The 72,089-nt window shown below is 36.2% G+C and overlaps 2 protein-coding genes across 2 annotated transcripts; one reads left to right on the top strand and one right to left on the bottom strand.

The window, feature by feature from the left end:
* Positions 1-44,384: 44,384 nt before the first annotated feature.
* On the bottom strand, positions 44,385-49,100 carry LOC143593647 (uncharacterized). The gene is made up of 4 exons (XM_077073215.1): positions 49,012-49,100; positions 48,106-48,818; positions 47,753-48,037; positions 44,385-44,524 (listed from the first exon to the last, which is right to left on the bottom strand). Exons 1-4 carry the CDS (start codon positions 49,098-49,100, stop codon positions 44,385-44,387), a joined length of 1,227 nt encoding a protein of 408 aa, XP_076929330.1.
* A 5,982-nt stretch (positions 49,101-55,082) lies between these two features.
* On the top strand, positions 55,083-59,164 carry LOC143593653 (putative protein phosphatase 2C 9). Its single transcript, XM_077073218.1, has 6 exons — positions 55,083-55,266; positions 55,427-55,548; positions 56,384-56,623; positions 57,375-57,651; positions 57,767-57,921; positions 58,925-59,164. The coding sequence occupies exons 2-6, from the start codon at positions 55,516-55,518 to the stop codon at positions 59,060-59,062; spliced, it is 843 nt and encodes a 280-aa protein (XP_076929333.1). The 5' UTR covers positions 55,083-55,266; positions 55,427-55,515; the 3' UTR covers positions 59,063-59,164.
* Positions 59,165-72,089: the final 12,925 nt, after the last annotated feature.

Genomic DNA, 72,089 nt, shown 5'->3' with positions numbered 1-72,089 from the left:
AAGCCCTACAGATGAAATTTTGCATACTCACCTATGGTGATGGATTTGGGGTGTTGCTTGATAACGGAGGTATGTCATGTTGTGGGGAACGCTAGCTATAAAATAATTGAACCTTAATCGTATCTAATGGCTGCTTGGTAGACTTTGATGCTTAAACTTAGGTGGATAAACAATACCCTTGATCTTCTTAGCTATTCATGAAAAAATAGAGCAACAAAAAGTTTTTAAATCTGCTAATTTTGAGGTTTAAGTCAAGTTGGGGTGGTCTGGTTCGGTAAAAGCTGAAAATAAGCGGGTCTTAATTGTGTAAACCACTGAGTACTATTATTGTCGGATCTTATTTGTTCCGGTAAAGATTAAGGCATGGGTTTAGGTGGACAACAATATCGGCGATCGCGGTTTTTGCGTTTTTCTGAGCTATAAAAATTAACCTATATGTTTGTTAGACTTTAATTTAACGATTCTGATCCAACTACATCAAACTTTTTCAGGGACGAAAAAAGAATAAGTGTGGGGATATTTGATATAATGCTAAATATATATGTTTCCCTTGTTTATTTTATTTAATATTTTAATTGTTCTTGTTCGTTTTTAGTCAAGATTTGTATACTACTAACGTTTTTGTGTGCCGTAGGTTCCGGGATTTGATCGTGATTAAAAAGGTCAAAAAACGAGCTAAAACGAGCCGAAACGGAGATCCGGAACGCGTCAGGAAGAACCGGAACAGAGAACCGGTCAGACCGGGCCAGTCTGACCGGCCCCCTTGGAAAAGCACGCCGCGCCGCGCCTAGGGGAAAGGCAAAAAGCCCTTAGTGCGGCATCTAGGCACTAATGATGGGTTTTTAATTCGTTTTTGGTTATTGTCGGGCTTGGTTTTGCTATTTAAACACCTTTAACTTAAACCTGACAAAAAACCTAAAGCCACCAGCCGATTTTGGAGAGTTCCTTGAGCTATTTTACGCGTTTGTTGGTGATTTTGAAGGCGAGAGAACATTCGGCGAAGAGTTACACGTTCACTTTCGAGTTTACGGGTTTTTATCATCTTCGATTGCCCGTTTCTTATACTTTCACCATGTTTTCGTTATTATTTGTTTTGTTTGATTTAGATTTTAATATGCTAGGCTAAATTTCATAAACTGCCTAGGTCATGATGAACCTTAGTTCGGTTTGATTTTATTTGGATTTTCGCTTCGTTATGGATTTTATGTTCTAGTTAAACTGTTAAGTTTGATTTAATTGATGCGTATGATTACTTGGTTTTGTTTACTTGAATTTATTGTTTCACATAGCCCTTGTTGATTGTTTCATAGGATAGGGTTTTGTTAGGACATATACTGTGTGTTCTTGACTAGTTTGTGATTAATATCGATTAAAATCATAGAAACAATAAAATCAAGTAAACAGATAAAAGTGAGCTGCTAGTCTAAAAGCTGTAAGGTGAGAGGCTATTAATAGATCTTTTCTCGTCGGGATTACTAGATTTAGTTCTTCGTAAGGAGTCCGTCTATGTTTGATTGTTAGCTTAGTCTATTAAGTTAATTGAATCTGCTTGACTATCTTTGAATTCCGCGTTGTAAGGTAGGTTTTCGTCATAAAAGATACTTAGACATAAGCAATTAAATAACCGTAAGGAAGTTTAATATAAAACTGGTGAATCTTAAAACTTGTTAGAAATCTATAGGCGTCTTCTTGAAGTTCAAGGGTCATGTTCGGGTTTTCTGTCAAGGGTCTATCTTTTGATCCCGGTTCCATAATTTGCGTTTTTCCATTTAAATTAATGACTATAACTTTGGGGATTCCGGCCTGGGTAGTTATTTTAATCATCTGAATTAATCCAAGTTTTCTTAATTGTTTATTAGATAAATTAAATTAGGTTAAGATTAATTAATTAATTAAATTTAAGTAATAATTATGTTTTATTATTATTATAATAATTAGGTTTAGGGTTTATTATTATATTAATTAGTTTATTAATAGTTTAATTAAAGTAATCATTAGTTAATTTTTATTATTAGAGTTTTAATTAATTAGGTTTAATCCCCCTCAAATATTATTAATAAATAGTCGTGTCTTGTAGTTGAGTATAATTTGCTAGTTTCGTAATTTAAAGAGTCTCATGGGTTCGATATCCGGACTTACTTAGCTGTACTAGAGTCGACCGGTTCACTTGCCGGTTAGTAGTTTAAGTTAAGTTTAAGGGTCTAGAGTATTACTTAGTGTCTAGATTAATATAATTTTAGTTATTTATTTTATAACTACTTCAAGCACATCAGAAGGCGTTCAAGTTTCTGAAGGAGCAACTCGTAAGTGCTCCTATTCTCGTGTCACCGGATTGGAATTTACCTTTTGAGCTCATGTGTGAAGCGAGCGATTATGCAGTTGGAGAGGTTTTGGGGAAAAGGCGTGAGAAACATTTTCATCCTATTTATTATGCAAGCAAGACGTTGAATGATGCCCAAGAAAACTACACCACCATTGAAAAGGAACATTTAGCCGTTGTGTTTGCATTTGACAAGTTCTGCTCTTATCTCGTACTTTCAAAGACCATCATTTTTACCGATCATGCAGCTTTGCGTTTTCTCTTTCACAAGAAAGACGCGAAGCCCCGTCTCATACAGTGGATTCTTTTACTTTCTGTGTTTGATATAGAGATTAAAGATAAGAAGGGGGCGGATAATGTTACGGCGGATCATCTATCCGTTTAGAAGATCCGAAGAGAGAAGAGATTCGTGAGGAAGAGATTGGTGATAGATTCCCGCATGAGTCAATTGATTTTGTTACGGACGAAAAACAAGGTTTCCATGGTTCAGCGATTTTGCAAATTATTTATCTACGGGCCTTGTGTTGAAAGGGATGACTACTCAAAAGAAGAAGATGTTTTTCCGGGATGTTACTCGGTATGTTTGGGACGATCCGTTTCTTTTCAAGATTGGTGGTGACCGAATTCTTAGAAGATGTGTGTCGTAAGAAGAAGGGTTTAATATTCTAAAGCATGTTCATGAAGGTTTAACGGGAGGTCATCATGGTGTGCATGCCATGGCCCAAAAGGTATTTGATAGTGGTTTCTATTAGTCGTCGGTTGTAAAAGATGCGGTGGAATTTTTTAAGACTTGTGACGCTTATCAACGCACCAGAAATATTTCATCGAAGAACGAGATGCCTCAAAACCCCATACAAACTCTTGGAATTTTTGATGTTTGGGGCATCGATTTTATGGGACCGTTTCCCGTTTCGATGGTCACAAGTATATTTTAGTGGTGATAGATTACGTTTCCAAGTGGGTTGAAGCCCAAGCATTGGCCACGAATGATTCTAGAGTTGTTGTGAAGTTTTTAAAGAAGTTGTTTACTCGGTTCGGAACTCCACGGGCGATTATTAGTGCTCGAGGTACTCATTTTTGTAATTTCGTCTTGGAGAAAGCATTAGCTCGTTATGGAGTCACTCATCGCACCTCTACCGCTAACCATCCTCAAACGAATGGTCAAGTAAAGAATGCTAATAGGGGGTGAAGAGAATTTTGGAGAAGGCGGTGGGAATAAGTCGGAAGGATTGGTCAGAGAAGTTGAATGACGCGCTATGGGCATTCAGGACCGCGTACAAGACACCGTTGGGTACTACACCGTTTATGCTAGTTCATGGTAAAGCATGTCATCTTTCCGTTGAGTTAGAGCATCGAGCGTTTTGGGCGTTGAAGACGGTTAATGTTGATCTTACTGAGGCCGCAAGGAAGAGGTATTTTCAGATTCATGAGTTAGAAGAACATAGTGATGCGGCGTATTCTCGATCATTGGATATCAAGGAAAAGACGAAAGTGTTGCACGATCGACATTTAAAGGGAGGTAAGGACTTCAAAAAAGGTGATAAAGTATTGTTATCTAATTCTCGTTTGAAGTTATTTGCAGGTAAGCTGAGATCCAAGTGGACGGGACTGTATTTGGTGAAGGAAGTATATTCGTATGGAGCGGTGGGGTTAGAGAATCTGGACAACGGAACTTCGTGGAAAGTGAACGGTCATCGTTTAAAGCATTATCTTGGAGGGCCGGAGGATTCAACCGAGGTGGAGGAAACTCTCCTCTGTCCGTCGAATTAAATCATCAACAGGGTTCTTGAGTGAAAACTCAAGTGTAGAGTTTGTATAATTTCTTTATTTTATTTTACTTTCTTTGAGTCGCTAACATTAGTTTTTTGTAGTTTCGTAGCGTCGTCGAGTTAATGCAAGGAATCATCACCAACATAACGAGAGGTTTTACGACGATTCAGAGGATGCCAGGTAAGTTTTACACGTAAAATTAACATAAAATGGGCATAACAAAGAGTTGGTAATTTTCTAAAAAATTTTCTAAGGCAAAATAGACTTCAAAAACGTCGTAACTTTCTGCCAAAAGTGCCCGTCGCGCGCGCGACGGGTTTTTTCTTTACCCTCCGCGCGACGCGGAGCAAAACACAAACCAGCCAAGACGCGCCGCGCTACGTGGCTGCCCAGACTCCCACCGGTGGCGCGACGCGGCCGGCCTACAGCTTCTATCCGATTATTTTTTTTTGGCATTTTACACCATTCTATATCACTTTTTCATAAAATTTTCAAATCCCCATTCCTCCTACACAAACCTGGCCGCGATTTTCTTCCCATCTTCACCATATTCATCAATTTTTTCGCCATTAATCTTCAAATTAAAGCTCAAATTAACCCTTTATCAACCTAATGTCATAACCCACCATCAATTTTCACCTAAAACTCACCAAATCTCAGCACTTGCACACACTTTAGTTCTTAATTTTTTGCAAGTTCATCCGGGTTTTACACTACTATAAGGTATGACTTCTTGTAATCTTTGTAATTTCTGTGTATTCTAGTCTTAGTTTTAGCTTTAGTTTTACTAATTTTGTTGTCGGGTTTTGCTCAAGTATGTTGTATAATGTAGTTTTGGGTGCGGTTTGGTACGGTTTGGTGTTTAGTTGAGATTTTGGGTGCGGTTGGTTGGGTTGGAATATGTAGAAAATTTGTTTTTCGCGGTTGCGGTTGGGTCAGTTTGGGATTATACTGAGTGTATCTAGCGTTGGAATTTGGTCTGAGATGTTGAACTATTGATGTTTTAGTAGTTAAAAACGAGCCGGAACACAATTTTTATGCAATATATATTTTACCAAAGTGTGTTTTTTCGCTCGTTTTCGACTCAATTTTCCGGGTTGTCGGCAATTGGGTTTAATTGGAACAATTAAAGTGCCAGGAGGAGGTGATAAATATTGAGTCGGTATGAATGTTTTCGGGTTTATAAACTAGTAAAAGTCCTGAAAATATTGGTTTTCCATTAGCTTTTTAAGTAAAAATATAAACTACTCGCACTTATTCAATTTTCATTTAAACGAGTCGGTTTGAATTATTTTGTAACCCGGACTTCCAAATGTAATTTATTTTCAGTTTTATATAAGTTAAAATATATATATATATATATATATAATAAATATTAAAAAATCTGAAAATTTAAATATATATATATATGTATATATTGTTTTAGTTTATTTACTAACTCCCATGTTTGCTTGTTTGTTTAAATGTGTTTAGGATGTCGAAAGAGGCAGGAAAACAAAACGGAGGTCCGACACCGCGACCACGAGGCGAGCCGGACCTGGTTATTTTTATGGGGTCGAGTACTCGGGAGATTGTATACCAACCCGGGACGATTGTGGCGAATAGAAGAGCTCCAAACCTTATGGATAGTTCATTGCTTAAGTTCGGGGAAGATTCACAAGAATATGGTCGTTTGTGTAAGTTAATAAATTCGGATCTCCTTGTTTTTAAAACTATCGACTGGGATTTAATGAATACGATTGGTCAAAGAGAGAGAGTTGATGAGTTATTGGGCTCGAAATTTACGGCCATGCTATGTTTAAACGAACCGCAATATCATGAGCTGACATTAGAATTTTTTAGCACGTTTCAATATAAAGATGGCAATTTTGCTCAATCGGATGCGGTGTCGTTTGTTTTGGGAAGAGAGTTGTATGATATGACTATGGCGGAGTTTGCGGCTGTGAGCGGGTTTTATACAGAGGATAAGATTAAAGTGTCGGGTTTTCTGATAAGTATTCGAGGGGCGTTCACAAGTAAACAGGAGGTGAGTTTTGGTGGGACGAGTTGGCTACGTTTTGGAACAAGATTGCGATTTGTCCGTTTTCGGGATCGATGGTAAGCTCGGATATTCGGGATCCGGTGCTTCGTTTTATTCACCGGGTTTTGGTGAATACGTTGATTGGTCGCGGTTTGGGCGATAATAAGGTTAACTGGATGGATATTTTTTTGTTTATTGGCGATGGTTGAGAAGGTCACAATTAATTACGCAAGTCTTTTGGCATGTTCGTTTAATCGGACGAGACGTGGTGGAACCAAAAATAGGTCAAAGCTAGATATGGGCCCATACATCACACTCATTGCTAAAAATTTGGGTGTGCTTGATAAGTTTAAACCGAAGTATATGAAATTGGGGCCCGGAAGAGAGTTTGTGGGAGTCAAGGATTTGAGAAACGCGGGTATTTTGAAGACGACTGACCCGTTAGCGTGGGAGGATGTTAAGTTGGGCCCACAGATTCATCCGTCGTCGAACACACAGGCTGCTGCGGCTATGAGATCCGGTTTACCGACACGTCACCAGAGGCCACTTCACAGATCTGAGAGACCGGGTGTTCAGTTCCCTGTCAGAGAGCCTTGCCCCGAAACTATTACTGTGGACTCATTGTATGACTGGATGGAGTTCGGTTTTGATCAGATTAGGGGTTTTATGACTGAGCAACGGGATGAGTTGAGACAGATGATAATGGCGAACCAGAGAAGACAGGATGCGCATATGAGGTACTTGATGACTAGTTTGAGGATTGATTTGTCTGCTTCTCTTCGACAGCCGGATGTTGCGGGTCCAAGCGGGTTGAGTGCCCCGGGTGGTTCGGCGTATGGTTATAGAGCACCGGTTTACGGTCCGGGTCATCCGGAATTTGATAATGCAGAGCCATTTTCTTATTTTGAGCAGGAGTCGGGGAAAGAGGAGGACGAGGATTGATCTTGAGTTGACGAACCGGCATGGGAGTTTATATATTTTATGATGTTTTGTTTTTATTTTTTTATGATGTTTTTATTTTTATAATTGGTCTGTATTATATTATTTTAGACTATTTGGTTGGGTTGGGGGGTTGGAAGTTGGTGGATGTTGAAAACTTATAAGTAACCTTTATTTTTTAGATGTTATGTTTGATGTTACTTGGGTTTGTCGAGAGGAGTGGCCATGTCCGTTCAGAGAGAGAGAGAATGAGTTACCAATTCATGTTGAGCGATCGGTGAGGAGAGCACCCACGGAAATAAACTGGCACATTGACAGTCTCGCATATTACTAGCTAAGTCTTTTCCATTGTATTTTGTTTTTATGTTTTTATTTTTATGTATTTGTTTTTATTTTTAAGTTTTTGCTTTTTATTTTTTATAATTTTAGCTTTTGTTTTAATTTTTCAAGTCGTGTTTCCCATGCCCGCGTTGAGGACAATGCAAAATTTAAGTGTGGGGATGGGACACAAGTATTTCAACTAATTTTAGTTTTGTTTTCGTTTTCGTACTTAAGTTTTTAATTTGATTTAACTAAAAAAACTGAAAAATGTTTTAAAAATATCTCTTGTTTTAAGTTTATTGCGTTAAAGTGGGAGATGATAATTTTATCGGAAATTGGTTTTTCAAACTACTAATACCATGAGATATATAAAAGAAAGAGCGCTTAACTTGGGATGTGTCGGTAGGCTCAGCCTTGAAAATGAAAGGGCAATTTAATAAAATGGTTAAAACGGCAATCGTTTGTGGGTAAAGCGTTTTGTCTGTGGAAGATAAGTAATAAAAGATCGGGCCATACTCAAGCCTCAAATTTTGGTATGAAAAGTTGAAATATTATGAGTTTTAAAATCTGAATACGTTATCATATGATGCTTGGGTAGGTTTAACGTTAGAGTATGCCGTGTAGCCTGTGATATAAATCTTAAACTGCTAGTTTAGTGTTTTACACCTCATTGGAGTATGGTTTTATAACCTTAAATCTTGTATTGATAGGATGCTTTGGGTCCGGAGACCATGGGTCTATATGCAATCTATTCATCTGGGTATTCACAATTCCTAAGTGGGGTTGTGGATATTTAAAATTAAGCCAAAAAGAGCAAACCCATATAAGTCTATAAACCATGATCACGAAAGCACAAAAGTACAAATACACTACAGACTTGATCATCCACGCTGTTAGCCATGTGGGGTCCCCTTGCTCACGTCTCATTACCATTAAGAAACGGACCACAAGGAACACGCTACATGTAAGCCCTACAGATGAAATTTTGCATGCTCGCCTATGGTGATCGGTTTGGGGTATTGCTTGATAACGGGGGTATGTCATGTTGTAGGGAACACTAGCTATTAATTAATTGAACCTTAATCGTATCTAATGGCTACTTGGTAGACTTTGATGCTTAAGCTTAGGTAGATAAACAATACCCTTGATCGTCTTAACTATTCATGAAAAAAAATAGATCAACAAAAGTTTTATCGCCTTTAATCTTTCGTTCATTAGATTTTCACCATGTTTTCAGTTTTACTTATTTTGTTTGATTTAGACTTTATGATGCTAGGCTAAACTCCATAAACTACCTAGGTCATGATGAACCTTAGTTCGGTTTGATTTTGTTTGGATTTCGTTTTGTTATGGATTTTATGTTCTAAGTAAATTGTTGAGTTTGATTTAATTAATGCGTATGATTGCTTGGTTTTGTTTACTTGGATTTATTGTTTCACATTGCCCTTGTTGATTGTTTCATAGGATAGGGTTTTGTTAGGTCATTTACTGTGTGTTCTTGACTAGTTTGTGATTAATATCCACTACGTGAATATCTCCTTTTAGCCACACATGTGGTCTGGGCGATTTGCCACACTTCGGCTTAAATGTGTGACTAAAAGGTCTTTGACCATGTTTGAAAACCTTCCAGAATATTTTGACCACACATGTTATTCTTCATGTGACCGTTCTATACCTACTAAGGTACATTTCGCCACACTTTGAAAAAAACTATTATAAATGCTAGCCACATTATAAAAACGTGTGGTGAAATGTGACCTACAGTCATAGTTTGTTTGATCTTTGATACATGTGACCAAAAACACATGCATTAGCCACAAACAATGACATTTAACTAGCCACATGTTTTAATAGTGTGGCCAAATGTGACGAACGGCTACTATATTGATAAGATATGTGTCTAAAAAATAAAAGATATAGCCACTTATATTAATTTGTGTCACCTAATGTCACATTTTTAGCCATATTTTTAATAATGTGGCGAAATATGACGAACAACCATTGAATTTATTAGTAATGTGGCTAAAACGCTTACAATATATGGCCACTTATACGAGGTTGTGTGACCAAAGAGTAGTTTAGTTTTATATGGCTAAAACTCTTTATTTTTCCTAAGTACCATCACCTTCACCACCTCCCAATTACAAACCTAATCCATAAACATCGATTGAAGCTCATTACTCTTCTTCATCACTTTGATTCTTGCTCCAAACTTCATCAACCATACTGCGATCAAATCTAACGGGGGTTTTCAACATGATTAATTGGAACCCTAGAGATGTCAAAAAATGTTAGGGTTTTAGTTTTGTTGAGATCAGTTGGTTGACAGGTTCGTTCTCGTTTATTGATTGTTCTATAACTCGATGTTAAACAACGATTATGTTACACCCCAAATTTCAAGAGTTTTATAAATATGGATTTTAAACCAAAGAGGGGTCAAAGAGGAAATAAAACAAAAGGGTGGGTGATGTATATATTTGGATGTTCTTGATGTGTGTGTGGACAGAAGAAGAAAACGAGCAAGAAGAAGAGAACGAGCAAGAAGGAGAACAGATGGTTTCACTTCTCAAATCGATTATCAAATCGAGCATTAGAAAATACATAATCATCGTCTAGTAGATCGATTATTGGGTAAGTGTTTCTAATCCTAAAGTTGGGGCTTTGTTATCTACACTTCATGCATGATGATCTAGTACGTGTTTGATGTGATTATTGATGAACTGATAGTGATAATATTGATTATGTGATTTATTACTAGTTATAATTGTTGATTTTATCATAGTAGTGTCAAACTGTGTTCAAGAGTATACAATATTTGATGAACACAGTTGATAAATTAGAGATCTTTTATGGATGTGGTTATATGATTTTAATCTGTACACATAAGTTGATTGTTGTAATGTATCAAACATAAGAGGTTATTGTTAAAATGTGTGATAAAATAGGCATTTCAGATCGTGTGTGGAGATTTAAAGTGATGAAGGTGTTTGTGAAAATGTCTCAACCAAAAAGGAATTAAAAAAGTTGTTAAGATGTGAAATTCATATTACTGCTGTCAATAAAGTTCGTATAAAATCATAGAAAATCGGGTGAATGTGTATTATACATGCTTGAAAACCTCTTTTGATGTACTAGGTTTCATCTTTGAACACGATAAGCTAATTCAGACTTAAAACAGATCAAAACAGTAGATTAAAATGATGACAGCATGCTGTTTGAAGTTAAATTATGTTGATGTCTTGTTCTTTGAATAATCATATAAAATAGTATAAAAATCCGAGAAACATGTATTTTATATTCTTGAAAAGCTCCTTGAGTCTAATACATTTTATATGTGAACATGAAAAGTTGTTTCGGATGAAATATTGTTCAAAACAGTTAGTTTCTAGAGCAATACAGCAGACTCAGCATACTGTTTTGACAGAAAATAGGTTGCTGATTATTGGGTAAGTGTTTCTAATCCTAAAGTTGGGGCTTTGTTATCTACACTTCATGCATGATGATCTAGTACGTGTTTGATGTGATTATTGATGAACTGATAGTGATAATATTGATTATGTGATTTATTACTAGTTATAATTGTTGATTTTATCATAGTAGTGTCAAACTGTGTTCAAGAGTATACAATATTTGATGAACACAGTTGATAAATTAGAGATCTTTTATGGATGTGGTTATATGATTTTAATCTGTACACATAAGTTGATTGTTGTAATGTATCAAACATAAGAGGTTATTGTTAAAATGTGTGATAAAATAGGCATTTCAGATCGTGTGTGGAGATTTAAAGTGATGAAGGTGTTTGTGAAAATGTCTCAACCAAAAAGGAATTAAAAAAGTTGTTAAGATGTGAAATTCATATTACTGCTGTCAATAAAGTTCGTATAAAATCATAGAAAATCGGGTGAATGTGTATTATACATGCTTGAAAACCTCTTTTGATGTACTAGGTTTCATCTTTGAACACGATAAGCTAATTCAGACTTAAAACAGATCAAAACAGTAGATTAAAATGATGACAGCATGCTGTTTGAAGTTAAATTATGTTGATGTCTTGTTCTTTGAATAATCATATAAAATAGTATAAAAATCCGAGAAACATGTATTTTATATTCTTGAAAAGCTCCTTGAGTCTAATACATTTTATATGTGAACATGAAAAGTTGTTTCGGATGAAATATTGTTCAAAACAGTTAGTTTCTAGAGCAATACAGCAGACTCAGCATACTGTTTTGACAGAAAATAGGTTGCTGACCTGTTTTGCTAAAAATCACATATAATAAACCGTAGCTCCGATAAAGGTGAACTTTATATTCTTGGAAACCTCTGTGAGTTTACTACATTTTACTTTTGGGCATATTAAGTTAGTTCTGACTTTTAACTGGTCAAAAGTTGAGGTGAATAGGTGCTGCACAAAAGGTGCAGTACTGAAAATAGTTTTTTTCATAATAATAAATGGTGTGCGCACTTGTTTAGAAGAGATTGATGATTCTTGATGAACACATTGATGATTCTTTGCTTGTTAATTATTCGGTATTAATGAGAATGGTATGAAAATATAAAGAATACTAATGCCGATGTCCACATTATGTATTCTAACTTGTTGAAAGTTGACTTTAACAAGCTAGGTATGTTGAAGCTTGGAAGCCAACGAGTCAAATGGACGAAGTGTAATCAAGCTCCTACGGACAAAGGTAAGTTTATCTTACATCTATTTTAAGAAGTTACAAGTCTTATTAGTATGTTTTGATTTATTATGAATATCAAATGGATACGGGCCGCCTTGACCCATTAATTGAAAGTTGATTATTTTGACTATACTAAATGCGTACTGGTTGTTTTAACTCGTTACAGTTTGAAGTTTACCCTGCCAAATGTCTAAGTGGGAATTACTTGTGTCTAGAATATAAATAGTACTAGCATTGTGTAGTACGGTTTAATTTGGGTTTCGGACCAGCTTGTCGATTATAATAATAATATAGTAACTAGATGAAGATTTGACTCGTTGGTGAATATTAAATTAGTAGCATGATTTAATTAGAGAAATGATTCGTTAAGTTGTTTAGACAGGTTGTAAATAATATGTTGAAAAGTTATAACAGTTTCTAAAGTTGAATTTTAGTTGAGACGTGAAATAGCATTAAGATTAATTTAAAAGGGTTGTAATTATGTTGATGGGTTATAATCATGCTGATTAGAAATAGGTACGCGAAGCTTATGATCAATTGGGCGAGTTAAGATACATAATAAATTGAATTTTTGGAGTTGCATAACGGTAGCCAGCATAGACTACGCTGGACCTGGTTTGGCTTAATATTTTGACTAATGTTACTTTGGGTTTAATATATTATTTATATATAATATTTAAATATTGACAATAACTAATATTTGGTATTGGATTGCTTTAGGCGAAGCCCACAAATGGAAGCGAAAAGCAGAAAATCAAGTGCTCAGATTTGGACACCAATACACATCAAAGTGCAAGTTTCTATTATTGATAATGAATTATGAATAAATTTTAAAATATGTACTATCTTTGATTAAAAGACAAGTTCCTACGGATATTATACGTGATGTTCGGATATTATACGTGATGTGTGGATACATGTTAGGACTTTTGGTACTGTTGAATTACTTATTATCACCAATGATTTTTTTAATTGAGTCGTTCCGACCCTGACCTGTTTCGACCCTGACCCGTTCCGACCCATAACCCATTTCGACCCAACCCAACCCATTTGCCTCCCCTATGTTTAATGTATATTGACGGGTTAGGCGAGTTGTACATCTTAAGACACAATTTATAAAAATATTCAAAAATAATAAAAAAAATCGTAAGTCAAATTATAAATAAAAAACGGAAAAAGTAAAAAAAAAACTAAAACATTTCCTCCGTTGTTCTTGTTCCAAAAAAATCGACCCGAAACTCGTTTTGACCCGTTCCGACCTTGACCCATTTTGACCCGGACCCGTTAGACCCAAACATTTTGACCATGACCCATTCCTACCTGAACCATAACAACCCCTTTTTTTAATTGACCCGTTTGGACCTGACCCGTTTCGACCCATAACCCGTTCCGACCCATAACCCGTTTCGACCCAACCCAACCCATTTGCCACCCCTAAGTTTAATGTATATTGACGGGTTATGCGAGTTGTACCTCTTAAGACATAATTTAAAACTATATGCATAATGGGCCATTAGAGATTTCAAGGCCCAATATGATCCATTAGGAAATGTATGAGTTCTTTTTGTCTATTATGTTCTAAGAGATTTCAAGCACTAATATGACCCATTAGAGCGACTATGACATGAAAAAGGCTATAATGGGCCACTAACACCAACAAGGCCCAATAAGACCTATGATTAAAGTATCACATATTATCGGCCATTAACATCTAACTATGACTAATGACATTCCTATACAACCTTCTTAGATAAACTATGATGTGATAAAGGCTATAATGGGCCACAAACACCAGTTAAGGTCCAATAAGCCCATTGATGATAGTAAGACATTTTGTTGGGCGTTAACCAAACTATGACTCACTAAACTCATATTCAACCCTTTTAGAGCAACTATGATATGATAGAGACTACAATGGGTCACTAACAACAATCAAGGCCCAAGACGGCCCATTAATGCAAAGTATGACAACCAACTATGCCTATGGCTCACTACACTCATATACAACCCTCTTGTAGCAACGGGGACATGAAAGATGCTATAATGGCCATTAGTACCATTCAAGGCCCATTGATGAATGTATGACATGTTTTGGGCCTTAACATCTAAGTATGACTAATGATAGTCATATACAAACTTCTTATAGCAACTATGACGTAACCAAGGGACACTAACATCTAACTATGAGTCTATGACTAATGATAGCCAAATAAGGCCTATTGACGAAAGTATGGTGTGTTTCGGGCGTTAACACCTAACCATGACTAATGACACTCCTATAAAACTCTTTTAGAGCAATTATGACATGATAGATGCTATAATGAGACACTAAACCGATCAAGAACTAGTATGACCCACTAATAAGCGTATGGTTTATTATTGGGCGTTAACACTGATTACTACACTCTTATACAACTCTTTTAGAGCAACTATAAATATCACTTGTATTTATTTTATATGTTTTTATATTTAAAATACAATTTGTTATATTATTTAAGGTTTAATTAGTTGTTATATACACATACACACACACACACACACTAACAACTCTTTATTTTAATTAAAAATAAAAATATTTAATTCTATTTATTTCCTATTAATTTTACTTCCCTCAAAATTTTAAATTAAATTCACCCCCTCTTTTCTTCAAAAAATTTTGAATTACCCTCTCATTCTTAAATCTAATTTCAAATTAACCTACCTTTTTTTCTTTCTCTTCATTACTTCTTATTCTTTTTCTTCTTTTACATCTCTCTACACCCACCATCTTTTATCTATAATTCTCTAACTCACTCAATTTTTAACCAAATCCTTTGATTCCGGGCTCTAATCTTATTATTTTTGCGAGAGGAATTCACGTATGGTGTCGGTTTCCATCAATTCTATCTCGATTTTTGCCGGATTCGTGTTGAGTGTGAAGAACCCTAGAACCAAGTTTGGGGATTTTCAATTTTAAGTGTTATTTTTTGTAATTGAAGCTTAGTACATCTTCTTTCATCGCTAAAAAGGTATGTATTTCACTTGTAATTGAAGCTTAGTACATCTTCTTTCATTGCTGACAGATTCATTTTGTTTATTTATTAGTATGTAACTTGATGTTAAACGATGATTATTGAACGATTGTTGATTCTAGGATGTAGTACTATGAGTCTAGTTTCCAGAAAGGTAAAGTTTATAATTTTTGGACGAGTTTTGAATAGTTTTTATATTTTTACAAAAACACTGATCAAAGCTGATTTAGGGAGTTATATTCTGGTCTATCTTTCCGACACCATAACTTCCTAATGACAAAACCAAACGGGTTGGTTTCTGTTCTGAAAATTAGTATTATGAGCTTTGAAGGCAACCCAATTGGTCTTGCACAATTTGGATTAATGAGTTGATAGAACCATTAACCATGTGTTTCTTGTGCAATCTGCTGAATTGTTGGTACATATCTTTAATGCTTGAATTATTGTGAGTTTTGAATGCATAAAAATAATATAATAAAAATTGTTTGAGAAACCTAATTCAAATATTCTACTATGGTAAATTTTGTAGAATTTATACTTCATCTTTTCATAGTGAATAAAATCAGTTTGTACATGTTATAATCTGTCTCATGAACTAAGTGATCACAAGTTAAGTTGTATGATGAATGTCTGGTTGATTTGACATTATACGACGTGTGAATACATGGTAGGACTTTATAGTACAGTTGTCTAATGTGATTCTGCGTGAAGGTCGTTGTGCTATGCGTCGATTCAAGTTTTTATTTTTATATTTTTTACCCTATATATTTATCATATATTTTTCTCTCTTTATAGGGTTGGAACACAGAAAAATGGCTAAAGAAGTCCGCGACCAGGAGAGACAACCGCACGAAAGAGGGTAATAATGGCAGTATATCTCGGCACACGGGCGGTTCAATAGGTTTTTATGAGCATCGTATCTGCTTGGTAAGCTAGTTTTATTTGTAAATTCAATCTTAAAAAATTAGGTCAAAAATTATAATTGTTTGTGCTTTAATGTTTATTACATTACTTCTTATTAGGAAAAAGAACACGGTCGAAAAGTTAAGTGGATTGAAGTATTCTTAGATACCCACCTCAGCAAAGAAAGCAAAAAAAAGTATTGGGTGGGCGAGCTCAACATTAATAGACTTGTTGGATTTGATTTTTGTACGGAAAAGTCAGAATACGCATTTGTAAGTTATCTTTATCATTTTTCGTTTTGTTATATAATTAGGTATAACATATCAAACAGAGGCGAGCAAATGAAATAGACCGTTTCATATTTCATATACATGTGGTAACATAAAAATTGCTAACACCATAATTTAATATACATGTGGTATACTCATAAACGGGTTGGTTCGGTTTATAACTAAAAATTTAAATGAAAATTACATACTGATTTTGTGGGTGTAATATATAAACGGGTTGGTTCGGGTTCAGGTCCATGAAACCAAACCGGAACCAAACCGTTAGTAACGGTTTGGTTTGGTTCGGTTTAAAAGTTATACGGTTTGGTTTTGGTTTACATAATTAAAAACCGTTACCAATGGTTTGGTTTACTGTTTGACGAAAAACCGCGAAAACCGGGCCGTGAACACCCCTACTTGGCTTTGAGGTTTCGCCTTACATTAACCCTTTATTAGTTATGATGCTAATATTTTTAACAATTTTAGGTTCAAAAAGTTAGAGCCGAAATGGAAAAAGAACTAGAAAATGAAAGGAAGTCAAGAAACGAGTTGGAAGAACGAGCAACGAATTGAACAAATGGAAAAGGAATGTAAGGAAAATGAAGAAAGGAGGCAAAAACAATCTGATGAGCTTATGAGAAAGTTTGAGGTCGGTAGTAATTAGTGGTAGTTTCAAATATTTTGAATTTATATCTTATTAGTGAAGGTTTGGTAATGTAAACCTGTTTTGAATTTATGTTGTTGGGTTTGTTAAACTTATGAAAAAACATTTTTTGAATTTATGCTAATGTGTTTAGTTACATTTTTAGCCACATTGAAGATAACCTCCAGTGTCTATATGATATGATTGGCCACACAATACATCACTATGTGTGACGAAAATTTTGACATTAGCCACACTTTAAATTAGGAAAAGCATTATGTGTGACAAACAGTAAGACAATGGCCACACCACAAACTACAAAAGAGTGTTTGACTAGCAAGCTCACATTTTTAGCCACATTGACAATAACCTCCAGCGTCTATAAGATATGATTAGCCACGCAATACCTCACTATGTGTGACGAAAAGTTTGACAATAGCCACACTTTAAATTACGCATAGCATTATGTGTGACAAACGGTAAGACAATGTCCACACCACAAACTATAAAAGAGTTTTTGACTAGCAAGTTCACATTTTTAGCCACATTGACAATAACCTCCAGTGTCTTTATGATATGATTAGCCACACAGTACCTCACTATGTGTGACGAAAAGTTTGACAATAGGCACACTTTAAATTACGAAAAGCATTATGTGTGACAAACGGTAAGACAATAGCCACACTGTAATCTACAAAGGAGTGTTTGAGTGGCCAGTAAACATATTTAGCCACTTTTAATGTAATATCCAGTGTCTATATCATATAATTAGCCACTCTATTATTAAATTTAAGTGGCCATTTCTTTGCTATATCCACACGATATAGGTCACAATGCAAGCTTAACACAACCCTATTGGTCACATTATTATAAAATTCATGTGGCTGAAACATTAATTCATGTGGCTCTATACATGCAATGGTCACTCATAGTAAATAGTCATGCAACCATTTTCTACCGTTTAGCCACACTTATTGGAGAGGCTTCTTGATGGCCAGCAACTAATGCATGTACCCTTTAGCCACACTTATTACCACATAAGACCACTAAAAACTGTGTGTGGCCATATCATACCCACGGTGTCGCTACCTTTGGCCACATATGACCTGAACCAAATGTGTGTGGCTAAAGGCCTATGGCCACACTTTTTTTGTGTGACCAAAGGTCAATTTTCACGTAGTGATCGATTAAAATCATAGAAACAATAAAATCAATTAAACAAATAAAAGTGAGATGCTAGCCTAGAAAGCTGTAAGGTGATAGGCTATTGATAGATCTTTGCTTGTCGGGATTACTAGATTTAGTTCTTCGTAAGGAGTCCGTCTAGATTTGATTGTTAACTTAGTCTATTAAATTAAGTGAGTCTGCTTTGCTATCTTTGAATTTCGCGCTGTAAGGTAAGTTTTCGTCATAAAAGATACTTAGACATAAATTTTTAAATAACCGTAAGGAAGTTTAATTCATAAAACTGTTGAGTCTTAAAACTTGTTTTAAATCCATAGGTGTCTTCTTGATGGTCAAGGGTCCTGTTCTGGTTTTCTGTCAAGGGTCTATTTCATGATCCCAGTTTCATAACTTGAGTTTTCCATTTAATTAATAACCGTAACTTTGGGGATTCTAGCATAGGTAATTATCTTTATCATCTGAATCAATCTAAGAATTCTTAATTGTTTATTAGTTAAAGTAATTAGGGTTAAGGTTATTATTAATTAAATTAATTAGTTTAAGAGTAATGATTATGTTTTATTATTATTCTATAAATTAGGGTTAGGTTTTATTATTTTATTATTAGTTTAATAATTAGTTAATTAAAGTAATCATTAGTTAATCATTATTAGGTTTTAATTATTAGTTAATTAGTTTTTAGAGTTTTAATTAATTAGTATAAAATTCCCCCTTAAATATTACTAATAAATAGTCGTGTCTTGTAGTTGAGTCTTGTTTGCTGGTTTCGTAATTTAAAGAGTCTCGTGGGTTCGATATCCGGACTTACTTAGGTGTACTAGAGTCGACCGGTTCACTTGTCGGTTAGTAGTTTAAGGGTCTAGAGTATTAGTTAGTGTCTAGATTAGTATAATTTTAGTTAAAAATTACTTGACTACTCTTAGCACATCAATTATTGTATGAATAAATGCTTGACGGTGCGTGAAAGATATTCGGATATTGCATGTACTGCCAGGTGGTAATTTGATGATATAATTGTTGTATATGATGAATGAATGATGTATGTATGTATGTATGTATGTATGTATGTATGTATTTATGTTTGTATGAACTTATAATCATGAATATATAGAAAGGTATAGATGGTTGTACAGAAGAAAGGGAGACCGGACCCTAATAACATCCGAGGATGGAGGGTACCGGACCCTAATAATATCCGAGGAAGAAGGGAGACCAGAACCTAATAATATCCAGGATGGAGGGTACCGGACCCTAACAATATCCGAGGTATGTAAGGAGAAATGATCTTTATAATGTAAGGATAATTATGAATGTATTGTGTATGTTAAAGAAAGTAAACACGAAAGAATGAAAGTATGTATATGAAAGCAATGAGAACAGGTTAAGTATGGAGGGTGTATATACCTTCCGGCATGTATACATGTATGTGAACTAATTGTATGTTTAACTAGAACTCACTCAACGTGACTTTAAATATGCACGCAGGTGAGTAGAATGAGCCAGCTCGCTTGACGTGGGCACATGGTATAGACTTGAAGACACTAGCATCTCAAGGAAGAAGAAATGTTATGATGTCTTAAAGACATATGTTTTATTTTAAAAAGACAATGAATGTTTATTTAAGGCTAGATTTGAATGTTATGTAATATATATATATATATATATGGTTGAAGTCTTATATTCCGCGAAAATTTTAATTAACTCTGATATTTAGACCGGTGTTTATGAGTAAATCCAACGTCCAATGTAGGGCACCGGGATCGAGGCCTTACATTACACGTTTGTATAAAAGCTACTAATTTATTTATAAAAATATACTATTTACAACCTTCAAATTTGTTTATTATTGAAAATTTTAAAGTGAAAAAGAAATAAATAATGCTCGAAATCACTCGATGTTCGATCGAAAAATGCTCTATACGATTTTGGCTCATTTCAGTTTTCACTCAGTTCGAATTTCAGCCGTTTGGTTTGGTTCGGCTAGAAACGAGCCAAGCAATGAGCAAGCCTTCGCTCGGTTCGGCTCGGCTCGGGAACAACCCTACTTATACATAGTCCATGACACCATTAATAATCTCAAAGGTTTATAAGCTACTCATGTGACACGTTATTAGATATAATAAATCATTTATATACAATGTAGTAAGAAACTAAAAAACAATACTCTAATTTTTGTAAAAGAAACATTAGGTGGTTGGTTAATGATAATGACGAGGCTTATTTGACCCCCGTTTGTAATTTTGTACCGGCAAATAGTTTATATAGATTTGCTTTAACACTAATGTTTTTTATTTTCTAAAAATACTTGTAAGGAGATCTCTCACAATTATAACCATTAAATTACTGGTTTGAATGGATATATGGTATTTTAAGTAAAGAATATATTATTGAATAGTAACAGGTTTCAAGTTTATTTTAATTGAGTCACCCATATTTTTTTTTGTTCTCAACTAGGTTATTTAACTTTCAATTCTTCTCAATTAGGCCACTTGATACGTTCCATGCCCGAGGGCCCGACCCGCACAAGCAAAATCCACTCATCAAAGAACCTGTGCAGTTAAGGCCCAAACGAGTTGTCAAAGTGGCCAGCTAAGTTGCTTGATTAAAGGAAAAGGAGACTGGTTACGTGATTGAACGAGAAGATTTTTTATTTTTGGCAATCTTTATTTATGGTTTGTACTTCATTGTTAAGTTTATTTCTCTTAACTTTTATCATTTTTGAAGATTTGCACATCTTCATGAATCCTTGTATTTAAAGTTCCGTTGGTGTGTTTGAGAAGTTATGCAATTGAAATTCTAAGTTTTTTTCTTTCCTCTCTTCTAATCTTAATCTTTTCTTCTTAGAGATCGCGGTTCGTCTCGAACAGAACCGTAACATTGGTGCTTTTTCATTGATTCAATCATGCCTCCAAAAAAAGATACCACCGTGACTGAGTCTTTGGAAGAAGAAATGGTTACCTTAGCCACCACACTCACTACGAATTCCGAGGAACAATCAGCCAAACTTGATAACCTCATAGCCCAATTTGCTGAACACACCAAGCTGACAGTAACCACTATCCCATCCAAACCAGCCCATTCACCATCCTTCACTCAAAAGCCACCCAAAACACCACCACACCAATACGATATCCGTCCACCCAAAATTTTCTTGGCTACTTTTGATGGCTCAAACTCATTGGATTGGCTTTTTCAAGCAGACCAATATTTCACCTTTTATAAAATTCCACCACAAGATAGCCTTACTATGGTCCTATATAGGTTAACCGGTGATGCATTAAGTTGGTATAAGTACCTACACAACAACGGATTGCTAACCACGTGGGACGCCTTCACCGAGTTGCTCGAAATCCTCTTTGGTTCGTCTTCTTATGACAATCATCACCTCGATGGTCATCGCTTATGTCACTGAATTCGAATGGCAAAGTAATTGTGTCATTGGCCTTCCACCAAAATCATTGCTTAATTGTTTTTTGTCTGGCCTCCACAAGGATATTCAAAAAGAAATGGCCATCTTAAAACCTACATCTCTTGCTCTTGTTTTTGGACTAGCCAAGTTACTTGAGGGCAAGCTCAACGACAACCAATCTCATACTAAACCAAACCCTTCTTTTCGTACCTCACCTACTATTTCCTTATCACCAATTCCCTCCACCAGTACTCCTAAACCATTCAACACAAACACCTCCGCGCCATTATTACCGACACCCAAAATCACTAGCCAAACCTTGCCTCTCAACCGGTTATCTCATGAGGCTATTTAACAGCGAAAAGCCGCTTGGTTATGTTTTCGCTGCCCGGAAAAGTATCATCCAAGCCATAAATGCAACCCTCCTCAATTTCATCTCATAGTCGACAACGACGAACCTTACCAACCACCGCCACTGATTGATCTTGGGGAAGAACCGCCTTCACAGGTTGAGAAGCCGGCTAAATCACAACCAGCACCTATGAATAGCAACCAGTTCCTTTCCTTGTCACCTGCTGCTCTACTCGGGTTGGCATATCAGAAAGCATTAAGAGTCACAGGCCTCGTAGCGGGCCATCCGGTAACAATCCTTATAGATTCGGGCAGTACACACAACATAGTCCAACCCCGCGTGGCAACCTTCCTTAATATGCATATCAATCAAATCACTCCCTTCGCGTTAATGGTTAGTAACGGAGAATTGATTCATTGTGAAGGATTCTGTCCCGAGGTTACCATCATGCTAGCTAAATGTCCATTTCAAATTCCATTGTTTGTACTTCCCATTGAAGGTTCCGATATTGTTCTTGGAGTCACGTGGCTTAGTTCGTTGGGTCAAATTACAGCGTATTTCTCAATTCCATCCATTACCTTCAATCACCAAAGTTAGACAATCACACTTATGAGTGAACCCTTATCATGCGCTACTACTTCTATTACCATACAACACCTTCTCAAAAAGGATGCCATTGCATCCATGCACACCCTGATATTTAATCACCAGCCGTCTTCTGAAGTGGGTGTCTGTAGGTTCCTGGACGGATCGTACACGGGACGTCGCTAACAACGCAGGTGCGGAATCCCTGCGTAGGTAGATACGAGTGTAGAGTATGTAGAGATCGAACACACAAGCAATAAACCAAACACGTTATATTGATAACAAACACGTGACCCGAGGTCACTATTACAGACAATGACACGTAACTCGGTTACTGAATAATTGAAACAAAACCCTAAAAACGACCCACACAAACTGTTTCGCTGAAACAGTATATAAACAAGACAACTTCGCCACAGGCGAAGTTGTCAATAACTTCGCTGATTCAACAAGTTCGCCAGAGCGAACTTGTTGACAACTTCGCGTATTACACAAATAAACATAATCAAAACATAATTGCATTACAGACTCGATTACAAATGCTAGACTATGAACTACTGACACACATGTACCAACAAACTCCCCCTTGGCAGTAGCTTCATATCTTGATCTTCAAATCTTGAGTCTTGTAATCTTGCATCTCTACGCGTGCGCCCCTTCTCTAACACATACCGACACCACCCGTTGATATTTCCTAGCTTGATCCTTCCAAGCAGGAATGTAGAAGATCTTCTTCTCGTTGAGCACTTTCAGATCAGCCTTCGATAGATTAACAAGATGCATCGGGTCGTAAACCCGAAGTACTTCTTGTTCATCCTCATCTTCCATTACCGCCTCAGCTGTCTCACAATCCACGTACCACCATTTTAGATCTTTGAGCACGTCCTTGGGCATGAACTTCATCGGTACTTCTTTAAGGCACCGGATCGGTTTGTATTTCATGACCATCCAAGGTTTTCCATCAACTCTCAGACCTCTATCCTTGTCTTCGACAAGTTTCCCCTTTTGTGGTTTCAGTAGCTCAAACTTTTTCTCTTTAACGCACTCTTTCCACACGATCTTCGCAATGATTCTAGCCATGTTGTCTTCACTTCTGTTTACCAATCCCAATCTGGCTAAATCTTTTACTTCACATTCTGGCAGTGTGTTTAGAGATCTCAACTTTCTCTGGAAGTACTGAATGCCATCGTATCTCTTGATCACGAAGAGCCGCAGCTGCTCGTCGTATAACCAGCAGATAATACCTTTCTTGGCTTCCGCGTATCCCTTAATATTGTAACTTTTTCTGAACATCTTAGGGACCGCCGGCTTCTTCGTCTTTACGAACCAGTGGGCACAACCCTCCTTCCATTTCGGTTGTTCCTCCCACTCAGCATCTTCCTCCACGTTCTCATCACCCAAACCTGGTCTCTCAACCTCCGGAATCTCGTGTTCCACGGAGTCATCAACAATCTCCCCTTCCTCTAACACGTTTTCAACCGTAATCTGCTCTCCAATCCTCTCGATCTCATCAACTGGCAGCACATCATCTTCAATCATAAACTCATCATCCTCCTCATCCAACTCTTTCAATGCGTCGATAACATCTTCAACATCAGCATCATCATCAACTGCTACCACGTCGTCACCAGCTGCATTTGTAGACTCCCCCTCAGCTGTGGAAGCCCCAAGAGCCTGAGAGGTTCTTGGCAGCTCACCACCTGCACCTTCCGGTGCATTGGGATCATCGTCATGATCTTCTCTCCGTTTCGTCCTCAACTCATCTCCCCTACACGTCTTCTCCCCCTGAGATGCCAAGAATGCCTTGAAGGCATCTATTACTTTTCCGTGTTCAACCAGGAGGGCTGCTTGTAGTCGATTGGATTCCACTAGGCTTTGAATGGTCTTTGTCTGATCAGCAACAATCTGCTCTAGTGATGTAATCCTCTCGGAATCTGAAGTAGGCGTTGGAGTTGGCGGGACATCAGCAGCAGAAGTGACCGCAGGTGGTACACTTGGTAACCCTGCAGTAGTAGTGATGGTCGACTCCACAAATCGTGCAACTACCACCGGTGGATTAAGCGGTTGGGGTGGTAGGGACACAATTGCTGGGGCCGACGTCTCGACAGCAGTAACCTGTGCTGTGGAAGGAATAAGAGACATACCAGACAAGGCAGGTGGAGCAAAACGTACCAGCCTCGAAGATTCTCCAGCTCCGGAACCCATACCTGTCCGTTCTCTTCGTGAACGTCTGAGCACAATCTGCACTGCCTCCTCTTCATCAACTTCGTCCTCATCCCCGTCTACAGTTCTCGGCCTCTTTCCCGTAGTTCTCTCCCGAGACACCATAAGTCGTCTCGCTTCAGCAAACGTTTCGTCTAGATCGGAGTCAGCTACCGAAGTAACTGCTCTAGTAACATCCACAAACTGAGGACCCGAGACATCCATATCAAACACACCATGTACGCCAAAGGCAGCATTAAGATCAACGTCTTCAGCAGTAGACACAGCAGTAGATACCGCAGCTGGCACAGCAGCAGAGGCAACAGTAGATACAACAGGCGCAGCTGATACAGCATGTGGTGCTGCCGCCTGATGTGGTTGAGGGTCTCTGAACTCGTCCCCTCCTGCAGGAACATACTCCGGATTGATGAGATATCCGAATAATGGAGTATGCCTGGGACGCAGCTCAGGCTTGCTACGAGTGCTCGAAGTGCGGCACTGAGCAAAGATACGTTTCGTCACGCATTCGACGTATCTAATCGGGCGTCTCTGCGGTAGCGACGGAGCGACATGATTCAAAATCATCTGTAAGAAACGAGGATACATAGTGAATCGCTCGCGCGCCACAGCCCTTCTCTGACGATCGATCTCGTAGAATATCAGCTGACTGAAAGAATATCGGCGGTTGTAAGTCAGCGCAATCATGGCTGACTGCATCGTCGCGCCCATCCCATCTGTTCCTGCCTTCCTGCCGGACATGCATACAATCAATACATGCATCAGGAAGCGCCATTGATCCAGCAGAAACCCTTTCCTCCTCTGCGAGTCCCCCAGCGGACCCGAATAACCCATCCTCAAATAAGCTCCATCACGGAAAGGAGCTACGAACTCCGTTGGGTCATCTCTTGTTTCTTCACCGAACTGCAGAGCCAACCGTATGTCTTCCGAGGAAAACTGTATGTTATGACCATTTACGGTTGCCCGCATCACCGGAGGCTCAGGCCTGCAATCATAGTACACTGTCTGCCAAAAGTCTTCAATGTTAGGCAGAGAAATGGGCAGTGTATTTGTGAGCGCGTGAAAGACTCTTGATCGCAGGAGAAACGTGATAATCTCCCTGTAGTCTTCTACGCCTCGTGCGTCTGGATCTAAAGTGATGTACTGGTTATGGGCTGGAAAGAATTGTCGTTGATCATCACCGTCGTCACCACCAGCACCGCCAATAGCAGCCATATCTGCACCAAACAAAACAAGTTAGACAGTGTGTAAGCAACTCACAAGTTCGCTAAGTACCACGAGCGAAGTTGTGATTAAACCTGTACAGGCGAACTTAACGGTGAGGCGAAGTTGGGAACAACTTCGCTTCACCTGTAAGTTCGTCAAAAAACTGTTAAGTAAAATGGTATAGGCGAAGTTGATGACAACTTCGCCGTATCACAACATCGCCTTAGGCGAACTTGAGTTCAAGGCGAAGTTACGGATAACTTCGCCACAGGCGAAATTAAGCTTCAAGGCGAAGTTACGGATAACTTCGCCACAGGCGAAATTAATCTCCTGGCGAAGTTGTGGATAACTTCGCCTAAACCTTAACTTCGCCTGAATCTGAAACGGCGACTGTTCAGATTCAAAGGTTTAGATCCGATGTTTTCGGACCGATTTGACGATCCAGCAGTGAAGAACAACATAGATTAATGATATTGAGACGTAAAGGACGTCCATGAACACGTAATACTCGGTTGAAAAACTAGGTTTTGAAGGTTCGACGACCCGAGGTCTCGAACCGGGTAAAACTATACCGAACGAGTAAGTTTGTGAATGATATTGACAACACATACCGTCAAAGAACACTAGAAACTGAAATCAAAGATCGAAAACGGAAGGTAAACAATATCGCCGGAATACTGTTTTAGATTTTTATGTTCGCCGGAAATAATTGAAATAATGAAATTGTACTGTTTAAAAACCCTTATATAGGGCAGAGTTGGTTCAGGCGAAGTTACGCTTAACTTCGCCTAGGCGAAGTTAAGCACAACTTCGCCGAATTCAACAACTTCGCCCGTAATTTTAAAATCAGCCCTTTAAGTTTGAATAATCTTGCACTTAACATTAGAAGTTTCCAAAAAGAGTTAAACAAAAATGATCATGTCCAAGTAACCAGTTTTACAATAACACAACTACAAAAATAGAAAAACTTATAAAAATTTTAACGAAATAAGGGATCAAATTTCAGTCTACTCAGGGACTACTACGTTTTAGAAAAGATCCTAACAGGAATCATACTAACTATGTGACTGTCACTTGGATCCGTGTTTAGCTGTATTATGACATAGAGAAACAGGTTGTAGCATGTAAATAACTGAAATGGTTTTCATCGTTTCTGTGATACGGATTAAGGTTCAGTTAAGCTCAAAATTTTAAGTGGGCAACAACTCAGAGATAATGATGTCTTCTATCTATTCTCAAAGCGTATTTGGCTATACCCAAGTCACCCCGAATTGACTTCGACCCATAGTGTCTGATTAACTTGTATATACTCGTTGTCTGCTTCCCGTTTTCTTCTTACTCCAGAATTGAGAAGTCTTGATTGTTACTATGTCTCATAAGTACTAAAAATATACATGTATTTTTTTTTTTTTTTTAAACCAAACATTCTTATTGACTTCGGAGTACTAAACCACTGCAAGTCCAGAATCTGGATCACTGCAGTGTCTTGAAATGCTTTCTTCACGGGAATCAGAACACTCACGGGCTCGTGTATGACTGGGTAGTCGCTTTTCTGCCTATCATTCGTAAAGATATGTGTGAAGACATTCAAAACTCTTAAGGAGTTTCCACATAAAATCGAGTAGTTTAAGTTAGTATCACATACACTTTTACGCAACATAAAGATTATCATGACATACAATGACTGTTCTAAAGCCTTTTAAGCCTAATAACTTCACTAGTTAAGCACACACAATCAGTATATATATCATTTTCCAAGGTTGGATCAATTTTCTGTTAAACACAGCAAAGAACTTCTTACGAAGTATTAGACTTGAAAAGTAATTTCATTTCCCCTTAAAATTTTGATTTCAATCGCCCCGATCACGTCAAAGTCGTCAGGTAAACGGCTATCCTGAAGATCCAATGGATCAACTGGACCGACCACATACAAGTATGTGTCCTTCTTACTAAGAATGACCGACTAATTTTCAGCAACTGAAAGAACACATGTCATAACTGCCCCGGTCACTTTCAGTCTTCCGGTTAATGGCTATCCTCACTCTCTAAGTCGAAACGAGGACGAAAACATATCCGAGGATATGTCCATCAAACTGAGTAACCGACTAATTTTAAGCAATAGTGACACAAATTTTTTTTTTTTTTTTTTTTTTTTTTTTTTAAATAAACACAAAGGCATGGTTACTCGGGATTGATCATCCCGTTCAGCTCAATTAGGTTTTGAAATCTGGATTTATCAAACGCTTTTGCAAACAAGTCAGCAAAATTTTCAAGTGTATCAACTTTTTCGATCTTGATCAGTTTCTTCTCAGCACAATCCCGTATGAAGTGATGACGAATGTCAATATGCTTAGTTTTACTGTGCTTCACGGGATTGTTAATTACTGAGATGGCGGCAGTGTTATCAATTAAAATAGGAGTGAGTAAGAAATTCAGACCATAGTCGCGTAATTGTTGCTGAATCCACAAAACCTGAGAGCAGCAGTTGGATGCTGCCATGTATTCAGCTTCGCATGTTGAAATTGCAACTGATGTCTGTTTCTTGCACTGCCAGGAAACTAATCTTCCTCCAAGAAACTGACAGCCTCCTGTTGTTGACTTCCGACTCTGATTGCATCCCCCATAATCAGAATCTGTATATGCCACCAGTTCAACGTCTCCTCCCTTTGGGTACCACAACCCTAGTTTCGGCTTGCCCTTGAGATACCATAGTATCCTCTTTGTACCTTTCAGATGAGATTCTTTCGGATTTGCCTGAAAACGTGCACAAAGACAAACAGCAAACATTATATCAGGCCTAGAAGCAGTTAAATACATTAAAGAACCTATTATCGCCCGATACAGAGTTGGGTCCACATCTGCGTCACCATCTGATTCAGCACCCAATTTGTGATTGACGCAGATTGGAGTATCATATGGAGAACTGTCCTCCATCTTGAATCTTTTCAGCACATCATGAACGTACTTCGTTTGATGAATGAACATCCCGTCCTTCTTCTGATCAACCTGCAATCCTAGAAAGAAAGTTAGTTCACCCATAGCACTCATCTCGAATCGTTTCTTCATGACAGCCTCAAAATCCTGACACATGGATACTCTTGATGCAGCAAAAATGATATCATCCACGTAGACTTGAACCAGTAGGAAGTCACATCCTTCTCTCTTCACAAACAACGTACTGTCGATCAATCCCCTTTCAAAACCATTTTCCAGCAAGTAGTCCGATAACGTTGAATACCAGGCACGAAGTGCCTGATGTAACCCATATAACGCCTTGCTCAACCTGTATACGTGATCAGGAAAGTCTGGGTCAGGAAAACCCGGAGGTTGCTCAACATACACAACCTCATCAACTTTCCCGTTTAGAAACGCGCTCTTCACATCCAACTGAAATACCTTCATCTTTTTAAATGCAGCAAACGCCAAAAACAATCGAATCGCTTCTAACCGGGGCAACAGGAGCGAAAACCTCATTGTAGTCAATACCCTCTTGCTGATTAAAACCTTTAACAACCAGCCTCGCCTTATTTCTTACGATAATTCCCTTATCATCTCTCTTACACTTGAACACCCATTTTGTGCCTATTGCATGCACATTCTTTGGTTTTTCAACCAAAGTCCAAACTTCCATTTTCTCGAACTGAGCCAACTCTTCTTGCATGGCTTCGACCCACGAGCTGTCCTTTAAAGCCATTTGATAATTCTTTGGTTCAATTTGGCTTATGAAGCAGGAGTACAAACATTCGTTCAGTATACCCGTTTCCTTAATGCTTGTATAAACACAGGTGTGCTCATTCAAGCTACTTCTGGTTTGTACACCGGAGGACACATCACCTATAATATTCTCCAATGGGTGATCTTTGTGAATTCTCGTGGTCGGAACAGCACCGACATGCAAATTATCTTCCAAATTTGAAGAGATCTCATCTATGGTTGTTTCTGGCTGAGAGTGAAAAGGATTGATAAACTCTTCTTCAGTTGAGGCCGCAGGGGTATCGATAGGGTTTGATGTGGAAGGTTGAGATTTCTCAAACATCTGATGTTGCAATAGATTCTCTTCCTCATCAAGTATCATCTTCGTCACAGCTCTTTCGACTTCTTCAGAAATTTCCAAATCAGGTACGTTAAACGACTTAAAAAGTTTAACATAGTCGAAAAGCTCAGCAGGTCCATTGCTTAGTTTTGGCGGTTGGTAACTAGTAATGTCGGTGTTACAAACCACCTCCACCTTGCAAGTCGATGTATTGAAGACCCGTCTGTTGGGAGTCCCAACAACATAACCGACTAGGATTCCCTCATCGGCTACTTCACCAAATTTCGAGTTAGTCTTCAAAATCGAACAAGGAGACCCAAATGGTTTAAGACCGCACAAGTTGGGCTTCCTTCCGTGCATAAGCTCGTAACAAGTTTTTCCAAGTCTCTTAACGGTTAACACCCTATTCAGAACATAGCAGGCTGTAGCAACTGCTTCAGCCCAGAACATCACAGGAAGCTTCGAGTCTGCCAGCATAGTTCTGGCTCCTTCAATTAACGTTCGGTTCTTCCTTTCAGCCACTCCATTCTGTTGTGGAGTATACGGAGCACTGTATTGATGTTCAATTCCCTTCTGAAGACAGAAGATTTCCATTTCAAAGTTCTTGAACTCTGTCCCATTGTCGCTTCTGATGTATTTAACTGATTTACTCATGACGTTCTCAACTTTTGTAATTAGATTCTTCACCATCTGAGTTGTCTCGTCTTTTGTTTTCAGAAAATATACCCACGAGTATCACGAGTAGTCATCAGTTATCACCAAGCAGTAAGAAGTACCACCTAGACTTTTTACACTCACTGGACCGAAGAGATCCATATGAAGTAGTTCTAGAGTACCTGCAATAGAATTAATCTTCTTGGTGAGATGGGATTTCTTGTGTTGCTTTCCCTTCTTGCATGCTATACATTTGTCTTCAAAGTTAAAACTTTTTAAGGGAACGCCCATCACAAGCCCATTCTTGACAATGAAGTTCATCTTCCGAAGATGAATATGTCCCATTCTCCTGTGCCACAATTCTGATTCTGATTCGCTTACTTTTGTCATTAAACAAGATTCTTCGGTGGCCATTTCAGTAGACCTCATATCCATCACATATGTATTCGTTTCACGTGGAGCTTTCATAACTATCCATTCGTCTGGTATCTGAAAACCAGGCTTCAATACGATCGCTTCATTTTTCGTGAAATGGACAGTGTAATCTTTATCACAAATCTGCGACACACTCAGCAGATTGTGCTTTAACTCCTCCACAAAGTTTACATTCTCAAGTGTCATTCTCCCATTCGACACAGTTCCTCTACCAGTAATCCTACCACCGCTCTCACCAGCAAAACTAACTCTTGCTCCCTGAACAGGTTTTAAGTCTTGCAACAAGTGTTTGTTGCCTGTCATGTGCCGGGAACAGCCGCTATCTACAATCCAAAGATTGTTGGCAGCCCTGTTCAACTGTTCCTGCACAATAAAACAAAGAGTTAGAATCTTGGGACCCAAGACCAATTGGTCTTGGATCGATACGTCCCGTACCCTGGCTTTCTCAAGTTAGCATCAGGATAATTTCTGTAAGTCCTGTTAAGGAATCTCCCTGCAGATTGAGTGTAATGCCTTCCAAACCTTTGAGAATTGAAAGTGTTATATCTTGTGGTTTGGTTGTAAAACTGAGGTTTGGTTTTATGAAAACTTGAATTCGTTACATTTTGGCATTTTTTAAAGTTTTCATTTTTAGCAGTAACAAAATGACGCTTATACTCAGTTTTATTTGGCTTCACACCTCTGAATCTCGGCTTCAAAGGGCAATCTGCAACTAGATGTCCTAACTTGTTACATCTAAAGCAACATCGACTCTCCATTTTCTTGTCAAATGTTGGTTTGGATGTAGAGGCAGTGTTACCAGCCGTTCGTCTCACATAAGGTGGGATGTACGGATTGAGTGGAGAACTCTTTTTAGAAACTTTATTTTTATCTCCATCGGTGGGTAACCCTACCTTCTCTTTTGTCTGACCAGATTCAGACAACTTATCCGAATCCGATGAGACTGGACTCGAAACAGAAATATTCACACTAGAAACAGGCGAACTTGTTTCGCCACAGCTAACACTTGGTTCTACACTAGTAATCTTGATAGGAGTTGTCTGAGGAACTTCGAAATCAACAGATTTCTGAACACTCGGATTATAAGTATAGTTGTGGTTAAAGGGTGGTGGAACTTCGTGATATCCGATTCCTCCCCTCTTTGCAGAGGTACCTTGATCACTCACGAGGTGATCAAGGATGGCCGAGGAATTCCTGAACTGCTCAAGTTTGCGGTTCAGTTCCACCACCTTCACCTGGTGGTCAGCAATCTGTTTATCCCGATCAGCAATCACTTTAGTTTTTTCTTCTAAAACTTCATAACTAAGATCAATTATTTCAATTTTCTCAGCAAGTTTAGTTTTTAAGCTTTGAATGTCTTTTTCACATGCTTTTATTTTAATTTTATAACTTGTTTCTCTTGCTTTCGTAAAATGGTGATCTTCTTTAATAGTTTTAAAATCAGCATCTAAACGGACATACTGATCAGTTATCGTTGTAAGTTGCTCAGACAAATTCTCACAACTGGTACAAATATTCTTAGTACTTACCTCGGAGCGATTATCCTTGTCATCTGCCATGAAAGCGGTTTCTTCTTCAGTAGCTTTCTCATTTCCAACAACCTTCTCACATTCCTTAACTTCAGCCTCAGCCATGTTCGCTTGCTCACCAGAACCACTTGAATGCGGGTTCCAGTTGTACTCACCTGCTTCTCTGGTCAACATGGCGTTAATCTCTCTGTTAACTCCAGATTGTTGTGTAGGCCGACCTTGTCCTCGTTCAACCCTCTCATTTCTGCATTCCTTGGCAAAGTGCCCGTACTGCTGACAATTATAGCACCTTACCTTGGATTTGTCGAACCCGGGCCTACCACCAACAAACTTTCTCCCAGTTTTGTTCATAAACCGTTTTACACTCCTCACAATCATTGCCATTTGCCATTGCAAATCCATCTCCTCCAGATCATCAGCATCGATCTGGTCGTAGTCCTCATCCAGTACAGCAGGGTCCACAATCTTCCCCTGGATGTAGTTTTCGTAGGAAGCAATAAATGATGCATAGACTGCAAACTGCTCTTCAGCAGATTTTACACTCATAGGCATCTTGGAATAATTATTGCTTGAGGCATTTGCAGAAAAACCACTTGAGGATGCTTGAGGCTTTGAAGTACTTGATCCTCCAGCAACGAAACAGACATCACCGTTCATGTTCACAGAAACGTTTCCTTCATGAGAAGAGTCAGGACCTGACTCCCCTTTCGAGTAAAAAGCAGCAGATTCAGGCCTCGAACTTGAGCTTGAGTTAACCTTTGCACCATACATACCAGGGTCTTGTATCTGATCTGTTGGTGTTTCTTTTCGAACCATATTAAGCTCATAAGTTCTGAGCTTGTTTACTGCCGTTTCAAGATTATAATTAGGAAAGTCTCTGTCTTCCCTCATAAGAACGGTGTACATTTCCCACTTCGGTGGGAGAGCATCGAGAAGCTTTTCAACGATCTCTTCTTCTCGGTAAGCAATCGAATAATTGCTAAGCTCTGTCATTAGATGATAGTATCTGGTGATAATATCATCCAGTGATTCGTTCTTCAAAAATTTGAAGACGGAGAACTGGGTCTTCAAAAGTTTTATCTTCGATGCACGGATACCCACATTCCCCTCGAATCTATTTCAAGAGCATCCCAAAGCTCTCTCGCAGAAGTGTACTTTCAGAAAGTGTGGAGAACCTCTTGAGGAAGTGCCATTGTTATAGCTGCATAGGCCTTGCTCTCAGCCTCATACATTTTCTTTTCTTCGTCCTCCATTTTGCTGTACTTCTTAACCACGTCACGGCCTTCGTATTGCATAGTTGGAGGGATATATCCATCCTGGATGCACACCCACATTTTGGCATCCTGGTATTTAATGTATTGGATGAATCTATCCTTCCATGCCACGAAGTCAGTCCCTTTCATCAACCTCGGGGCCTTAGTGGCTGACCCCGCTTCTACTTCCATCTTGACCAAATCGGAGATGTTAATTGACGACATCCTTGCGAAAACCTGGAAAACCTGAAAATAATAAAAAATATTAAAACAGCTCAGTAGGCGAAGTTAAGAATAACTTCGCTTGAAAGTTAACTTCGCTGAAAAGAGAACTTCGCTGGGTCTTAAATTCGCTTGACCTGGCGAAGTTAAAAATAACTTCGCTTAGAATGAGCGAACTTAGGAGGTAAGCGAACTTGGGTGGAAAGCGAAGTTGCGGATAACTTCGCTAAGGCGAACTTATGAGGTAAGCGAAGTTGTGGTTAACTTCGCTGATCCTTATATCTTCACCGAAACCCTAATTCCAGTGACGGCAACTTCTCCTGAAGAATGGTAACTTCGCCCGAAGAACGGTAACTTCGCCCGATGAACAAGGAAACTGTTCAGATCTGATTTCGTCAATCCAGCAGTTTCCGATCAATGCAATGGCTTGAAAATGACTGTCAAGCACGAGCAAAACACAATCCCAACAAAAACACGTCCCGCGAATATGTCAAACGAGACGTTTTCTACACCCGCATGAAATCCCGAACCTCACAATCGAGCCGATGGCTCTGATACCAATTGTAGGTTCCTGGACGGATCGTACACGGGACGTCGCTAACAACGCAGGTGCGGAATCCCTGCATAGGTAGATACGAGTGTAGAGTATGTAGAGATCGAACACACAAGCAATAAACCAAACACGTTATATTGATAACAAACACGTGACCCGAGGTCACTATTACAGACAATGACACGTAACTCGGTTACTGAATAATTGAAACAAAACCCTAAAAACGACCCACACAAACTGTTTCGCTGAAACAGTATATAAACAAGACAACTTCGCCACAGGCGAAGTTGTCAATAACTTCGCTGATTCAACAAGTTCGCCAGAGCGAACTTGTTGACAACTTCGCGTATTACACAAATAAACATAATCAAAACATAATTGCATTACAGACTCGATTACAAATGCTAGACTATGAACTACTGACACACATGTACCAACAGTGTCATACCCAACCATCCCAATCAGATTCAAAAATTATTACATACCTATGTCCATATCTTCCAAAAACCATACAGCTTACCCCCTCCTGTTAAAACCCAGTGAATCAATCCAATAACAATAACAGATCTCAGATCTGTATATAATATATTAATACCTTAATATAGATCTGCTCATAATTACATTTGATTAACTGTTGTATATGTATATGTATTATCAGTATGTATATATCAGTAGTTGTATAATATTAGGATGAAGATCGAGAGAGAGAGTTTGGGCAGAGGTTTGTTAATTATATCCAAACTTAAATTAAACGTGAACAGAGTTCACATATAAGTAGAAGACAAACCTAGTTCGTTAACATCCCCTAACGAACTAGAGTTCGCTTCGTTACATACATTTAAACGAAATAAACTAACGAATCACCCCCTGATTCGTTAACATCCCCTAACGAATCAGGAGGGATTAACCTTAAGGCTTAGTTCGCTAAACAACTTTAGCGAACTACACAATACATATAACGAACTAGAGAATAACTTAATAGTTTATTACATTAAACATAAAACAAATACTTTAACGATAATTACAAAGACTCAAAACGCAAAACCGTGCACTAACAGACACACCCTCGTCTTGAGCTCTTTGTCTTTAAGTTACTTGAAGCGCTTGGACTGCCAGTCTCTGCAACTATGAATTACGTTTTCATAACACACACGCACAACGCGTTGGAACTGCATTGCCAAGTCGTAGTCTTCATTGCGCTCTATCAGAATCTGATTCTTGTGTAGCACATCATTATCAGTCTCGGTTAAATTCACCAACCACATTGGGTCGATAATCTTCATCAACTCAGTCTTCAAACCCTTTCCCAACACAATGACGGCCTCGCCGGTTTTGTTTTCATAGTACCAGTGGTTGAAAGATACCTTAATGTGTTGGTTCATCAATTTCACTGGCACACGCTTCCTAGTCTTCGGCGGTTTTACCTTAAGAAGCAACTTCTTCCAACCTGTCTTTGGGTCAATCTCATTTAGACGCTTGCGAATTGGAATCTGTAGTTTGAAAATTTTGAACCCGTGGTTCACTTCAAACAGCAGGTGTTGGTGAAACCAACTTGCCTGTTTATTCCCGCCCTGATTAATAAACGGACGATACGCCAAAGTGCGCACATCCCATCTCGGTAATGAGAGAAGGTCAGACATCCTTTCGTCACCCATCTCGGTAATGACACGGCCTTAAAGGTAGTCTTTTGATTGGCTTTGGCTTGTGCAATGGCTTCTCGTGATTCTTTATCGACATACCTGTGTGAATTGATAATCTTACCAATCCTGTTGTCTTGATGAGCAAACCAGCTATGAATGTCAGTCCAAGATGGATCAATCTTCGAATCGAATCTTCTGTCAACTAAGTCAGAAACTTGTTTACCCTTAGATGTCTTTTCGAGATGATCTTCTGCTTCTTTTACCATCTTCTCATTAAACACTGGAGCACCCTGATAAACATTTGTGTGTTGATATAAGTCAGGATACTTCTCAGCAGTCACATCCTCCATCTCAACATCCTCGTCTTCATAAATAAAATCCGTATTCATTTGAATTGACAGATCATCCGATATACATTCGTCATTCACCACCTCGATGTCTGGCTCGGTCTCTAACACGGTCAAATGTTCTTCATTTAACCCAAGCAGTATAGAAATCTGCTCCCGTGTTAGAGACCTATCAACAAACTCACCAACCTCGATCTCAACCCTATTCACCACACTTCTAACCACCCCCGATCCATCTACAAATATCACAGTGTTAGCTTCAATCATTTCAATTGGCTTCACAGCAGTTGAATCTTGATACGCAACAATCTGTTTACTCAAATCATCACCGCCACTTGTACCAGTACCGGAAGATGAGCCGTGCGTTTGTTTAGGCTCACCTCCTGCACTAGACTCGTCAGGATCTTGATCATCATTCTTGAGTTTCTTTAAAGCATATTCTTTGCAAGTCAACTGCAAGATTAGATCTTCTTGTTCCTTTATCTTCACCCCCTGAGACTCAACAATCGCACGCAGCTCTTTAGTCTCTTTTTGACATAATGAAATATAACTCATCATTCGTCGTTGATTCTCCAATAAACGTTCTTGATTCTGACGATTGACAGACATTTGATTTTCGTACAGATGAAGAAGATTTAACAACATATCTGTCTGACGGTTCGGTGGCATGTTGTACAGTGATGGATGAACTGGTTGGATTGGACCTTGAGGCCTTGTAATTCTCATGAATGAGAGATCACTATGAGGAGGAGGCCTCATAGACGTTGTTAGAGGAACTGTAGCCACAGTAGCAGTCGGCAAAGGTATTTCAGTTAAAGCTGATTGAGGAATCATACCCAACTGCGCATGGGGAACCATCGTCGTTGTCAAAGTCATCTCCGGAGTGCTAGTTGCAAGCGGCACTACCGGGCGTTGAGGCGTTGGTTGACGAGGTGGTGGCACACCGATGATTACACGAGCCCCAGCTGATACACGTCTCTTCTTTGAAGGTTCACCAGTTGCCACTTCCTTGCCTTTTCTCTTTCTTTCTTGTTGAGCTGCAATAGTAGCAGCTAATGCAGCTTCAACTGCGGCCTGTTGCTCTCTAAGAGCTGCATCACCATTACCACCATTTCCGCCTTCATTACCACCAACATCTCCATCGTCACCATCGTTCCCACCTTCTCCCTCCTCATGCTCGGAATCTGAATCATCATGAATCCAGTGATCCTCGGAAGGACATACATAATTAGGATTAATGATATAACCAATCAGTCGTTTATCCGTTGGCTTCTCCTTTCTGTAAATCAACATTCTATTAACGGTGTCAGCTTCCATGTGTTCCATAGGAAGCACATCATTCACCTGAGTTTGATCAATAGCTAAATTGGGAATTAAGTCTTTAATGATCAGCTGTAGGAAGCGAGGATACATTAAAAATTTCTTCTTTTGAAGTGTTTGCTGAACTTGTTCTTTCAGATGATCGTAAACTAGTTCAGAGTAGTTAAAAGGCTTGTTGAGAATAAGAGCAACGAAAGCTGACTGTATACTACTTCTGCATTGATCAAAACCACCACGACGACCACTCATACAATGAATTAAGACATGGAGAAGATATTTGTATGGTGGACATAAGCCATTCTTGTTCAGCATAGATTCATCAATACCCCCACCATATCACAGACGAGTAAACAAGCCCTTGATCAACTGCTTATCAAAATCACTTGGATAGTTATCATTGTCATCAAAACGAAGCACACGACGAACCACTTCCACATTAATTGTAATAATAGTTTGATTTATCGTGGCTCGAATGTCGTTTTCCACCTCATCATACTCAGCAGTATCCCAAAACTGCCTAATAATACTCAGATACACTTTAGGTCGAGCAGTGATTGCATAACGTATCACCGAGCGTCTTAAGAATGCTAACATGTCTCCGAACACATCAACGTCAGCAATATCTTGATCAATATAAGCACAGATATTGTGTTTTGGATCATAAGGTAATAAAACAACATCTTCCTGTTGTACTTGAGGTGGTTGCTCTTGTGGTGGTTGTTCTTGCTACCCTTGATCAGTAACCGGTGGATCTTGATTTACTTGATCAGCCATTATTACTGAATAAAGTTTAGAACAGGTATTAGTAATATAAATAAATAATACAATATGTCGTGTGTAATTAATGTATTTACACGTTTAGACGGTTGAAATAATTTATTGAATTAAAAAGGTAATTTAAATTTAATTAAATAATTAAAAATAAATGTCATTCGTGTGATTATCACTCTGATTTGTTACTATCCAGTAACGAATCAAGTGATTCGCTATCATGTAAATAGATTAACGAAGTAGACCTAGCGAATTACTATTTAAAAGGACGAACTAGAATCTAGTTCGTTATAATATGACGAATCCACATCTGATTCTTTAACTAACTTATTCGCTTAATCTAATTCGTTTGAATTCTTAACGAATTGGACACCATAAAGATCCAATTCGCTAACATTCGCGAATGGTCAGTGATTTAGACTTGATCTTTGACTCACATAGGCAAAGTCAAAATTAATATGAACATTGAAAGTCAACAACACAAACCCAGCTTCAGTTAATCCATAACCATCGTTGGATAATCGAAATATTATGTGTAGTGATCTCGGAAACCTATTATTGAACACATGATGTTGGGATTGAGACTCAAGACCAATAACTAACTTAGGTGAACCAGAGTATAAAAACTCCGAAACTATAAACACTCAATCGACCCGGCAAACAAGAATCATACTTTGATTAAAGTCTACCAAGGGTATCGGAATCGCATTCCGATCACAAATGATTATACATCAACTACATAAACACCGTATATCATAAATAAATCAGGGTTTTGAACTCGGAAAACCCTTAAAACATAAATATACATAATTAGTCTATTCAAATAACACCATTTTTTAACGAAAATGACATAGATATGATCGTCTATACCTTAGCAACACAAAGATATTCGTAAAAGATCCAAATTTGAAAGTCGAAAATCACAAAAAATTTAAAAAAGGTGACTTTAGGTGTAAGGAAGAAGATGAATAGTGAAAGGACGGTTCGTGTTTCTGTCTTATATGGCCTTACACGCTACCCAATGTACCCTATGTACGAAGCACGAGATTGGTTTGAATTTTGAAGTAACGAATCAAGTAATTCGTTAATCCAATTCGTTATATCAGAATAGCGAACAAGACATGTTTTGTATTTGATTCGTTAAATATGTATAACGAAGTAGAAGTGATTCGTTACAGAGTGCGGAAGCGAATTAGGTGAGCGAACTAGAAATTAGTTCGCTAAAGAATCACCCAGTTCGTTATCCATACTTAACAAATTAACTTTTAACGAATTAAAAATTTTATTTAATTTTAACTTAAATAAATAAATGAATTAAATAAAGAATAAATTTAACTTAAAAGAATTACCGAGAATCTTTTATCCCGATAATTGAATACTTTAACAACGTTTCACTTTTACGAAACATAAATTAAAGAAAATATTAAATAATATGTAAAGAAAGAAAGATAAAATATTTTTGGTATTTTGTAAAATTTTAAAGAATGTATGTACAAAGAAGTATCCGAACATTAAAAAGTGATATCGAATTTCGATATGTTTTGTTTTCAAGTGTTGTACAGGATTCTTTGTAATAGAAATTGCAGCAAAATTATCAATCAGAATAGGAGTAGTAAGAAATTTCTATCTACTTTAAAATTTTTACAAAATACCAAAAATATTTTATCTTTCTTTCTTTACATATTATTTAATATTTTCTTTAATTTATGTTTCGTAAAAGTGAAACGTTGTTAAAGTATTCAATTATCGGGATAAAAGATTCTCGGTAATTCTTTTAAGTTAAATTTATTCTTTATTTAATTCATTTATTTATTGAAGTTAAAATTAAATAAAATTTTTAATTCGTTAAAAGTTAATTTGTTAAGTATGGATAACGAACTGGGTGATTCTTTAGCAAACTAAGTTCTAGTTCACTCACCTAAACTCGTAACCGATTATTTCCGATTACCAACTCAATTATACCAAGACACAAACTCTGTTTCGGCCACAAACCAAACCAATACCAAATCACCACAAACCAATCCAATTTCTCAATTCGACTCACAATACCTTACCAATACTCATATCAACTCAAATTCCAACTCGTCCATAATCCACTCAATTAACCTTAAATTGATTCAAAATCACCCAAACAGAACACTAACAAACCAATACTCTAAATAACCACCAAATCAAGTGTAATTTGAGCCCCGAAAGCTCTGATACCACTTGTTAGAACCCGGTGAATCAATCCAATAACAATAACATATCTCAGATCTGTATATAATAGATTAATACCTTAATATAGATCTAGCTCATAATTACGTTTGATTAAGTGTTGTATATGTATATGTATTATCAGTATGTATATATCAGTAGTTGTATAATATTATGATGAAGATCGAGAGAGAGAGTTTGGGCAAGGTTTGTTAATTATCTCCAAACTTAAATTAAACGTGAACAGATTTCACATATAAATAGAAGACGAACCTAGTTCGTTAACATCCCCTAATGAACTAGAGTTCGCTTCGTTACATACATTTAAACGAAATAAACTAACGAATCACCCCCTGATTCGTTAACATCCCCTAACGAATCAGGAGGGAATAACCTTAAGGCTTAGTTCGCTAAACAAATTTAGCGAACTAAAAAATACATATAACGAACTAGAGAATAACTTAATAGTTTATTACATTAAACATAAAACAAATACTTTAACGATAACTACAAAGACACAAGACGCAAAACCGTGCACTAACACCTCCTGGCTAACAAGACCACCATATTCATTTACAACCCAATAGTCAACCCGTTAATGTTAGCCCGTACAGATATCCCCATTAACAGAAAGAAATCATGTCCACACTCATTAAGGACATGTTGTCCGATGGGTTATTAAACTGAGCACAAGCCCATATTCATCGCTTGTTTTACTAGTCCGAAAAAAAGACGACACTTGGCGTTGTTGTGTCGACTATAGAGCTCTAAATGCCGTTACCGTCCGCGATCGTTTTTCAATACCAACTGTGGATGAGTTACTTGATGAACTCCACGGTGCTCAAATTTTTTTCTAAATTGGACCTGAGATCTGGGTATCACCAGATTAGAGTGACTCCGGACGACATCCATAAGACGGTGTTTCGCACGATCGATGGCCACTACGAGTGTCTCGTTATGCCATTAGGGTTATCGAATGCACCATCCAACTTTCAAGTGGCCATTAATGATATTTTTCGTCATGATTTACGCCGATTCGTTTTGGTTTTTTTCAACGATATATTGGTGTATAGTAAGTCTCCATTGCAACATATTGAACATCTTCAACAGGTTTTCCAAACCCTTTATTCACACCAATTTTATGCCAAATTATCTAAATTTGTGTTTGGAGTCACAGATGTTGCTTATCTTGGACACATAATTTCAAAAGCGGGCGTATCAACCGATTCGGAAAAGATTTCAGCTATCCAAAAGTGGCCTAGACCACTGTCCCAAACAGCCCTACGCGGATTTTTGGGCCACTGGGTACTACCGACGGTTCGTGAAACATTATGCACACCTTTCCAGCCCCCTTACAGATTTGCGACAAGCAAATAGGAAGTTTGTATGGACTAATGAGGCACAACAAGCATTTGAAAAATTGAAGCAAGCCATGATTTCACTCCCTATCTTGACCTTACCTAATTTTTCCTTGGTTTTTGATGTTACTACAGATGCTTCGGACTATGGAGTTGGAGCCGTTTTATTCTCAGCAGGATAAACCCATAGCCTTCTTTAGTAAAAATCTAAATTCCAAAATGAAGGCTGCTTCAATCTATATTCGTGAGTTGTTTGCTATTACGGAAGCAATCAAGCAATGGAGACACTACCTATTGGGTCAACGGTTCTGTGTTTTTACGGATCAACACAGCCTGCGCCACCTTTTGACGCAAGTTATTCATACACCAGAACACCACAAATGGGCTAGCAAACTCCTCGGTTATGATTTTGAGGTTTACTATAAACCCGGGAAGGAAAATAAGGTGGCTGATGCCTCGAGTCGGATCGAAGAGCCACAAATTCTCACATTGTTGGTTCCGTATTTTCATTGGTTACATGAAATAAGAGACCACCATACTTCCAATGAAGATGGCCGCAATTTCATAAGGCGCATAGATTGTCCCGAGCAACATTCATCGCTAAGGGTACACGATGGGTTGGTTTACCAAAATGATAAGCTTCTCATACCTAACCTCCCATCTTTACACATGAAGTTGTTACAAATGTTCCATTCCAGCACCTTGGGGTCATTCGGGTATCACATGCACTATAAAGAGAATTAATGCTTCTTTTGCATGGTCTAATCTTAGACAAGAAGTCACTTATTTCATTAAAGATTGCATGGTGTGCCAAAAAACTAAGTACTCCACATAAAAACCATATGGCCTACTTCAGCCCTTACCAATTCTGAATCAAGTTTGGGAAGAGATATCAATGGATTTTATCACCAATTTACCCCCATCTAATGGCAAAACAGCCATTTGGGTAATCGTTGATCGCTTATCTAAGTTTGCCCATTTTATTGCTCTACCATCACATTACACAGCCCACTCATTAGCAAAAATATTCCTTGATCAAGTTTATAAGCTCCATGGCCTTCCTAAATCAATCCTTTCAGATAGAGATCCAATTTTTCTTAGCAAATTTTGGACGGAATTGTTTCACTCCATGGGTACAACACTCTTACACTCTAGCACATATCATCCACAAACGGATGGCCAGACGAAGGTTGTTAATAGAACACTAGAAGGTTATTTACGTTGTTTTACGTGTGATGAACCCCGCTATTGGGCAAACTATCTATGCCTCGCCGAGTTCTGGTACAAAACCACCCATCATAGCGCTTTAGATATGACGCCTTTCCAAGCGCTTTACGGTCGGCCACCACCTTCCTTACCAAGCTATACCATTCATGATTATCATTCAACGTCCCTTGATGACACCTTGGTAGAACATGATAGGGTGTTGGGTCTCGTTAAATTGACGCTCCAGATAACACGTCAAATGATGACAGAACAAGCCAACAAGCATCGCCAAGACAAAGAATTTGATATGGGTGATTTTGTCTTTGCTCCGCCTTCAATAATACGCCAATAGGGGGCATTGAGAAACTAAGCCGCCGCTACTATGGCCTTTTCAAAATACTTGAACGAATCGGCAAAGTCGCGTATCGTTTGGAGCTTCCTGCTAGTGCCCGTATCCACCCAGTATTCCATGTTTCTCTACTCCGAGGATATTACGGAGAAGGCAAACGAGACTTTATTCCATTGCCACCAGACCTACAATCGCAGGCGCAAGAGGAGAAAACTGCTAGCCTTGAGGACAAGGCCGTTTCTAAAGAGCGGGCTATTGATACGTTCCATGCCCGAGGGCCTGACCCGCACATGAAAAATCCGTTCATTGAAGAACCCGTGCAGTTAAGGCCCAAACAAGTTGTCAAAGTGCCAGCTAAGTTGCTTGATTAAAGCAAAAAGAAATTGGTTACTTGATTGAATGAGAAGATCTTTTATTTTTGGCAATCTTTATTTATGGTTTGTAGTTCATTGTTAAGTTTATTTCTTTTGACTTTTATAGTTTTTGAAGATTTGCACATCTTCATGAATCCTTGTATTTAAAGTTCCGTTGGCGTGTTTGAGAAGTTATGCAATTGAAATTCTGAGTTTGTTTTCTTTCCTCTCTTCTAATCTTAATCTTTTCTTCTTGGAGATCGCGGTTTGTCTCGAATAGAACCGTAACACCACTCAACTTTCCAATATGTCTCACTTAGGGTCTTAGGCCACCTCAACTTTCAGTGAGTGTTCTTTTTTTTTACGGAGAATTTCACAGTTAAGTTGACCGCAGCTCCCAAGTCGGAAGCCACAACCGCCCCACTCGGGCCAAAACTCCGACTTGGGAGCTGCAGTCAACTTAACTGTGAAATTCGCCGTTCAAAAAAATAAATAACACTCACTGAAAGTTGAGGTGGCCTAAGACCCTAAGTGAGACATATTGGAAAGTTGAGTGGTCTTACGGTTCTATTCGAGACAAACCGTGATCTCCAAGAAGAAAAGATTAAGATTAGAAGAGAGGAAAGAAAAAAACTCAGAATTTCAATTGCATAACTTCTCAAACACGCCAACGAAACTTTAAATACAAGGATTCATGAAGATTTGCAAATCTTCAAAAATTATAAAAGTCAAAAGAAATAAACTTAACAATGAACTACAAACCATAAATAAAGATTGCCAAAAATAAAAGATCTTCTCATTCAATCACGTAACCAATTTCCTTTTCCTTTAATCAAGCAACTTAGCTGGCACTTTGACAACTCGTTTGGGCCTTAACTGCACAGGTTCATTGGCGTGTTTGAGAAGTTATGCAATTGAAATTCTGAGTTTTTTTCTTTCCTCTCTTCTAATCTTAATCTTTTCTTCTTGGAGATCGCTGTTTGTCTCGAATAGAGCCGTAACACCACTCAACTTTCCAATATGTCTCACTTAGGGTCTTAGGCCACCTCAACTTTCAGTGAGTGTTCTAATACTATATTTTTATTTTTATATTATATATTCATAAATAACTGAAATGTTATTAATACCAACATTATTTATTAGCAAACATATTAATTACGATAATATAGTAGTTGTCCTGCTATTTTTAAAACATAGATTAAAAGTTAAATAACCTAATTAAGATTATCTAAAAGGTAACTTTAAACGTGATTAATATTTTACAACGTCCTCTCTTTTAAGTAACACTTTGAAGTTTTAAATATCTCAAACAAAAGCTAATATTTGTTAAATATATAAATAAAAGTTTATTAAACTTTTAGGTTAAAACTTGAGATTTCAACATAAATCTAATTTTTTTAGCAAATATGTTAGATTAGAGATTTTAAATATATATATATTCATCAAGCCACAACATGTGACCTGTAATGCAATAAAGACGCATGTAGTACCGTAATTAGCATAATAAAAAACTAAAACCGTACAGTTAACGCACTAACATATGAACATAATACCCGACAATCATGAAGCGACAAAATGAATTCTAAAAGTAAGCTTTTATGCTAACATGTGATTTACAAGCTTTTTGCACAATCCATAGCTACCATATATATTACTCTTTATCTCACAAGTCACAACCACTCACCTTCCCAATCTCCCACTCACAGAACGATTCTGTCGTTGCGATGGAAGGCCTGATGTTTACACCCCACTTTCATTCTTCTAATGTGGGTCCATTAGCTATGGAAGCATCAATTAATGATGAATCGAAGAGATGATTGATTTGTTAGGATAGCTCACACCTCTCCCTGCGATTTAGATTCATCGGGTGGAACACATTTGGGTTTTCATTGGCTATGGTGGCATCGTACGACGACGACATGGCTACTCCTTTTGATAGGTTAACATTTGATGATTTTTTTTCTCCAATTATAATTCAGTGTTCGTGTATTCACTTACGCCGTCCCATTACTCCAAATCACTGTTAGTGTTACGAAGCAAAGTTGCTACTTGCTAATCCTTAAACTTATCGATAATGTTTCTAGAGCGATAGTAGTTTTTGATTTGTACTTGTATGACATCTTTATGAGATTGATTAAAAGTCAGTTGAATTTGCTTCAGGGTTTAAAGCAATTAGGTATGTCATATTGATTTCATTTGAAACGTCCTTTGGTTTCTTTGATTTTGGAAGTTTAGTATCTTTAGGATTTTAATTTATTCTCATATATGTTATATAATTGAATGAAGATTTTGTTGTGCTTAAAATTGAAACTCTTTTGAAGGCCATAGTATAAATACAACAACTTTAATTAAAATTAAGGATCTTTGTTTTATAACTATGAGAATGAGACTGAGACTAAAAGAGGAGCAACAATTTATGTGGGTGGTTGTTGTCTCTCTCCGTCGGTGTTTTTGATTACATATTGATAGTGAGACAGAGATTGATATATAAAATAACACTTTATTGTGGATTCACTATTGCATTTATAATTCGCAAACCCAAACCACACTATTTAACATGATGCTCTGTGATGATTTAATGTGATTTGAGTCAAAATCGGACCAATATTTGAGATTCTCCACAAGTTGGCATGGCACATGGGAGGATGACAAGTGCGAGATCCATTCGGGCTCTCCTTTTGAAACATATGTTACAACCATAGGGTGTTATCCTTTTCTTTTATAGATAAAACATATATGAGCCTGATTTTATAAAAATTATATTTGTTTTTTTATTAAATAACTAGCATGCGAATTGGTATAATTGTGGTGATGATATTTTTGAGATAGTATAATTAAGGGTTTGGAAAGTTTAATGAACTTAAATTGGCAACAAGGAGCTTTAGATATTATGTTGTCATCCATGAACTATATAAGTGTTCTTGGTTGTGCATTGATTACTTATAGTAAACATACAATTGATGCTTGATTTTGTCTCGCTGTGATATTTGTTGTGCTTTACTTTCTTGTACCGTACAAACAATTTTTATGGTGTTTGGATGCGATATATCTTCTAGGTGGGACCATTTGTTGGAGTAGCAACTGCAACTGGCACAACTCGTAGTCCAGATGACTAGTAAAAGAATTATATTCTATAAATTTTGTAATAACATTCACCAAATATAAAATTATGGATGTTACACTTTAAGTTTCAAGGAACCATCGATGGAGGTCAAATATTGGTGTTTGAAGCTAAACGAAGGAAATCAACAACTTAGGTGCTGTTTGTTTTTCAGAGGTAAAATTTCAGAAGACTGCGAAACCACATCTGCCAACATCTGTAGCACAAGAGGTGGACCAAAACTCTGCAGTCTGCAACAAGAAGACTGTTTGTTTTTTAACATCTGCAGACTGCTAAAATAAGCTGAAATTTAAATAAACTGAAATATAAATAAAAAAGGTCTTCAACATCAAAATTTAAATAATAGTCAACAACACTGAAATAATATTCATAATACCACAAACATTTTTTAAATCATTTATTCCGTATTTTGCATTAACTGCTCAGCAATTTCATCTCTTAACTGAGTCATATATTCCCGATCTGATGCACAGTGCTTCAACCTCGTCTTCATCAGCATCAATTTGCCCACGACTATTTCCAATCGACACATTGGGTTGATCGTATTGTGTAAACAACTCATCGTCCAAACCTTGTTTCCTAATAAAATTATGTAGTGCGAAACATGCAACGGTAACGTTCCTTTGTGTTTCCAATGGAAATGGTGTCATCCTCTTCAATATAGGGAATCTTGCTTTCAAGACACCAAAAGCACGCTCAATGACGTTTCGAAGTTTTGCATGTGCATGATTAAATTTTTCTTTATTGGTTAACGCACGTCTCCGACGAAAATCTCCAAGCCAATACCTCACATTACGATATGGAGCCATAAATCCTCGTATGTGTGCATACGCGGCGTCACAAAGATAGTATTTCTCTGTAAATATTTTCAATTAATTACAATATTAAACTAACATAGAAATAATTAACAAACAATAAAAATACCTGATGGTGGAAATGGGAATGGCGCGTGTGGATCTAATAATGCCTCTGATAATATTCTAGAATCATGTGCTACCCCTTCCCATCCGGCCACAAGAAAAGTAAAAATCATGTTAAAATCACAAATTGCTAATACGTTTTGATAACAATCACCCTTTCCCCTTCCTCTATATAAATCTTGTTGCCTAGTAGGAACAACAGCATGTATCAAGGTCCCATCAAGTGCACCAACCGCTCCTTTAAAAATCTTTCGTAGCCTCTTGTTATGTCCCGGAATGTTTGGATTCGGATTGAAAGAAGTTGGTACTATCATATCTTTGGCGAAAAGCATAATTTTATCCAACACTTCATGAAAGAATTTATGAATTGTTTGCTTTGAGTATTGAAATCTACGCTTGATAACCACGTAACGTTGGTTATAGCCGATTATCATCAAAAACATAGCCATCTTTTCCTCAACCGAAACATGTTTACTATCCTTTAACGAATAATTTGTTCTAAAATGTGCACATAGTCGAACAAATGATTCACGGGACATGCGTAACAATTCAATGCATTGTTTGGGATTTCCTTGCAATAACTCTAACGTGTATTTATGTCCCGTCATTGACGAATCATTGTCTCGTTTTCGTTTCAAACCCCTCTTCCAAAAAAAGCGGATATACAAGTACATAACAACTACCAGAAGTATTTTCTCATAATTATTCATTATGAACCTGTTAATAAAACATAAACAACCATGTCATAAAGCATAAACAACCATTATCATAAAGCATAAACAACCATGTCACATAGCCATAAAATAACATACAATGTGTTAAACTTAACCAAAAAGCATAGAATGTTTTCAACATAACTAAAAAAACATACACCAAAAACAAATAATGTTTTCAACAAAACAAAAACTACTTCAAAAGTCCTAAATTTTTAGCCGTCATCTCGATCCACCCTTTTAACACGACGGGAACATTTAGCAATGCCATCCACGCCTCTCTCATGTCCGTGGACATTCCAAAAATATGAAAAGCAACCAAATATAGAGGGTCCGTCGGCTCTAACCCAACCAAACTTAACTTCTCAGAACACTCAACAACTGTTGTAACTACCGGGCGTTTTTTTTTCAGGTTTTTCCCTAGTCAAATGTAACAAAGCATTTTTCATGTGAAGTGCTAAATCCTCAAAAGTGACGGATGATGATGGTTTTGAGGTTTTAGCCCTTTTGGGGGTAGGCTCGGGAGTAGGCTCAGGAATAGGCTCAAAAGTAGGCTCAAAAGTAGGCTCGGTAGTAGGCCCGGTAGTAGGACTAGTGCAGGCATCATCTTCTGTGTTGTCTATAATCATCAGTTGTTGGACCGATTGGAGCCGATGACAAGAGGATGATCCAACCACTGATGTTTGGGTTGAGGTCCACTTGCGATTCCCCGTGGCAATGTTCTCATCAAACAGTTGTGCATGAAGTTCAGGAAATGCTAATGGAGTTGTTTTTAAGGATGCCGCTTTCGAATGCCCCTAAAAAAATAATGGTAGATGTTAAAAAATAAACTAGGGGTGGACTTTAAGGTAGAGGTAGATGTTAAAAAATAAAAAATATATGAACATACCTTCTTAAAGTCTTCCCATTCCTCGTTCGTTAAGGTAAAGGTATTTGTTTGAGGGTTGTAGATGTTGCCGGTTTTGTTTTTCAAATACAACCATCCTATGTATTTGGCTTTAAGATTATCATAGGCGTTTTTGACTTGTTTTTGACTCAAATCCAATCCAAACTTTTCCTTAAGAACCCGTATTACCTTAGCCCATGATTCTTTGTGCAAACTCAACCCTTTTTTACCCACAGCGTTTTTCTCTTCAATGCATGTTTCTAATAAACATTTTATTTGCTCATTCGACCAATGTTGTTTCTCTACCATTTTTATGATCAACTAACAAGAAACAACAATTCTCATGTTAACCTGATATTATGGACCGATATGTTAACCTATGACTGATAACCGATATATCGGTGATATATCACCGATATATTGACCGATTTAACTGCATAGCTAAAAATATTAATAACTGTTTCTATTTTTTCTCTAGCTTACACTTCTCTTATCCTTTTCAATCATCTTCACTTGTTCTGCTAGATGGTTTAAAAAAAGCTACCATCTCTACTTCTTTACAATGATTAGAAAATTTTAGCACCAAAACAGTTACTATGTTAATTATATTCCTGTTAGACCAAAAGTTCAAAGCTAAAATAGTTTGTGTCTAATAAAAGAACCGTTAGTTGTCCTTTAAAGTTTAAATATGATTGACAAATTTCATACGTATAGGAAACAGTATTGTGAAAACAAGGATGGCCATGTAAACAATCAATGATCCTAACAAACTAGCATTCTCAACTAATGAATAAAAACCAGATATTTATCAATTCTCATTCATGATTATACCCTATGGGGAAGTTCAATGGAGACCATTTAAACGCTAACCAATACCTTGCTAACCAACCAGTGGGACCAGGTAAACCGCAACTTAACCAACGAGTTTGACAAAATAACCTTGACTTTAAAAAAATCCCTGTTCAACCGGTGCTTGACAAATGTTCCTTGGCACAACAGATTTCCATCTGGCACGGTGGATCCATTCTCCTGCGCCAAATGAAAACCTGTTGCACCAGGTCAAATCTGTTGCGCTGCGCTGACACAACAAGGTGTGCCATGTGAAAGTTTCTAGTTGGCTGAAACACTTCTTAACTAAAAACACAAAAGTCAACTGATCCTTTTGTAAAATAAAAGAGTCGTAACTATTTTGTCAAACTTATTGGTCAAAATGGTTAGTTTGGGAATTTTCCTGTTTCATAATCTGTACTCCCTCCATCCCATGAAATCTAAAAGTTTATAAAATCTTTTTCAACTATTTGTAAAATATCTAACATACATTATGCATTCAAATCAACAATACTACTTTAGCCATAATATTATAACACCCTAACAGGTAAAAAGATTTATAATAAATTATATTTTAAAATTAAGCTTGAAATCAATAAAATTAACTTACTTATTGATGATAACAAAAACGCCACACAGAATAAACGTAACCACCACAAGTAACCATCCACTGGTAATGAATCTGCATAAAAATAACCAATAACTAAAATCTTGATAGTTTTCAAATGTTACCAATTCAGCCAATAGAAACTCAAGTACTCAATGGAAAGTAGGCAACACTATAAGGAAAATCACAATATCAAATGAAAATCAACAAAACCTATGAATTCAAAGCAAATAACAGAACTTCACCGAGCAAGTTGTCAAATGAATCAGATCAACAAAACAAAAACATATTATTTGAGAAAATGCAGTTGAATTGTATTTAACCAATCCTTCATCCTCTCTGTTTAATTAATCAATCCTTTATCCTCCACTCTGTTTATAGTATTTCATTTACTTTAATTAATCAATAAACTGTTTAATTGTGTTTATAGTATCTCATTCATGTTGAATTGTTTGTGACAGAAGAGGTATATAGAAACTCAACAACCAAATTCAATAACCAACAATCAATCCAATATCAATCCAATATCAACTCAACAACCAAATTCAATAACCAAATTTTACCTAAGAAACCCTAAAATCAACTCAACAACCAACAATCAATCCAATATCAACTCAACAACCAAATTCACAACACGTATATAGAAACCCTAAAATGAAAAGAATAGAAAGAAAGCATAACCCTAAAATGAATCATTACTTTCAAGAAGATGCCGGAGCAGCGGCGGCAGCGTGGTGAATGGAGCGGCGGCGGCGTGTGAGTGGAGCGTCGGCGGTGTGGAGGTAGCCGGCGGGTTGCGGCCGGCGGTGTGGAGGTAGCCGGCTTGGTGAGTGGAGCGGCCGGCGGCAGTGGAGAGGAGGAGGAGTGGAGTTAGGGTTAGGAGGAGGATGATGATCGGTCTCGATAAAATGTGTAGAAGAGGTTAAAGAAGTAATAATACCAACACTTCTGGGAGAAGAGGGCGCGCAGACGTTTTTTAATGAAACGTCTTCGAAAAACAAACACACTGCAGAGCCCAACGTCTGCGCGCCCTCTTCTCAGTGCAGACAAAAGAGGTGGAGAAGTCCTTCTGAGGAAAAACAAACAGCACCTTAATGATGAGAAATGTATGAGGGAGGCATCGTGAAAAGCTAGAAGCTTTCTACGGTGACATGTAGACGAGAGAAGCATGTCGCTGACACTAATAAGGGAGGAAAACCGAAAGCATTAAAACGCAACATGGGAAGTTTGCTTAATACTAAAATTTAATTTGTGAATAGAACATGGAGTGTTTTTGTAAGCCTAACACTTCTCAAGGGTATGTGAAAGCCCCCACTCTCTAAATATCCTTATACCAAACATATCTGATCATTCTTATACATAGTCCATGACACCACTAATAGTTTATAAGCTACTCATGTGACACGTCATTAGATATAATAAAACGATTATATTCAATGTTGTAAGAAACTAAGAACAATAATCTAAGTTTTGTAAAAGAAATATTAGGTGGTTGGTTAATGATAATGACAAGGCTTATTTGCCCACCGTTTGTAGTTTTCTACCGGCAAATATTTTATATAGATTTGCTTTAACACTAATGTTTTTTTATTTTCTAAAATACTTGTAAGGTGATCTATCACAACAATAACCATTAAATTACTGGTTATGGTATTTTAAGTAAAGACAACGTCGTAGAACAGTAACAAGATTTAAGTTTGTATTAACTAAGTCACTCATAATTTTTATTTTTATTTTTTTGTCTCAATTAGGCTACTTAACTTTCAATTCGTCTCAATTAGATCACTAAACTTCCCAATCTTAGACCACCTCAACTTTCAGTGAGTGTTCTAGTACTATAATTTTACTTTTATATTGTATATTCATAAATAACAGAAATGTCATTAAAACCAACATTTTTTATTAGCAAATATATCAATTACGATGATATAGTAGTTGTCTTGCTCGTTTTAAAACATAAATTGAAAGTTGAGTAACCTAATTAAGCTTATCTAAAAGGTAACTTTAAATGTGGTTAATATTTTACAACGTTCTCTCTTTTAGGTAACACTTTGAAGTTCTAAATATCTCAAACAAAAACTATTATTTGTTAAATATAGAACAAAAGTTGATTAAACTTTTAGGTTAAACATGAGATTTCAACATAAATCAAATTTATTTTAGCAGATATGTTGATTAGAGATTTTTAAAAAGTATATATATCCATCAAGCCACAACAAAGGAAGAATAAGCAACTAATAATTAATTTTAAGGGCAAATGATGTCTAGCTCAATTAATCTTTTGTCCTAAGTTAGATTGATGCTTTAAGGGTTTACCCATGAGAGACCAAAGTTTGATCCCTCCAATTGAGGGGTTCCCTCAAGCCTAATGGAAGTGTCGCTTTCCATAGGGTTTTTCTTTGAACGCTCGCCAACCTTGATGCCAGATGGGCTCGACTAAAACGACAACATACTGGTCGACGTTGGTTGAGGCTTCCCCATGTGAACTCGGGGTGGGGTGGGGGGTTGTCATACTATTCGAAGTTGTCGTTCAAGAAAGGAAAATTAATTTCAAGGTTAAATTGTTAGAATCTATATATCAACTGACAATATACGTCAATCTTTATTGTGGTATGGGTGGTCATGGATTTTCTTTAAAGCTTCCTCGTAAGAGATTAGAAGTTTGATTCTTAGTTCATGTGTATGCTTTGAAATATGAGAAACACCGCCGTAAAAGGAATTCAAAATTGGATAGAATGGGTTGTATGCGAATAATAAATCCTATGAAGTCTTCAAGAAACTGGTTACACTTAATCATCAAAAAAACTAACAATATATGATAACACTGTTAATGAGGTTTGATCCTAAAGGATCACACAAGGAGAAATGATCATTAATTAATATGTTAATCTTAGGCTTAGGCATACTAATGCCATACTAATGCGATCAATAATGTGAATGTAATATTTTAGAAATGATTATATTTATAATAATTAAATATTTATCGTTATTAAGTGACATGCATATGCATATAAATAAATACTTAAATAAATGTTTATTACGAATAAACGTTTAGTTTAAAACGAATTATTAATTTATATAACCTGAAATTACATAAGTAATAAATATATTTTCAAGTTGTTTTCCTGACAATCCATCTTACGACCAACAACACACTTGACATCTCGCTTACAACCATTTCCAACCCCCGTCACATGATCGGTAAGCATTTGGTCATTGCCGAGCACTTTGGCAGCTTGGCCCGACCATTCATAACGCATTTGGTAGCCGCCTCCTGTGAGTTACACTCGAAAAGGATGTCACAACCGGTCACTAGGAATCACAATTTGCGTTAATTCTTTGGCTATCCCGCAACCAATCCGATCATCCCTTTCAGTTTACCACACAAATCCAACTCCACTATCGCATTTCTCCATGCTACCCTTCACTTTGTGGATTATGAATTACCGTAGGTCGTCAAAGACACCTTGGAAACTCAAATCTACATAATTATAGTTCTGATGTTGACTGTGGTGCATCTGAAGTTGCGAGAATGTGGCTAAAGGGTGGAGATGGTTGAATAAGGGTTTTGATTCACCGTTTAGAGATAAATATAAATTTGTTTCAGTTTTGGATCACCGGGAAATCACCCTACAAGTCTGAGAAGATAAAAAGGTGTATATTGGTAATTTTTGTTATTTCGAATAAATCTTAAAATAGTCATTAAAAATAACGGTGAAAATTAACGATCACTCATTTTAGGACCGAAGTTATAACGACTTAAGGTAACAATAAATTCAATATCTATAATTTCTGATATTTTGAGTCTTTGACAATGTCGCTACTTTTTCCTTATTTTGAAAATAAAAATCTGTTATTAATTAACCATAAATAAAAGCTTATGAGAAACCCAAGAAACAAAAAAAGGTAAGTGTCTAACATAAAAACATGAATCCCTTGATTTGGTCTGATGATAAAAATATAAATAAAAAGAAATTAATTATTAAAGTCGTCACACATACAAGAAAGTCAAAGGCCAAGAAGCCTTTTGGCAGCATTTCACCCTCTTTTGTGCTTCTTCTAAGGGACGGACGGTTACAAAACCCTTCTCAGCTATCCATTTTCACATCAATCTCTACTCTTTTCCGATCGGTAAGCTCTATTTCAACATACCCATTTCTTCATTTTTCAATAATTTTGCAAAATTTTTGATCTGGGTTTTGTTTGTTTGTTGATTTGGGAGGTGGGTTTTGTTGATGATCTAAAAATTTTATATTTTTGCTATGATTCTTGATGTTTTGGTGACATACAGGTATTGAAAGTTTAGGGCTTTTTTTTAGCGGAAGAAAGAGGTAGATGTTAAGCTGTAGATTCAAGCTGTGAGGGAAGCTGAATTACTATATGGGTAATTTATGCTGTGGTTCTGCTTCAAAGGTGATTTTGCTTCAAATTTCATGGTTTTATATTTTAATGGATTTATTAATTTTATGTACTAGTTATTTTTTTTCATTATAAATTTGATTAAGTGAATTCGGTGTGACAATTGCAGTTTTTAATATATGAATCATGTATGTATGTTACTAATTTTCAAAATTATTTTCTATGTTTTCCCCCTAAATTTTTGTATATAGGGTTTCATAAAAATCAAATTAGGGTTTTAAATTAGGGATTTTGATGTATCAAGACTTCAAGTTAGGGTTTTTAAGTAGGCTTCATTTCATTATCAAATTCATGACCTTTGTGAGTAATCTAGATTAATTAGTTTTATTTTAGATCATCGCGTAAAACTTACGACTTACAATGTTCGTTCTTGCAAATTTGTAAGCCATAATTACATATATATTTTGTATTATTATTAGTGTCACTAAGAATTGGTGTAAGTTTCCTTTTACTGAAGTTTGTTTCATAATTCTTACATTTGACTAATAGTCAAACATAATTTTGTGCCATGTCAAACTTTCATAAGATGGAAGTTGGTCAAAGCTGAAACCTTCAAAAAGTTGCCAACTTTGACATTATAGTTGTGGTGGGTTCAATAGTTGCCTGCTATATGCATCACATTGTGGGATTTTTCTTAAATTCAGCATTTTGATTTGGCCGCCATTGAAAATTTAAATTTTGTGAGATTACGTCACTTGTCGTTTTATAATAATGCGTTCACGTTCATCGAGCCGCTATTTAATTGCATAATAATTCTATTTATATGGTTTGTTATGTTAGCAAACTTTTAATGAGTTAAAAACGAATAACTTTTTTTTGTCGTTATTAGCTCTCGGGAGGTCAATTGACACATGGCACCGGAAAGGGGCGGGGCCGCCAAGGGACGGTCAAATATGGATTTAGTTTGGTCAAAGGGAAAGCTAATCATCCAATGGAAGATTACCATGTGGCCAAATTTATGTCTCATCAAGGACACGAACTCGGACTTTTTGCTATATATGACGGTCATCTAGGAGATAGCGTGCCTGCGTATCTTCAAAAACATTTGTTCTCTAATATCATAAAAGAGGTTAGCTTCTATTGCTCTTCATATTCCAAAATCAATCATTTATTGCTTTATAATGATAACACACGCACACACATTTAATCGTTGAGAGTCTAATGCATACAATTTCCTAATTCTTGTTTATGCAAAGACTTCGATTATTATTGAAATAGTAGTGTTTTGGTGTGGGACTAGCAATCAATGCATTAATTATTCATAAAAAGATGAACAAAAATGTGTTGGATCGACCAGCGCTTCCATTAAAAAATGACCAATTCCATTTTAAATTCATTGGCCCGTTATCCAACCTACTGCCCATTTACATTCTTGGTTTTATTTTTTTTTACTACATTTACTACTTGTAATTTTAAAAATAAACCAAATTAAATAATTATTGTAATTCATAAATCTTGACTGAAATGACGAATTATTATTGTCTACTTTCTATACATTTTGCATTCTAGTAGAATGAGTTTTTGACAGATTCAAACACCGCATTGTTTAAAGCTTATGAAGAATAATTTTGGATTTCATAACTAATAATTAATGCATTTAGTTATTAATAAAAATGGACAAAAATGTGTTTAGGGATTGACCCACTTGACCTCATTTGCTTAAAAGGGATCCAATTCATCTTAAATTCATTTTTACCTGTTATCTTTTAGCTACATTTACTACTTGTAATTAAGAAAAAAACAAGTTAAATAAATGTTGCATTTTATAAATTGTAACTGTAATGACATATCTTTTTTAAATATTCATATAAAATTTTCAGAATGAGTTTTGGACGGATCCGAACACTGCGTTGTTTAAAGCTTATGAAAGAACCGACGCGTCGATTCTATCGCATAATCCTGACCTGGGAAGAGGCGGATCTACTGCAGTTACCGCAATTGTAATCGACGGTCGTAAATTATGGGTAGCGAATGTTGGTGATTCTCGTGCTGTTTTGTCTAAAAACGGGCAGGCAATTCAAATGAGTGTTGATCATGAACCAAGTGCTGAAAGGGGTAGCATTGAAAATAGAGGCGGTTTTGTTTCCAATATGCCAGGTAATCATATATGTGGTCAATCCTAGTATTGCGTTTTACTTGGGAAAACAAGTTTTGTTTAGTTAATTATGGTTTAATATATGGAGTTATGGACATTTGTTTGATAATATTGTAGGAGATGTGGCCAGAGTGAATGGGCAGCTAGCTGTTTCACGTGCGTTTGGAGACAAGAATCTCAAGAATCATTTGCGGTCTGATCCTGATGTCACAAATGCTGATATTGATGCTAATACAGAAATTCTCATCCTTGCGAGTGACGGTTTATGGAAGGTACTTAGGATTTCTAGAAGTATTAACTGTTGTTTATATATCCTGTGATCGTTTTCAAAGAGTGAATAGTCATTCATAACGGATGTTCCGTGAAGTCAATCTTTCATAACCGATGTTTTCAAAAAAAAAATACAATCTTTCATAACCAATGTTTCAAAAATCAATCTTTCGCAACTGATGTTTTCAAAAAATAAATATTTTACAACCGATGTTTTCAAAAAATTAATCTCATGACTGATATTTTCAAAAAGCCGATCTTTCATATTGATGTTTTAGAAAAGAATCTTTGATAACCGTTTTTTTTTCGAAAGTCAATCTTTTGTAACCGGTGTTTTCAATTTTAACTTTTTATGACCCATGTTTTGAAGAAGTCAATCTTCTATAACCGATCTTTTCAAAAAATAATCTTCCTTAACCGATGTATTCAAAAAGTGAATCTTTCATGCTTCGTGTTTTCAAATCTTTCATACCCGATGTTTTCAAAAAGTCGACATTCTTTTATAACCGATGCTTTCAAAAAGTCAACATTCGTTTATAACCGATGTTTTAAAAAGTAAAAAATCTTCTTTAACCAATGTTTTTTAAATAGTCAACAATTTTTAATAAAATCGAAGTTTTAAAAAAATTCAACAATCTTTTTATCATCGATGTTTTCTAAAAGTAAAAAATCTTTCATATCCAATGTTTTTTAAAAAGTCAACAGTCTTTAATAGCATTGATGTTTTAATAAATTCAACAATCTTTTTATCACCGATGTTTCTAAAAGTCAACAATCTTTCATACTCGATGTTTTAAAAAATCAACTGTCTTTCGGAACGATGTTTCAAAATTCAACAGTTTATAGCCGATGAATAATAAGTCAACAATCATTATAATGAATGTTTCATAAGCCAATAATTTTTATAACGAATGTTTCAAAAAGTCAACAATCTTTCACAACCGATGTTTTCAGAAAGTAAACAATCTTCCATAACCGAGGTTTCTTTGTTCTTGTTAACCCAAGGTTGTGACAAACCAAGAGGCAGTGGACATAGCAATAAAGATCCGGGACCCACAGAAGGCAGCAAAGGAACTAGCTGCTGAAGCGTTGAATAGAGAAAGCAAAGATGACATCTCATGCATTGTGGTTCGGTTTAACTGAAGAAAGGTATGTGCTTGTGGTTGGTAGTACTATGTGCAGTATAAGGTGTACATTGGGGGGTTAAGTACAAAAAAGGATCTGAAGTTTGCTCATAAAGGTAGCTAAGTTACTTGCTATATTATTACATATATAATATTGACTCATCTTTTGCTTTTTTGTTTCTTTTTTTTCTTTTTTAAGTTTCTGTGTAAGAAGTTGAAGTTCTTGTATTGAAGATTGTAAGGTTTGCTATTGTTTGATTTCTTGAGTGTATATAATATACACACAATCAGTTTTATTAGATTTGATCTTTAAATGTCAGATTACCAAGAACCTGTTGACCTCTCAACGTGTCAACACATAGTGATGTTTCGTGTGTTGACGTATGTTCATAAGTATACAAGAGTTTGACGCAAGCTCAGTTTGTACACTAATAAAGAATCAAGGTACCATGAAAGGGATTAACGCCTCAAGCGTTAGAACCATAATTATATGTATATATTTTATGCTTAATCTATATAATTAGGATGAATGGATGATCTTGCAGTCATAGATGACTTGACTTGATTGAATCATAAGTTTTGAGTGTTGAAAAATTGTGTACGTATGGCATGGTTTCTTCACGGTTTGACCATACATACGACTATGGTCTTTTTGTTTATGGCTTGCTATATGTTTATCAGAAATTTGACTGCTGATTTATGTTTGGACCGGGAACCATGTGTGCCGCTGTTGGTTGCTATTTTGATGCTTGATATTCCACTTGTTAAGTAATGACTTGATCATGGTTGATGGGATGCATATTTAGGGAAACATATAGACATGTTTGAATATTTAATAAAATCAAAATAAACCCTTTTATATTGTGCATATATGCACCAACAAATATATTTTCATACAATTCACACAAGGGTACTTCTAACATCACATTCAATATCTAAATTCTTCTGACTAATTTTCACTTATCATGATCTGTTACATTCATCTGAGATGTACTTGCCAACTTGATTTTTGAGTGAGCTTACACTACGGTTTCACAAAATCACCCTTTTCAACCAAATAATTGACATGTTGGTATCCAAATCTCCAAAATAAGTCGATATCCATGCACACAAAATTATTTTTATTTAGTTTTGAAGTACTTATGAAAATATTTTAGACACTTCAAATTCATCATCTATTGTTGGCTAATGTGGTTAACCTATCACCAAAATCACAATTTGGGTCACCTTGACTAAAATCAACATATTTCTTCAATGACCAACCTTAGATTAACATACAAAAACCTTGCAATGCCATATTTTAATTAAGCTAAACAATTGTTAATATTGTAAACTCAACTTTATTAAAAAAAAAGGCGTATTAATTTTATTAATCACAACTATCATCTTTTGGTTGCTACCTGTCCCAACTAATGAATTGGTTGATAACGATCTCACCTTTTATCATATTTGTTCCCAACGGTCCACGACTAACAGAATTTTAACGCCGTTAGTTGAAGATAGCCGGAAAAACGTTTTTAGCCGGAAAACTCAACATTTTCGTCCCAAACATCTTTGTAACCTTGGATCGGACATTTAGGAACCTTTTTCTAGTAAAAGCCGCAATTATATATTGAGGCTGTCGGAACTCTAGAACCATCGTTGGAATCGGTTGGTGGTGCTCAAGCGGTGGTGGTTGGTTGGTGGTGATGGCGGTGTTCAGGTTGGTGTTCAGGTTGAGCTTTCCGGCAAAAAATGCGACATTTCGGACGAAAAGCGTTTTTCCGGTGACCTGCAAGTAATAACGTTAGGATTTTGTTAGCCACGGACCGTTGGGAACAAATACGTTAAGAGATGAGACAGTTAGCAACCAATTCGTTAGTTATGACCGACAACGTCCAAAAGATGATAATTTAGATTAGTAAAAACCAAAGATGATAGTTGGGACCCACCTTTGGTCTATTTTTTCATTGGTTTCTTTTGTTTTTAGGGCAAGGCCAGACTCGGAATTGGCGTAACAATTTGTGGGCTGGTCGGTCAACAATTTGAACTGATCCCTCTTTAGCGGGTTGGACATGATTTATATATTTTTTGTGTAGAGAATGGATTTAGTGGTGGGTTATGCATGCTGATAGAACATGTGGTTAGAACTAGACGTGCACAAATTGGGTTCAACTAGAAAACCCGAACCGATTCGAAACCGGTTTTTTCACACCGGGTTGTAAAATGGAACCGGTTCCAATCAAGAACCGGTTCGGTTCCCGACCCGAACCGATGCCCAGATATGCTAACTTTTAAGAACCGGGTAGGGTATGAACCGGAACCGGTTTTTACGTAAAAACCGGTTCCACCGGTTTTTTTTGAAATTTAAATATCATAGCCGTTAGGAACCGGTTCCAACGGCTATATAGCCGTTTTTGACCGTTGGAACCGGTTTTTTAACTATAAATAGGTTATTTTTTTACTCTAAATAGCAAGGTTTGTTTATGTACTTGTTAAACCAATTCCAAAACTATAAAACACACTCCAAACCACAATTAACCTTAAACCGACAACAAATGGCAACTAATGATGACGTTGTTATGGTGATCGAAACAACAAGATGCCCCGATGTTTGGGTTCATTACGATTTGTGTCTCATGACCGACTCACATGAGTTGGCACGTTGCAAATATTGCTCGAAGTTTCTTAAAGCCGGGTCCAACTCGACATTACGAAAACATACGAATAAGTATTGTCGAGAGAAAAGAAGGTTGGAAGCTAAAAAAACGGAAGTGGGAGAGTCGTCCGGCTCTACAACCCAAAAATAAGTATTCCCGGATTAAAACGACGGACTTTGTTTTTTATGTTTTAGTTGTTATGTTTAGTATCGTTTATGTTTTAATAATGTTTGTAATAGTTATTTTTTAAATAAATAAAATGTTCGTCGTTATTAAAAAAGTAACAAAAATTAATCATGAGTAACAAAAGTAATTATAATAAAACAAATCAAAACTAAATATTAGTTGAACAAGTTACAAATAATTTTACCAAAACAAATAATTACAACTCTTCTTCGTCTTCATTCTCGTCTTCACCCTCGTCTTCGTTATCGGAAGAAACCCCGTCCTCCGCCTCCTCATCATGAATATGACGCTCTATTGGTATTTCGTCTTCAAAGTTCGCCTTGTGTTGTACACGATCCACCGCATCCAAATGGTCCTTTAGGCAAATGCAAACCTCTAGAGACTCGGGACTTAGTTTTGTTCTTCGCATAGATAACACCCTCCCACTAAGAGAAAAAACCGATTCGGAAGCAACCGTTGAGGCTTGTACGGCAAGCAAATCACGAGCCATGGCGGATAGAATGGGAAATTCATTTTGTTTACCTTACCACCAAGCCAACAAATCAATATTGCGAATTTCGTCGACCGTTGCGCCCTCAACATAGTTTGCTCCACTATATCGACCAAGTTCGCTGCTTGGTGTGTTTCCTCTTTGCCTCTTAGATGCCGATTCACGAATCCCATTCATCAAGTTTATAAGTGGGTCATTGCACGGCCTACTAGTTGTTGTTTTTTTCACAAAAGACGATCTCGTGCTTGGATCATACATTTGAAAATAATGGTCATAAAGGTCTTGAAGGTTTTTGTTGAACTTGTCCTTCGCTTCCGTCGACAACTTCGGGTCAATCTCGTGCATACCTAAGTTGTCGAATATTTCCTCAATCGTTGTTTCAACCCCATTAACATTCCAATAGGGGTTTAATGCGGCGGCACAAGTAAAGACCGGCGGTATGTTATCAAAATATTTTATGAACTTTTCTTTCATCACCGCAACAATATTTTCGAAGAGTTTGTTCTTCCCCGCAAAGCTTTTAAAAACACAAGACATATAGTACAATTCTTGCAAAACCCAACAACTAGTAGGGTAATAGACTCCCGATAATTTTGTTGTTGACTTTTTGAACACGTCAAGATACTCCAACAAATAACCGACTTGGACCCAAACACTTTCCGGAAACATATCGGCCTCGCGTTCTTCAACAAGATTGTTATGAAAAGCTTGTAAAGTTTGGCGTTGGGCAAAAGCACACTTTAACATATGACAAGTTGAGTTCCAACGGGTTGGAACGTCCCAATTCGGCCCCAAATACTTTCTTTCAACCGACTTGCAATAGTTCTTATATTCAAGATGTCTTCTTTTACCACTTTTGAAGACATCTTGTAACATAAGTCTAAAGTATTTTAAATCATCACAAATGTTTTCATTGTCAAGACCTATTTGAACAACCAAGTTGATGATATGTGCAACACATCGGACATGAAAAAAATCCCCGAAACAAGGTGGTGAATATTTAATGATAAATTTTTCATCCGCCTTAGTATTGTTTGAAGCGTTGTCAAACGAAATCGAAAATATTTTATTTCTCAAGTTGTAAGTCGTTATAACTTCATCAAGTAATTCAAACAATTTTTCGGCGGTATGTGGGAACGGGATGTTTTCAAAAGCGATGGTGCGTTTCATCAATTGCCATGTCACCGGATCAACCCAATGAGCGGTGACACATATGTATGATTCGGGCAACCCGTGTGGTGCCGACCAAACATCGGTAGTTAAACTAACCATGGCTTCTAAATAATGAAAAGACTCGATTAACTCTTTTTTAGCACACTCCCACAACCTGATACAATGACGTCTTAAGGTAGTACGACTTACATGTGTATATCTCGGTTGTAGAGTTTCGCGAATCAACGACGTCAACTCCGGGTCATCAAAGTGGTTAAACGGCAAACCTCGTTGAATAACGAACTTTGTCATTCTATCTTGAACTTGAGTCGTGTTGTAATGAAATAGTGTACCATCTTTACCCAAGTCAATTTGATCGGTCGTGCCAATCCCTTTCAACGTCTTGCAATATGGCTTCTCGATGTGCTTTCTCAAAGTAGAGTTGGAATCGTGCTTTAATATTGAACCACATAGTTTGCAACGAGCCTTTTGATAACCTTCGTCATCCACAATCAAATCCCAATTCTTCCATATGTCTTGGTTGCGGTTATGGTTGACTACTGTAACAACCCTTGGGTCCTCCGTAACAGGAACGGGGGCAACAAAAGCACTCTTCTTAGCCTTCTTGTTTGTTTTTTTGATGGGTACCATAATAATATTTAGTTGGATGGTCGGGTAAAGGAACGGGTTTGCTAAAGGAGTAGTATTTTAGTTTGTTTTTGAGTTTGGTGGTAAAACAAGTGGCGAAAACAAGTTATATATAGGTTTGGGCATCAAAAACCGGTTCCAACGGCTATATTACCGTTGGAACCGGTTCCAACGGATCTATTGTCTCAAAAACCGGTTCCAACGGCTATATTACCGTTGGAACCGGTTCCAACGGCTAATTGGTGTCTAAAAAACCGGTTCCAACGGCTATATTACCGTTGGAACCGGTTCCAACGGCTAGTTTGACTTTTGTTTGACCCTTCAAAAAAAACCCGTCGGAACCGGTTTTTCCAGGTACGAACCGAACCGGTTCCAATTAAGAACCGGGTAGGAACCGGGTTGGAACTGATACTGACATACAAATAGGAGAACCAGGTACGATTTTCGGGTACAAAAATACCCAAACCGGGTATTGTACCAACCGGGTTGGAACTGGAACCGGTTCCGGTTCAGTTCCACCAGTTAGGTTCCGGAACCGGTTTTTTTGTTCACGTCTAGTTAGAACATTCTTAACCCATTCTTCATCACTATCTCTATAATTACACTAAAAAACACTATATTTATTTCTCATGTTCAATTAAATAATGTAGTAATTACATTAAAATTACTACATTTCTCTCTCCATCCTATAATTTACATTCACAATCACTCACAACCTCACCCTATAATTTGAAACTTCCCTCACATACAAGAGGATGAAATGAGAATGCTCTAAGGTGTTTAATGCATATAAAAGGACCAAAAATACAATATGTTTATATCTAACTATCTATATAATTACCTACTATGAAATTTTACGTGTCGCTCTCAGGTTGTCCCTTATTCTCTAAAGCCACCATATTGCTTGATTTCTAAATGGAGGTTTCTTATGCATTTGACCCGAAATCACGGGTATGAGTCTTACCAAACCCAGATAGTCTTTAAATGAGTTATAACATCTCATTTATTTATGAAACTCATTCATAATCAAACAATAATTTTCGCGGGTCATGGGCCTCACCAAACCCGGATAACCCTTAAACGAGTTATAACATCTCATTTATTTGTTAAATAACCCCTTAATTATCAAAAAATAATTTCCACTGGTTATGGGTCTTACCAGACCCTAATAGCTCTCAAATGGGTTATAAGATCTTATTTATTGGTAAATACTTTCATCCTCAAACCCTAATTTAATTTATCTTTTTTACATGTTCTCTCCATTGCTGGTCTATCATCTCCATCGCCAGTTAACTTCCGATACTACCCGCCATCGTCAACTACAAAAACGTCCTCTTTTTCATTAGACAAATATTTGTGTTCATGTATGTTCATTTAAAAAAAATCAACATGTTCGTGTTCGTGTATTTTTGTTCGTTAAAAATCTAAAAAACATACACATCTCAATTGAAAATACCCAAACGCAAAAAAATATAATAACAAACTAATATATATGTATTAAATTAAAACAAACTACGTTAAAAAAAATAAATCATCATAAAATAGGAAAACGATTAAAAACAAAAAACTTAAATAAACTCCCGTAACACACGAGGATCAAACTAGTGCATCTATAAACATATATAGTCAGCTGGGTAAGTTAAATTACAAAGAGAGACAAAAATGAGAAGTGCGAGAAATATTTGTGACCACACAAAAAACCCTTAATAAATTCAAAAAAAATAATAATAATAAATCATACCTCAAAATATAAATAAAAACAAAATTAAAAAACTAAAATGTTTCCGTTATCATTCCTGTTAAAAAAAATGATGAAAAGACACAATGCCAAGATTAAAGACACAATGACGAAAATGAACAAAAGACACAATTATAACTAAAAAAGACATAATAGATCGCAAAATATAACACAATGCCGAACAAAATATAGCACAATGTTGAGTAATATAACACAATATAAAGAAAAAATGACACAATGTCAAGGGAAAAAGACACAATTAATGATAAACAAAAGATACAAAGACTGTTTTCACTCATCATGTGTTTTTTTTCTTTTTAGAGAGAACGAGAAAGACGGTGGAAACATTTTTGTGTTTTTACTTTTTTCGTTTTTTTACTAAATTTTGAGTTATAATTTTTTTATTAATTTATTTTTTTCGATTCTTTTAAAGGGTTTTATTGTATGGCTAAAAATATTTCTTATTCTTCTCATTTTTGTTTTCCTTTGTAGAATAACTTGACCCTTGAGATATATAACTTATACATTTAAAAGGACCAAAAATACTATTTTTCTCTAATCCTACAAAAATTCTTACCCATACTCATATTTAGGTAAGTTTTATAGTTAACACGTCACATGGGTTATATCATTGTCACACAAAAGGTGCATGTTAAACGTCACATGTGAAGTTTACTTCTAGTGGGCATGTGTAAATGATCCTCAATGTAGTTGACCGCACAAGCATAAGTATGGCTATGAATCAAGAAATCTTTGTTATTTTTCTTTTACCTTCTTTAAGGAAAAGATAAATAGGATCTATCTTCGAATCTTTTCTTTTCGTTGAGTATTAGGTTCTTTAATTACAATGGCATGAATTCATTTGGTCTTCCCTTAATATATTCCCATATACCAATAGTTTTGGGCCAATCATTTTGGAATTCACACATTTCTAAAATCTAATCCTCTCATGCATTTCCCAGAAATGCCATAAAAATTTAAGTGGTAATTAAGTTCTATCCGAACATATTCAAATATACCACTCTATATGATTACTTAACTTTTCCCGAATTTATAAAACATTGGGTTAAAACAATTGAAAGAGAACTCTTTTTAAAAATACATACAGTGATCATTAATATTCTCTTTGTGAATCTTCAAGATGTATGCCATTAAACTAAAGATATAGTGGGAGAATATCATATAAAAATATGCTCTCTTAAGTTCCATCTACAAGATCACAACCTCGATCAAGGACGCTATTAGGTTAAACATCCTTTTGTACACATTCGTAGATAGGATATTAAACAGTATGATTCCTTTGTATTGTAAAGTTGTAATAGTGAACTTAAGTGTAAGATAATATTTTGCACAAAATATATTCTCATTATTTTCTCCCTTTAAATAAGTGTTACAAGTGTATCTCATATTTTAAGATAATATTTGTTAATATTGACAATTAATATAGACAAATCTATTCGATTTATACAATGATTGTTTTAATTAGTGATAGATTGATCATGTGTTGGTCATCTTAAGTTGCTTGAGCCTGTAAGCCAGCATAACTATGGTTGACTCCCAACATCAGCTCATAATTGCAAACCGTAAATGAGCAATTGAGCATAACTTGGAATTCGTTAAAAATGGTAATTGTGAACATTTAGTCTCCTTGTTAAAGCAAACGAAATAAAGCAGAACGAAGCCTCTCTTGAAAATTTTTAGATTGCTTTTCAAAGGATATGGGAAGAAATTGGAAGAATTGATCCAAAACTGATGAAGTGCACAGACATCAGAGTCTTCGATAAAATCAGGTTTGAACATAAGTTGTTTCTGTAGAACCACCATTACAAAATTAAAGTATAACAATAAACTTTAAATTTCTATTAATATATTGATTACAATACAAGTGCTAAGGGAACCAAAACAACCGTACAAAATAAAATTACATAATGGAATAAAGGAAACAGAAGTACAGAAATGAAAGCAACATAAAACGGGTGTTGGCTGAGAATTTTTGTTTAACAGAGGTCCCTTAAAACAGACTTCGGGCCACCCATGTGAACTCGTCTGTCTCCTAGGGTACAAAAACCACAACAATGTGTACTGCCGAGATTAACCTAGCACCCAAACTATACATGTACTAGAGTATACGAGATCTCGACTGAAACGAAATTAGATCGAACTTGTGGTCATGGTGAACTGAACTAGTGGGTGTTTGTTTTGTTATTGTTGTGGTTGTGGTTGTGGTTGTGGTTTTCAAATGCTCCCACACACACCTATTTATAGCAAGAAAGTGTGATGTGTCATCGGACACATGTCAGTCATAGAACCGAGATGAGTTCATGCTTTGACACGTGGCGTGCTGACTCACCTCAATTATCGACACATGGCAACTTGTGGCACTCAACTCTCCAGAAGGCGACACGCCGGCTGTTGACTCATCAATAGTTGTTGACATTTGTCCATCATCCGGTCCAAACACACAAAAATATTAACGCAACTCTCAAGCGTTCTACTAATATGGGACAAACTCATTTCCCTTTTTACTAGTGTTCAAGTTATCAACTACACACTTTAGAGTATCGATATCGCATTCATCTTTACTCTTTGGACTCGTTGATAATTGGTTTATTAGTGATACTTACTAATCTTTAAATACTATTAAAGTAATACAATGTGGACACATGGCCTTCTTCTAGGCTGTCCACATGTGTAATCCAGTCAGCATGTTTTCATTCTCATGTGCTTTAATATTCTGCCACGTGTCATCTCACACACTATTTAAACCTTAGAATTTTCCACCCTAATAATTTTAATCATTTTAATATTTATCTCTCTCTCGGCTTGCTAACTCCACCATCCACAATCTTCTATATTCCGGTAATGTAGATCGAGATTAATCGTTTTCCGGTAAGGTTATATATTATACGTTAATGGCCAACAATGTTTTATGATTTTCCGGCAAGGTTATATCTTTTTCCGGCAACATCATATTTTCTTCCGGTTATTGTAGATCTAACCTTTTTATCTTTATTTTCATTGTTAACTGATTTTTTTAAAATCAGTTTAGGTTCTAAATCAAAAACGGCGATGAAGCTAATATTTCTATGTATTTACGTTATTCCGCTAAGTTTTTCCGTTTATGTGTTATACCTATAACAATCGGTGTTTTATATTTATTTGAAGTTTAATATTTTTCCTATTTTTTTGTTATACATGTTTTTCTTCTAGGTTCTAAATATAAATAAGCTTCATCCATATTCAGTATCATTATTTTTTTTTTCCGGTAAAACACATTTACATTATCCGGTTATAAATTATAATTCTAATATTTCATAATACCAATGTTATAACAAAACTTTATTATTTCAAGTAATTTACCCGATTGATTTATGAAAAAATTTATTTTAGTTTCTTAATAAAAAACAGAGATACCATGGTTATTATCACTATTTGTTATTTTCAGGTAAGACATTTAAATTTTTCGGTTATAAATTAAATATCAAATGTTCTATAATATCAACATTAATATTCTACTTTATAATTTCAGGTGAATGTCACGAGTCATACAACCTAATTTCAATTTAAATTCTATGAAAAAATCCGAGATACCATGGTCATTCTCACAATTTCGTTTTTCCGGTAACACCTTTAAAATTTTCTGGTTATTAATTATAATTAAAATAATCCATAATATCAATATTAATATTCGATTTTATTATTTCAGGTTATTGTCCCACTCATATTATCTAATTTCACGAATTGAGGATGACTTTATAAGATGTATTTTTTTATATTGTTGTATATTTATTTTTTGAACAATCATGTATATTCATGTACATGTTTAATTATCCCGTTAATACAATTTATTTAGTTTGTCTTTCATTATTTGTTTAAATAACCGAATTAACATGAATATTGTAATTTAAATAGTTTAATTATCACAATCACACTTTAATTAACATCAATATTGAATATTGACTTTCCTTATAAATAATGGTTCATAATAATAATAATGATTTGACTAAAATATATTATTTTATATTGATTTAAATTTTGACTATATTTTAAAACATAACTTATATTACCGTATTTTATAATTTACAAAACTATTTGATTTCTATTTATATTCTAATTTAAAAAATTTATTATTGTTATAAAATTGATCACCATAGATAAGTATATGTAATGGATAGTTAAAAAATTGATAACGCACTCAAATTTGACCTTACATATTTAAGGTCAATGTAGGTCAATGCTTTGAATATGGTAATTCTAAACAATTTTGATATATGATTAACCATTAATTTAGAATTAATGGTTCATAATAATAATAATAATGATTTGACTAAAATATATATTTTATATACATTTAAATTTTGACTATATTGTTACATTTAAACAACTTAATTTTAGAATTAATAATCAATAATTTAAATAATAAGTTGACTAAAATTTACAAAGATAAGTTAGATTAACTTATTTTGATAATTTACAAAACTATCTGATTACTATTTATATTCTAATTTCAAAATTTTATTATCGTTTCTATTTATATTATATCTTACATAAATAAGTATATGTAATGGATAGTTATAAAATTGATCACGCACTCAAATTTCACCTTACGTATTTAAGGACAGTGGAGGTTAATGCTTTGAATATGGTAATTCTAAACATTTTTTGTATATGATTAACCATTAATTTATAATTAATGGTCCATATTAATAATAATGATTTGATAAAATATATTGTTTTATATACATTTAAATTTTGACTATATTGTTACATTTAAACAACTTAATCTAATTGTGTTTATAAAAGTTAATAACTTAAGGACCATATACAATATATACAATATACAATATTGTATATATAAAAAATATCTTTGGTAATTGTATACAATATACAATATTGTATATATATATATATATAAATTACAAATTCAAATTAACTTTCCGGTATTTGTATGCATCTTTGGTATATGATTTAGACTTTATTTTATAATAATGATAATGACTAATGATTTGACTATAATTTTCATCCTTTATATGAACTTTACAAAAATAAGTTATAGACTTTAATATTAACAAATCGAAATTCAAAATTATCTTCCAATCTATTTCAATTTAAATCCAATATTATAATCTCTACAACTACTACGAATTATTTCGTACTTTCGTTTTAAATATTACCCGGGTTTGAAATATATTGAAAGTTCAAATACTATCATTTGGAACAATATTGAACAATATTGAAATATATCATTTATTTATAAGTACAACATTTGCATTTGGTTAAATTTATATGATGTTACATATATATTATGTTTTAAATATGTTCCACCGCGTGTAACACGGGCACTATCCTAAATCAATATTAGAATTTATGTTTCTTTTAAGAGATTTAAATCACTTGAATCTTGCTAATGTTAGAAAAGAAAGGGCACATTTTGATTTGGAAAATAAAGTTAGCGAGAAGGTAAAATGGTTGTTAGAGTGTGAGAACTATTAGCCAAATTTTGATGATCTTCTAAACTCTTTGGAATCTGAAGATTAAATTTAAGGTAACACTTATTCAATAACTTAGTTATGCATGAATTTGTTGTTTAAATTTATTATGTTTATTGACATGTTTTTCCACCTGTGTGTAACACGGGCTATACCCTAGTAATAATTATTATTCCAAATATTTTCAACAATCCCTCACATGAATCGAGATCGATCCTTACACTCTAGCGTCAAGTATAATTTCAGCGGTTGAGTGTTGCAGGAGAAGTAGGTGTTCCCTTTGAACTTTCCCTTGTGAAATATACTTAGTCTCCTAGTGGTTAGTAGACGTGGTGTCCTTGAACTAACCCCTTTTGACATAGACGTTATTACATTTCACACAACACTCTTCCTGGTCTGGTTAACCCCTCATTGTCATGTCCGTTTGGTCATGAACACTAGCATGGTTCTGCGAGAGCTCTAGGACTTGCCCCCCCACCCACAAATCCATTTAAAGCGACCTCGCTTATCTCTCACATAGGTTATTTGGTCCTCAAATCATTATGGTTACCATGATTCACATATAGGTGATTCGACCCTCAAATTATTAAAAGCATTATGGTTTCTATGATCTCCATATCATTAACCATATGTTACGCTTAGCCTCACCTTAGTCACTGGTTGTCTTAGGAATGGACTAGGACTCTTGACGACTTATATACGAC

This window comes from Bidens hawaiensis, unplaced genomic scaffold (assembly GCF_021521415.1).
Source record: "Bidens hawaiensis isolate Kalapana, Puna unplaced genomic scaffold, B.hawaiensis_p1.1 tig00042447_1, whole genome shotgun sequence".
NCBI lineage: Eukaryota > Viridiplantae > Streptophyta > Magnoliopsida > Asterales > Asteraceae > Bidens > Bidens hawaiensis.
The sequence above is the reverse complement of the archived record's forward strand: the minus strand, read 5'-3'. Positions and strand labels throughout refer to the sequence as shown.

Coding starts and splice junctions, on each gene's coding strand:
- LOC143593647 (XM_077073215.1), bottom strand. CDS start 49,100: ATGAGAGAGGCGTGGATGGCATTGCTAAATGTTCCCGTCGTGTTAAAA. Junction 48,819..49,011: donor AAAAATTTAGGACTTTTGAA/GTAGTTTTTGTT, acceptor TTTTATTAACAG/GTTCATAATGAATAATTATG. Junction 48,038..48,105: donor ATTCCCATTTCCACCATCAG/GTATTTTTATTG, acceptor AAATATTTACAG/AGAAATACTATCTTTGTGAC.
- LOC143593653 (XM_077073218.1), top strand. CDS start 55,516: ATGGGTAATTTATGCTGTGGTTCTGCTTCAAAG. Junction 55,549..56,383: donor GCTGTGGTTCTGCTTCAAAG/GTGATTTTGCTT, acceptor TGTCGTTATTAG/CTCTCGGGAGGTCAATTGAC. Junction 57,652..57,766: donor TTTTGTTTCCAATATGCCAG/GTAATCATATAT, acceptor ATAATATTGTAG/GAGATGTGGCCAGAGTGAAT.